A 59,458-nucleotide genomic window follows, 5' to 3' on the forward strand; every position below is an offset into this window, starting at 1 on the left:
ATGCATTGCACATTTTTTATTACTTACTTTTATTGCCTTGAGTCCCTTAGGTTACATTTTTATAGGACCTCGAGTCTCTTTGATCTCCTATCTTTGTTAACATTTTGATAAGTTAGAGAAGGGAAAAAAAGGATATATTTGACATTTGGTCGTGAAAAATGAACGGACATGAAGCACAAAAAGGAAAAGAAAAGAACAGAAGATGAGGAGAAATTAAAATGTTCCAAAAGAAAGAAAAAAGTAAAGCAAAAATTAGAGATGGGATCCATATTGATTCCATACTATGTTATTTACACTGTTAGAAAATTATGAAATCAAAGGAACTTCTCTGTACGTAAAGAAAAAAAGTAGTTCAAAAGAAAAAAATATATATTTATACACATATGCACTTCCAACTTTTCTTAATGAAATTCTTTCTTTTCTTTACAAAAAAACTAAACAAAATTATTCCAAAGATGCAAAAAGCATCTTCAAAAGATCATAAATTCTAGGGCGATTCAAAATTACAAAAAAAAAAAAAAAATGTAAAAACAAAATATCAATAATAAAATGAATTAAATTCCAAATCTCAGATATTTTGAATTTAAACACTAAAAAGAATCTTTAAAATACTTTTAGCACTCAAATATTTAAAATTTTATTTTGTAAATTAAATAATCTTATATATATATATATATATATATATATATATATATATATATATAAAAGCGAGTTGATGTGATGTTACTCTAAAGCAAGTATTAGTATTTATTTTTTTTTGATAGAATTTTGCCTTTTTTCAATTTTAAAATAATAAAAACAGTGTCCCATTTGGAAAAAAGCCACACTAAACGCTGCTTTACCCTACCAAACATTGTGAACCCGTGCCACCTCCCTTCAAGTCTCTTAATTGCGGCTGCCCTTCGTAAACACACTAACAGTCATGACTTTTCAAATTCTCTTAATTACTCCTACCACTATCTATCTAACTTTTCCCCCATCTATTCCCAATAAAAAGTAACGGGTAAAACTACAAAGCCAATATCCTGAAACGATTCCCAAAACGTCTCAAATTCATGTAGAACAAATAGCACCGTATGAAACTAAAGTATTAAAACTCCATACATCTTAGTCAAACTTCATAATACATTTGCTCTTCTAACTGCTCCATTCCATAAACACGGCAATATATATGTATATGGATAAAGCTCATCCACAATTGGAGGCTCGGCGATTCTACCAACGATAAAAATTTCAACAGTGGCAAAAGAGACGAGAAATGAAATTGAATTTAGTCTCTGTTTTTGAGTTTCAATTAACGAAGAGATTGACGGCAGTGGTGCGTACACAAATTTTGTAAACGATGTCAATATTTGATGAAGTTAACAAATATATCACTTCCATAGTTAACTGTATCTTGGTCCCTTGGTTTATTCTTATTCTGGACGCAGTGGCTGGCAGCATCTTCTATCAAGTGAGTTCATCATTTGCTAATAAATATATTCCTTTCTTGAAAGAAATAAAATACTGAAAATTTCCGCATAAATTTGGTGCATCTTCACGCATCCAATATATTTAGGTAATAAATTTCAAATAAAAAAAATTATCCAGTGAGATTACAAAAGAAGAGTCAAATTGATCAAGTTCATGATTTTTTCCTTTCGTTCTTATATGAGAATTATCTTTTAAGTTTTCACAAAAAAAAAAAAAAAATGAAGAAGTCATGGTTACAAAAAGATGAAAGTTAAAAATTCGAGTTTTGTATTATCAAGTACGTAAACCTGCACTTTCACATTGTAGTCACTCATATTTCATTTTCATGTTTTATATAAAAATATAATTTCCTAACTAATTTACCATTTTCTGGAGTTGTAAATTAAATATACTTTTCATAATAATAATTCCCCCCCCCCCCCCAACAAAAAAAAAAAAAAACGTAGTCCCCCTGTTTTTATAGTATGTTATATTTGTCATTGACAACTTATATAAAACTATTAACATTTCGTAAGGTTATATTTTTCATTATCCACTTATTCATTTTCGTATTCGAAAAATTTAACTATTAAATTTCTAGATAATTACAACTGTAATTAAATTAGCTTTATAAATACAGTTATGTTTAATACATTAGGAAATGCACTGGCTTACTTGCTAAGTGTGAACCATTTTACATCATTATTTGAATGATCTTCTCCTTTATTCATTATCCTTAGCCACTTCTATTCATTCGTCTATGAAATGAGAGGTCTGACAATTAAATATAACTTCGGTCTTCTTTATAGGAATTAAGGAAATTTTATTATTTGTAGCTTTCAAATATTAGGAAGTTGTACTTTGGTACTTTTGCTAGAATTCTTGAGATGCAAACTAAACAAAAATTGCCAAAGAGCTATTATAGAGTATTCAATAGATCACACATGGATTCTAATTAAGTTTGTACTGCACTTTCGGGATGACTCTTTAGCAATTTTTGTTGTATATGCACTATCTCAGAAATTATGAGTTTACATATTGTATTGTTCTTCAAGTTAGGTTGATATATTTGATTATTCATCAACTTATGTCAAGAGAAAAAAGGAAGTGTTACTGTCCACTTCATGTTATGGACCTCTTTTTAATAAAAAATAGTAATAAATTAATTAACAATATACTTTAATTTTCTTTATAAACCGCGCGAAGCGCGGACAAATTACTTAGTGTATTTTATAATCGCGCAAAGCGCGAAAAAATTTACTAGTTAAATAGATATATTCGACTTATTAATGTAGAACAGAATCCATCAATTTATTGTAATTTCCTTCATTGTCTCTCATGAGGCTATACAAGAAAGAAAATCCAAAAACAAATTTAAATACATAACTAATAAGCCTAGCTTACTACTGCACTACGACAAAAAAGTAAGTTAAAAATTGGAGGTATGGGAAAAAATTATACGCCTCCAGTGTTTGTAATAAACCAATAATGCAAGATATTATGCAGACATTTGGATATGAGTGGTGATTGAAATTTAGAAAAAATAATATCAGTATTTGAAGTTGAAAAGAATATTTGAAATTGTCTTACATATGAAATTTTGTCACTTACCATAATTATATGATATGCATTGTCTCTTTAATTTGTCTTGCAACTCTAAACTAAATTACTTAATCTGATATAAATAATGAGTGCTGAGTAAACATTTTTTGGCATTAGAAGAGGTCCTAGTTTTATCGCACCTTCTCAAACAATTGAAGAGAAGGAAAATAGCCGTCTAGCTCCTAAATAGTGTATAACTAGACGAAACTCTTCTAAAAATATTCAAATGGTGGCCTAATATTGGAGCAAGGCACATAAAATATCTCAAATATCTTCCAAGATGATTGAGTGTGATTTTGAATTCATTTATTTACTATTAAATTTGTCCGCGCTTCGCGCGGTCATATCAAGTCTTGTTGAATTTATACACTAATATTTTTTCCAATAAGGAAAAAAATAACACATGATAAGAACGAAAAGTAAAACAAATTGTCTTTGTCATCAACTGTGCCACAATTTATGATATTGATTAGTGTTACCGAATATACTCCACTACAATAATATCGCCGAGAGTATTTCGTCATGAAATATAGTACAATTTCTTTTCCACTTATATGTATAATATAATAGTACATTTGTTTGCGCTTCAATGAAAGAAGTAAATTGCTCATATCATATAATATAATATAAAAGTATTAAACCCTAATAAAATCTGGATGTGTACATCTCTTAATATTAAAAAAAAAAAAAACACATATATTTCAGGAGCCAATGAAATTGAGCAGAGGTATTAGTATCTGCTCATATACACACGACACTCATTCATTAAATCAAACTCGTTATTATTTAAAAATTAATTGGAGAACCAAATGGACAATATAAAAGTATTAGATTTAAGTAAATTCCATACGTACACAGGCAATAAAATTGTGAATAAAACCTAACTCCTTTAGTTATCATATAAAAAGAATTTGTAGTCAACAATTAAAATTCATGGGAAGAAGAGCAGCCAATGAGCCATATGTACAACATTAAGGTGTGGAAATGGATATCACTTTGAGTTGATTTAGGTGTTTGACAATATGTGATTGGGCTTTAGTGCGGAAACATCTAATAAGTAGTTTAATCAATATATATGCGGGTGGATTATGATTTTTAGAAGTGTGAACATTTTGACACATATTCTTTTCTTCTGTGAGTAACTTTTTATCTTCTTCTTATAAGAAAATAAAAGTTGTCTTTTATGATGCTTAAAGCATTCTTGTGTTTCTTTCTTTGGCAATTAAACACGACTTAATGTTTTAGTATCACGCAATTTGGGAATTAAACCTCAAAGCATCATAAAATCCAATTTTTATTTTCCTGTAAGAAGAAGATGAAAAGTTATTCACAGAAGAAAATCATATGTGCCAAAATGCTCACACTTCTAAAAAATCATAATCCACCAACACATCATTTGCTTCACTAGAAATCCGTCATCTGAGATAGGAGGACAGAGGTTGACTTTCAATATCGCAATGTTGTAGTCCAAAATCCCCTGAATTCATAAATTATAAAGAGCATGATGCTACACACACACACACACACAAAAAAAAAATGATCCTCTTTAGCCACAAACAAAATAAAAAATTGAATATCGGCAAGGTGAACAATACTTTCGAAGATAAAAATAAAGAAATATATAACTTACAAAGCAATATTTTTTGTGCACATGATAAAGTCAAGTGAACTTCCACAAATTTTCAACCAATATAGCAATAATGGCCAAAAAGCCCTTTAAGTCTCAAAAGCAAGTGAAAAGAAAAAATAAAAGAAACTAATCAAGCACGTTAACGTTGGGATTTCTCACAATGATTGATTTCGCCTCCGGTGATTCCTTACTGCCTTGGGTGCCAATTGAATTTTACGAATTGTTTGCATGAGTTATGAAATTGTTGTATTATAATTTATAAAGATCTTTGCAATAGAACTAATAATAGCCAAGTTAATGAGGCTTTTAATTTTTCAATTGAGGCATACAACGGTTAACTTTTAGTTAGTGGTGGCATTCGGCCTTCTAAATATTAAATTGAATTGAATCAAAACAATAAGGGAAAATTGCAATTAAGTGGAACGAATATACGTTGTTTATTGATAGTGACTTTTGGAATTCTACGTATTAAATTGAGTTGAATGGAAAAAAGAAGAGAAAATGGCAAAAAAAAGAATAGGAAGAGTGGGGTATTAATTATTAAGCAATTTAATTAATGTTGTTACAATAAGATACATAAAAATAGGAGAAAAATAAAAAATTAGGAAAAAGGAAAAAAAAAGAAAGATAAATACCAATAGAGGCCATAGAGAGATGCCACATCACCTTATAGATTTTCTTCAACATTTCCGTAAATTTAAGTGTCAAATCTTCTAATATATCAGATTGAAACTTCATATCACCGACCAAACTTGTGGAACAATCTTGAAATTAGACGCAAGATTTTAACGAGTATGAAATCTGCTAGTTATAATAATCAACGTAATTGTTTATCATTTATTTCTCATTCTTGATTGTTGACTCCCATGCATTTGTATGTATATTGTTGGGATATGGGGTCATAGGTTGTACATGTACTATTAAATATCATTAATTCATTATTACTTTGACATCACCACTGTCATGTCATATTGAACCACTAATTAACATCAATCCACCCACGTGTTGAATCAAATTAGCTTTCTTAAATTTTGTAATTGTATTTTACCAAATATCTAAGATGTAATAACTAATTGAACACTCGACTAACTTATTTTAACATATTAGTTCTTATGCAGTCAAATTATACCGTAAGTCACTCAATTTTGTGTCAGTATAAAAAAAAAAAAAAAAAAAATTCCTCCCTTAGTATCATATTAGTGATTTCCTATAATGCTTTGATAAAGTTGAATGATTTTTAGTAAATTGAGTGACTTTACTAAAAAAACATAGGTTAATAACTCCAGTGCAATAAAATGAAAATTAATTGATCACCCATGAAGTCAACACAAATCTAAATATACAAGATGCTACTTAGTAGGCTTTTGGCCGTGCGTTTGAACACCATGGTTTGAAATCATGACTCCAAATCAGCGTTTGGACATGCGTTTTCAATTATGATTTCAAATCCTAAATCATCCAAAAAGGCATGATTTGGGGTTTGAAACCATGGTTTCAAACTTTTTAAATATAAAATTTAACCCATAAGTTTATATTTTGTAGAAAAAGCCCATAAGTTGGTAGATATTTTTAACAATTACCCTCATCAGTCATTTACCAATCTCATTAACTTCCACCAACCTTTATTTATATTTGCCAACCTTTAATTTATGTGGGAGGATTATATTAAAGAGTAGTTACATTACTATTCATGTTAAATTTTCGTTTTTATTGAACTAAAGTTTGATTAATTGATGTTGTATTTTTTAGAAAGGTCTTCTAGTAGTGTACTAATTTTGTTACTATGACTTGCTCATTTGGTAAGATTGTATAAGAATTGAGAATGTTTTGATAATTTTAACAATTTGTGGGATTTTTATATCCATAAGAGAAAATACAAGTTAAAATATCCAAATATAATTTGAAACAATGGTTCCAAGCCATGCCTAAACGGGCCTTACTTTTATAGCGTGTCATATAGGTTTACCTGCCTTTTAACACTATGGAGTACAACATATTGTATGGTGTCCTATAAATGAGTTAATTCTTTTTAAGACAAAGCCATTACCTTAATGCTAAACCCGCTATCAAGCCGTGGTCTTTGCGACACGCAGATTGACTTGTATTGTTAATCAATCAATGGAATTCAACATCTGGATACATGATGATAAAATGGTGGGATTTAATTGTCGATTAACATATGGACACATTATCACCAACTTTCAAGGTGAAAATAATACTAAACCAACAACAATTTCGTCACCTCAGATAATTCTATTAACTTCGGAGTCCATTAACTTCTCACTGTCAATATTGTATCAGTTAGGTATGTCTCAATCTAAACTTTATGTATTTTCTCTTGCACCTTAAATTCTACCATGGGTTTCACACCACGGAAAAGGCTCAAATATGCTATCCAACTATCGGAAATGGCTCATTTATGTCACTCGTCAATAGTTTGGCTCATTTATGCCATCGAACTATAGGAAATGACTCATTTATGCCATCGAACTATAGGAAATGGCTCATTTATGCACTCATCAATAGTTTGACTCATTTGCCATCGCCCGTTAAAAAATGACTCATCCATGTCATATTTCAATAAAGTCGTTTTACAATACCACATATGACACGTGGCCTCCAACTAGATTATGGTTGATGGGTAAAGTGGCGGGATTTAATATTTTATTAATTTGGTATTTAAAATTGGTGTTTAATTAAACCACGTAGAACCTTAATTGGAGGCCACGTGTCATATCCGGTATTATAAAACCGGCGTTAATAAAAAATGACATGAATGAGTCATTTTGGTAACGAGTGATGGCATAAATGAGTCAAAAATATCGATGTCGACATAAATGAGCCCATTTCCATGGTTTGATGGATAAACGAAGTATTTCTATACTTTGATAAGATAAACGAGCCAAACTATCGACGAAACGACATAAACGGCCCATTTTCAATAATGGACGACATATTCGGTCTTTTCCTTCTCGTTCACACAGCGATTGTAAATACTTTCTTTAGATGTTCAATTTTTTCCACACGCGTAATTCTGGTGGGCCACGACATTTTTTAAATTGCTTTTTTGGTGCAATTTTCTCCTCATTTCTACTATTACAGTCTCTAGTCTTTATTTTCTTCATTACGGACAAAAAAAGTCAATAGTCTTTGTTCTAAACTTCCAATGCAGAGAAGAAGCAAAAGAAATCTTCGCTTACCAATAAATACTTACGCCCTCTTTCTTTTCAAATTTTCTTCAAAACCCTCACTCAGTTACAGCCAATAGTTGCAAAGTAGCAGTAGTTTAAGATGTTAAGCTCCTGTTTTGGGAGTTGCTTTGGTGGGGGTGATGGTGATAGTCTTCTATGGCATATGGACTTGAAGCAACATGCCACTGGTGACTATTCTGTTTGTGTAGTTCAGGCCAATTCATTGCTTGAAGATCAAGGTCAAGTTTTAACAACCCCTTGTGCTACTTATGTTGGTGTTTATGATGGTCATGGTGGCCATCAAGCTTCTCGCTTCATCAACAACAATCTCTTCCCTCAACTCCAGAGTATACTTCTAAACTCGAATCTCACTTTTTGATACTATTATACTATGTAACTTTGGGTCTTTTATGTTGAGTCTTGAGTTTTTGAATGAGTTCTTGAAGGACCTTTAATTTTTTGTCGTTTTCTTGATCAGTCATATAGGACTTATAACAAAAATATGTAGTACGATTTTCTTGATTGTGTTAGGTGGAGAATTCTAACCTATAATTTTTCTGACTTCTTGATTGCTGGATTCTGTTGCTTTTAGTTATTATTTTGAAATATCATGAGATGATCAGGGGCGGCTGAGAGAGAACGAACTAACTAACTTGTCATATGTCGTGTGGAAGAACAGAAAAATAGTAGATTATCTCTTTTTCTAAGAGATAAAAGAATGTAAAAATAAATATTCAATTGAACTGTCTTTTGTACTTCGATACGATCAGCTAAGCCTTATCTGGCCAGGCGCCAAGCAACTGTTTAAATTGTAGAATTGCCCAATTTTTGAATGTTTGAATCAATGTCATTAGAGATTTGGCAATTGCTTGTATTGTGTTTCATTTCCTTGTTATTTTGGCTATTGTAGAGCTTGCATTGGAAGAAGGAGGATTGTCTGAGGACGTGATTAGGAAAGCATTTGATGACATTGAAGAGGGATTCTTGCGTTTGGTTAAGCAGTCTTGGCTGGATCAGCCTCAGATTGCTTCTGTGGGATCTTGTTGTCTATTTGGAGCAATTTCAAAAGATAAATTATATGTGGCAAATCTTGGGGACTCCAGGGCAGTGCTTGGCAGGAGAGGGGAGAGTGGCCAGACGGGTGATTCAGCAGTAGTTGTGGCAGAACGTTTATCTATAGATCATAATGTTGGGGTTGAGGAGGTAAGGATGGAGGTAGAGGCACTGCATCCAGATGACCCTTACATTGTGGTCTACACTCGAGGGGTTTGGAGAATCAAGGGTATAATTCAGGTATCTGTTCACAATTGTTATTTTCTTCTGTCCTACTAATTCAGCCGATGGTTTAAATTACTCTTTTAGCTCATTCAAGGTTCTTAAATTTGTAGACTAGCTAGGCTTCCTGGTATTCTGCTTATGTTATCTAGAATTAACATAAAATGTCTCCATTGCAATTAGACTATCATACAATCTTGAATCTTTTCATTTCTCTCTCTATCTTTCCCTCTGTATGCTCTTGTTTTTCATTGATACATTTGCACAAAGGTGGAGAGGGGATTGGAGTTGAGCAGGGGATTGAGGATAGTAATTATTGATACATCTTTTTAGAGCTCTAGCGGTAGTGAATCGGACCTCCAAATGATAAAGACTATAATTTGTCCTTTCAGATATGTTGTACTTTCCAATAAGTTTACAATGGGCCATCTTCGGTTACCTGTTAAGGGTATATATACGTTAAAATGGTCGCTCAACATACATTGGAAGCTAGAAAAGAAGGTTGCTCTTTATAGATTGGAAGCTAGAAAAGAAAAAAGACCTCTGTCTTTCTGAACTCTTGCTTGTATTCACAAACAGATACAAACATTTATATTCATGTAGTTTGGAAAAGTTCACCTTTCTGTTACTCCAGCACGTTATGAAGGCGGTCCAAATTCTCTGGGGAACTCAAAGTTGAGGCTTCTAAAGAAAGTCACTTACCAATTTATGTTGGTGCAATTATAGCAAGTTGATGCTTACCTGCTAAACATGTTGATGTCAAGTCTTTCTTGAGTGCTTCTTTTGGGTTTTGGCATCAAATAGTCTTTCATCTACTGTTTCTGAGGTTATAGATCATATGTTAATTTTTTCTCCTTTTAGCTTCTAACCAATCACATTATATCTTTATCAAAAAACAAGTATGTCATATGCTGATTATATTGGTCACTTATAGCAAGTTTGATCCTACCTTTTATACGTGTTGTATGTTAAGTTCTTTGTGCAAAATTAATTTATTTTTTGCTCTTAGATTATTACAAAACATATCGATTTAGTACTTCAGGAAGTGTAAATATTGTTAAATTGCACCTATGAGATTCAAATCAAGGCCTAAACATTTTATTGCAGCTGTAGTTATTTTGTTCTTATGTATGGACACAAAGTTATCTCCTTTCCCGTTATCCTTTCGCCCTTAACCGCTTTATAGCATTTTTTTAAATCTTTTGGTAATGAAATTGTAGCAGGGGCTACATGATGCTTATCTTTCCATCTTGGATCATTCATTTTAACTTAAGTAGGTTCCCTTTTATTGGAAAGATGTCAAAGTTCGAAGCTGACTGTTTTTATTAAAAGCTTGCAAACAGCCAATTTCAGAGAGTATCTTATAGTTTGAGAAAACTCATCTAATATTTGCCTATTTGGCTGCACCAGGTTTCTAGATCAATTGGAGATGTCTATCTGAAGAAACCCGAGTTTAGCAGAGATCCTTTCTTCATACAATATGGATATCCAATTCCTTTAAAAAGAGCTGTAATATCAGCAGAACCCTCTATATTGATCCGGAAGATAAGACCAGAAGACTTATTTTTGATATTTGCATCGGATGGCCTATGGGAACAACTAAGCGATGAAGCAGCTGTGGACATTGTTTTGAAGAATCCTAGAACTGTGAGTACCCCACCCCTCATGTTCTATATCTTCTGGAAACAGTACTTTCATTTGTTTAATTATCTGTAAAGTGGGTGTAGGCTCAGCAATTCCGTGATCAAACTTCTCATCCATGTTGAATACAATTAACTAATGAATAGGATAAGTGATGATAAGTGATATTTTCTTCCCCGTTCTTCAGGGAATAGCAAAACGATTAGTGAGAGCTGCCCTTGAAGAGGCTGCAGAGAAGAAGGAAATGAGATACGAGGACATCAAACGACTAGAGAAGGGGGCAAGGCGGCATATTCACGATGATATAACAGTTATTGTGATATATTTGGATCGCCCTGAAAGGTCCACAAATGCTGGATTTAACATTGTTAAGGGCACGAACGTTCCTCTTGACATATACTCCTTGAACTCAGGTCATCAAGGAGAAAACACATCTTATGTTTCCCCATGAACAATGTCTATGAGTACATGTATACAGTATACGGTATACCATCTTGTAAATACATTGTCTTGGACTTGGAGAGTTTCTTTATATACTTCCATATAACAATCAGAAGGACCAACCATGTACCTTCTGCGTTGGAGTTGATAGGACTAAGCTGATTACTTACAGCTTGGGCTATTACTTGTATTTTTGCCTCTTCCATCGAAAAGCCCTTTTTATTTGTATGTTGTTATACTTTCCTCGCAATATTACAACTTCATACTGAAAGTTTAAAGATGAAATGAAATTATAGTTTCTTGATAGTCAATAAATCGTGAGCATTTTACCGATTATGATCCTGGGATGTTATTATAATCGGCCTATTTGAACAAATATTCAGTGCTTTATTTGAGAATCTTATCCGCTAGTAGACGTACCTAGGATAACTCTTTAACATTTCAGAATTCTTAACGGATCATATGGGTAAAAATAATTGAACTTGTTTTTATGAAAAGGGAAAATAGAATTGATGATCCTCAAATTTAGAAGTCCCAAAGCTCCGAGCTGACAGCTTCCAAGGTAAAACAAGAGTTTCCCTTCATATGGCGTCATTTAGGCACATGGCTGAAACAGGGTCCAAATACCCAGCAATTTGGGCCAAAATTGAAATCCCAATATTTGCCTCGGCAGTCGGCACAATATTAAGATCATTTGCATGTTTGGGTAAGCCAATATCAAAGAGTATGACCACAATAGCAGTATTGGGATTTTAACTATCACTCATGTGCTGACTAGGAGCCGTTTGGACATGCAATTTTAATTTCTTAACGAATTTTTTTTTTTTATAAACATAAAAACCCCACAAATCAAAAACCATCAAAATTTTCTCAATTTATACAATCTTACCAAATGAGTAAATTATAGTTCATAATAAAATTAATACGCTGCTAGAAAGCCTTCTAAAAAATACAACATCAATTGATCAAACTTTAGTTCAACAAAAAGGAAAATTTAACCGAATAGTAATGTAACTACTCTTTAATATAATCCTCCTACATGGTAAACATGATTGGTAAATATATTTTACCAACTTTGCATTAATATTTAATACAAATGGTTGGTAAACATGATTTGTAAATATATCTACCAACTTATGGATCTTTTTTACAAAATATAAACATATAGGTCAAATTTTACATTTATATTTTTTCAAATCATGATTTCAAATCCCAAATCATGCCTTTTTGGATGATTTGGGATTTCAGATGAAATCGGCGTTTGGACATGCGATTTCATCTCATCTCATGAGATGAAATCCGAAATCATGCCTTTTTGGATGATTTGGGATTTGAAATCATGATTTTAAAAAATGTAAATGTAAAATTTGACCCATATGTTTATATTTTGTATAAAAAGACTCATAAGTTGGTAGATATATTTACCAATCATGTTTATCAACCATAAGTTGGTAGATATATTGTTCGTACCATATGCGAGGATTCTACTAAAGAATAGTTACATTACTATTCATGTTAAATTTTCCTTTTTATTGAACTAAAGTTTGATCAATTGATGTTGTATTTTTTAGAAAGGCCTTTTAGTAGCGTATTAATTTTATTATGAACTATGATTTACTCATTTGGTAAGATTGTATAAGAATTGGGAAAATTTTGATGATTTTTATAACTTGTCGGGTTTTTATGTTTATAAAAAAAACTGCAACTCAAGAAATCCAAATTGCATGTCCAAACATGATTTCATCTCACAATTTCATATTGAGATGAAATCATGTCCAAACAGCTCCTTAATTAACCTATTAAGTAAACTGTGCTCACCACTTAAAAAGTATTTAGTATGCACAAAGGTATATTTATAGGACAACTTCAGATTTACTCTCAAACTTAAAAGGATTATGTATGTTATTTTCTGGTGTTTTTCATGTAGGAGTTATTTCGTGGGATGATAATAATAGGTAAAATACGAGTGACCTTTTTAAAATAAAACAAACAAAAGTAACTTTAATAAAGTTTTTCTATAATTTGGGTGATGATGACCCAAAGAATTAACTCCTGATTTCTTGATATTATCAATCAATAAAACCCTTCCATTAATTAGCACTCTTGCATTACTGATGCCATGATTTGTGAACATAAAATTAACAACCACACCGGCCATCTCTCTAAAACAGTCCTCTTTTTCCACAAAGTCGGCGTGTCGTCTCCCCCAGTTTCCACACCACACCACACCACAACCCTAAAAGCCAAAACCGCCAGCAGAAAATTGGAAACAAAACAATCAGACCAAAAAATGAGAATAGTTGAAGAAGCTCACAACGTTAAAGTTCTTGGTTCAGGCGAGAAAACCATTGTCCTCGGCCATGGCTTTGGTACAGACCAATCTGTCTGGAAACACCTTGTCCCTTACCTCGTCGATGAATATCGTGTTGTACTTTACGACAACATGGGTGCTGGTCCGACAAATCCTGACTACTTCGATTTTGATCGATATGCTTCCCTTGAAGGTTATGCCTATGATTTACTTGCCATTTTGGAGGAACTTCAAATCAATTGTTGCATGTATTTAGGACATTCGTTATCTGCTATGACTGGTGTTGTTGCTTCTATTATTCGTCCTGACCTCTTCTCCAAACTCATCCTTGTTTCTGCTTCCCCAAGGTGAGATACAGAATTTAAATACAGAATTTAAATCTACTTCAACTTTAGTTATAAATAAACCCCATAAATTTGTTAATTAGTACTAGTACCTATTGGTTACTGAATGAGGTGTTAAGGCAAGTGGTCTTTTATGCGTACAAGAAGGCAAGTGTTCACAGTATTATTTTTTATTTGCTTAAATATTAAATGTATTAATTAAAATTTTGATTTGAAAGCCTAATTTTTTAGTGACTGTTTAGAAAGGATTATATTTGTTAACAGACAAATGTTCATTGTTTTGTCTTAATCTACAAGTAAGTAAAATAAGTTTTTTTTTCCTCTAAAGTGTAAATAAATTTATTAATTAAAATTTTGATTTGAAAGCTTAATTTTTTAGTGACTTTTTAGAAAGGATTATATTTGTTAACAGACAAATGTTCATAGTTTTGTCTTAACAGATTTCTACAAGTAAGTAAAATAAGTTTTTTTCCTCTAAAATGTAATACAATCAGATATGTCCAAGTCAATCTCCTTCGTTTCTTTAATTCTAAGAATCACACAGCTTGTTTTTCTGAATATTCAATTTTTTCTGTCGGACACGTGAATTACGTTTGATTTAATAAAAGTTGAAGGAATTTTGCCATGTGGGTTAAGCAATTTTACCATTCACCCAACAGTAACGTAGTGGTTAGGGGCAATAATTCATTAAAGGATAGTAAAATACAGTGCTGTCAAAGTCCATTTTATTTGTTCATGTGATTAATTTCACATAAACATGGTTTCTTTTAGGTTCATAAATTCGGATGACTACTATGGAGGATTCGAATTGGAAGACATAGAGCAACTGTGTCAAGCAATGGAGTCGAACTACAAGTCATGGGTATCCGGTTTTGCGCCACTAGTAGTGGGAGGTGACATGGATTCAGTGGCAGTACAAGAATTCAGCAGGACCTTATTCAACATGAGACCAGACATAGCACTCAGTGTTTTCCGCACTGTTTTCACGTTCGACCTTAGGCATTTTCTGTCCCGTGTTACTGTGCCTTGCCATATCATACAGAGCTCAATGGACGTGGCAATGCCTGTGAATGTTTCTGAATATTTACACAGAAATTTAGGCGGAAAGTCAATTGTGGAGATCATCTCAACTGAAGGTCATCTCCCGCATTTGAGCGCCCCTGAGGCTACTATTCCCGTGTTGCTTCGACACATTTCTCATGATATAACTGCTGATGCCGCTTAAAATATTTACAGGGTGGATCTTGTGTATGCTTATTTTGTTCGCCTGATGTTTTTGTCACTGCTGATATTTCAATTTGAAACCTCAGTGTTAATCTCATGTCACCTTGTAATAATTATATTCTAATTTGATTGAATTTTTTGTGTACAAATAGAGGATAATGAAAATCTGGGCAGCAAGGGGAGACAATTGTTGGATAATCCTATAAATTAGGAGGGCTAGGAAAATTGCCAAATATGTACACGGCATCCTCCTCAAGTACTACATGATAATGTTAAAGAAAAATGACCAAATATTTTCATAAACAACCCCTAATTGAGTATTCGATCAATTTTTTTTGAACACCTCCATAACTGATATTGGTATTTATAGACACCTAATTAAGGGTGTACAAAGTAAACCGATAAACCGCATTAAATCGAGAAAAAAACTCGACTAGTGGTTTAGTTTGACTTGATTTGGTGTTGGAAAAAAAATTCGACCATAATTGGTTTGGTTTGGTTTTAGCTAAAAAAGTCAAACCGAACCAAACCAACCCGACATTACATTTATTCAATTTTTAAAATATTTTATACATAAAAATATCTATTTGTAATGTAATTTATACATTTCTTAAATGTTTTCGTAATTTTTTGTCTATTATCATATTATTTCAAGCTTGAACTTAGAATTTTGATTATCAATAAGCTTTATTTCCCATGGATGTTAGTAACTCAAAGAAAGCCCAAACCAAAACCAACACAACACTAATGCTAACAAAAGAAATTCAATTTTACGATAGTTTTGCATAATTGGTTTAGAGAGTGAAATACATAACTTAATTGTTTTATTTGTTTTGTAACTAAAACTTATTAGCCGTACTTATTTTAGTGTGACTTAGTATTTTTAGATCATGGTCATTTTCTTTATGGCTTATTAATTAGCAATATTTATTTTAACCTATTTTATTATCTTTTTTGTTGAATATTTTAATACAATATCATCACTCATCTCACATTTTGTGTTATTTTCTTAAGAAACACCTTAATTATATAGTTGTATCTTACTGAGACTAAAAAAACATTTGAAGTAAAAGTTATATGTTTTGTATGAAGACTTTTTCGGGGAAAAATCCCAAAAATCTGAGAAAACCAGAGGTTGAAAAATCCGAATTTTACTGGTTTGGTTTGGTGTATAAATTTAAAAATTCGACGCAATTGATTTGATTTGATATTTTAAAAATCCGAACCAATCCGATCCATATACACCCCTACACCTAATGTACGCCCAAAGTGTAACTATTGAATACTTAAATTCACTGATGCTCTCTGAGATAAAAATTAAGTTTGTAATGACAACACGCGGTTAACATGGTAAAATAACAAATTAAAAACGTGACAACTTTAGGGGCTATTTACGTATTTGACCTAAAAAGATTAGTACTTTTTAATTACTCATTATACTAGTATAAGTACCCGCGCGATGCGCGGAGAACAGCAAAAGAAAAAAGTCGCATTATGTATTATGCCCAAACTATTTTACAAAACCAAAGAGCACTTTTTAAGCAATATTTGCTACAACAAATAAATTGTAACATAAATGTTTAAACAATTGTTGAAATGAAATGTTCAAAAGCATATTTTATTCTCAAGTCGATTTTATACAAATATATAAATTAATGGAGAAGTGTTAGCATATTTTATTCACAATCAAAAGTCTTCATTTTATTGGATGAACCTCAAGCATGAGGAAAAAAATACATTAAGAACAACAACACCATTACAGCCATAGACCTCTCATGCTCAAAGCTACATATTAAGAAACACTAAGAACTTTGAGTAAAAATGCGCGAATAATATAACTTATCACTTGAATTAATATTCTTGTCTACTACACTACTTTTAATATCACATAAATAAATAAAACCTTTTGCTCGAATTATCTTTTATTTACTTTTCATATTATTTTTTGCAAATTGTCTAAAATTATAAGTAATACTCTTTAATATTATTTAATTATTCTATTTTATTTTTAAAATGATTCAAATGTAGAAATATCCTCACGTTATCTCTATCTGTACGTGTTTCGTACCTTCATAATTTAATTGGTTTTCTCTTGTTTGTTATTTTACCTATTATTAAATTGTCATGCTTAAAATTAAGCTACGGTTTTGAATTCGTCCAAAGTATAAAAAGATAAATTCTTATTATTATATTATCAAGATATGTACTGATATTTCTCAATGATTGTTTTTCATTACGTGCAAATAAGAACTTAAAGTTTTCTTCTATTTTATTATCAATATAAAAATTAGAATTTTAATTATCAAAAATTAATTATATTTGTAAAACTACTCTGCTTTTATTCATTTGCCTACTATCTATAGTTTAATTAGCTTTTACCATTAAATCTTTATCTATAATCCAAATAGTATCATAGTTTACCCTAAATTGTAATTTTGAAGCAATCTAGAAAAAAAAATATAAGTCATTTGAATATTTTGTTCTAAATCTATTTATATTTTTGAAATTTTTTTGTTATATTAATTATAATAAGAAATTGAATTTTCCTCTTTTGTTATCATTATAAAATTTTAAGATTTAATTTTTCATTTTAAAATTACCTATATGAAAATTTCATTAGTTTTTCACTTGATTTAATACCCTTCCCGCAACTCTTCTTTTAATTTAATATAAGATAGATATTAATAGAAGTATGATCTATTACTATTGAAATAACTTTATATATATATATATATATATATATATATATATATATAAATTCTTTCGTTGTTTAAGCTTATCAATATATAATATCTTTAAGTATTTATTATTTACTTTTTTATTTTATATACCAGTTCAAAGTTCAAATACCATTATATATATAAGGTACAAATTGTATTGCTCAAATTCTTTCGTTGTTTAAGTTTATATATATAAGGTACAAATTGTATTGCTCAAATTCTTTCGTTGTTCAAATACTTTTTTATTTTATATACTAGTTCAAATTTCAAATACCATTATATTATCTCTATTTTATTTTCATTATAATTTTTTTTTATTATGACTGTCCTGCTTCAATTGGATGGTATTATTAAAATGCTTTAACTTTTTTTTTCCAAAAACTATCATGTGGCTTTTTCTAACGCATCACTTGACTTAATAATTTAATATCCAAGCTTACCAAGAGAAGATAAATTGCTTTTAATAAATTTATACCAACTGAAATCTCAAAATAGTATGACGACATAATTTTTTGAATTGGAAAAATAATGTATAGGATTTTAAGATCCTATCATTCTCTTACACTTCAAAGATATGATTTTCTAGATAAGCCCAGCAAAAAATTGAATGACATTTTTATCAATAATTAACTTGTACAACGCTTAGTATATTTCTTTCCATATCAAGTTGCATTGAGTATGTTGACAAAAGGATAACTGTATATTTAAGGTTTCATGTCTACTATGATTCAATATCTTATTTGCAGTACACCTATACTTTCCTTCCAATTGGGTTGATTGTTAGTCCATTATGTGTGCTCCTTCAATAATAATATGAATTTTCATGAAACTTACCTCTTCCTGGCCTCATATCCTTTGGTTCCCCCGGGAATCCTCTTTGAAACGCAACTCTTGATGCTAATTCTTTCTATGGCGTGTTATTTTATTTTAAAATTTATAATATAATTTTAACATTGCGGCGAATGAATGAAGTTTATGGAAAAATATCTCCTGCATTGAAAAGAAAAGGTGCATAAGCCGTAATCCAAATACAATCTGCAAAACATTTTATACGTTGTAAGCTTGACGTCTTGACCTGCTAATGTACTCTTCTTATATGCTGCTACTTACTGTCCCATTCATTGCAATATGCTCAAATAGTGTTTATAAGAAAACTTCAATGCAGCACCGCTGCTGCCGCAACACTCACTTTTACTACTACTATTCTCTCTTCGCAATGGTCACGAGTCACGAGTGGCGGAAAGAAGTGGACTTTCTGCTCCTGCAAACACTCACTTTTACTACTACTACTCTCTCTTTGCAAGGGTCACGAGTGGCGGAAAGAAGTGGACTTTTTGCTGCAAACACTCACTTTTACTACTACTACTCTCTCTTTTGGCGGAAAGAAGTGGACTTTTTGCTCCTGCAATGCATCATAAAAATTCAAATATTATTATATATATGAAGAAGCTATATATCTGTATCTAGAAAAGATACATTTCCGGAAGCTATATATCTCAAGGACCTGGAAGGTCTCGAAAGGGTCTGGACTTGTCTTGATGTCTTCTAAAGGAGAATAATCAAAGGCACCAAAAGCCATGCCATTACAACATAATTTCCGCAACCACAATCTCCAAACTTAACTTAAAATAATTTTTTTCGAATAAACAAAACAGAATATTTCAGTGTAGTGTGAAAGTTAAGGAATTCACTAACCCTTACCGGAGTTCTTGAACTACGCACCCCACAAACTTCTGAGTTTGTTTGTTTGTTTAATTGTGATTTATTTATTGTTTCACTATCATCGGGGAAATAGGAAGGTCCAGATGTGGGTTAGTTTAGGTTAGTTTTTTTTCTCCTAATATTGTATTTGAAATTTGAAAGGGCGTGAAGAGCAGTTTTATGTAAATAACGTGCTTTCGGTTCCGACCTTTTTCTTACCCACTTTCTTTCTTCCTTATTTTCTTCCTAAACCACCTTCTCTTATTTCTTTTCTTTTTTTTTCATTTATTTTTTCCTTTTTCTAACGTGGAAGTTGGAAGTTGTAAGTAGATCTGGAAGATTTTTTATTTTTTTCATTTTTTTTTTCTATTTTAAATCTTCTCAGATAGTAATTTTTAAATTTGAATTCTATATAATAACTAATAACTAATTGTAAACTAATTAACTAATGTGTTCCTAAAAATGCCACTTGGCATAATCTTGCGCTGCCACTTGTCACAATCCTATGACAAACTATCCTCCTTTTAATAATATATAGATATAGATTGTCAAAGTAAATAAACGGGCGGACTTTTGTTCTCTGTTTGTCACGTCATCCTATTGCCTAGACAAATACATAAACACTTGATAGCAACAAGAGATACTTATGTAAGTGTGGTGATTAAGCCCACACATCGAATTAGCTTTTTTCTTGCTACTCTTTTCTTTATTCCATGAAAGGCGCTAAAAAATTGGGTCCGTTGAATTTTCTTCTTTTCCATTAGTATATTCTGGAGGCTATCGGAGCTTATGGAGTACTGGTCCCCACACCCCATTGATGATGGATAAAAAGTGGCTGGAATATTATATTCCACATTCAGAGGTGGCTCCATTATAAGGCCAATAAAGTAATTATTTGGGGCCTCATTTTTTTGGGCCCTATTTTTTTCTTCAAGATATATTTTATATATATAAACATTGTATCAGCCGAACGAAGCTTTCCAAATATAAATTGATGAAATCTTATCTAAGATCAATAATGTCTCAAGAGAGATTGAATGGATTAGCTATATTATCAATTGAAAAGGAGTGAGTAGAACAAATCGATAACAGTAATTAATGATTTCGCATCTAAAAAGCTAGAAAAGTAGACTTTAAATAAAAATATATATGACGATGTAATTAATGATTTCGCATCTAAAAAGCTAGAAAAGTAGACTTTAAATAAAAATATATATGACGATTTTCCTTTAAAAATAAAATAAAATTAAGGCCTCTTTCTGAAGTTTGGTTTTAGGCCTCAATGTTGTTGAGACGGCTCTATCCACATTTGGATTGGTTTTATTTTGTGCTATTGCGATAAGGAAGAAAGGGAGAATAGAATGTTAATTAATCATTTTACCATTGTAGTAACTAGTAAGGCGGCTTGACAATCCTTGACTGAACGGATATTTTATATGATGCTGTGCCAAAGTATTTTTAAAACTGCTAGCAGACTGAACCGACCAAACCAAAGCAACACAAAATTATTTAAGCTAACAGGTCTAATATTTCCAAATAATATAGGCAATGCTTGGCCTTTCTAAAGGTTATACGTTTGGGATTTCCTCAGTTGTAAGGAGCCTTCAAATTTCGGGTAAGATTAGCAAATAGTCATCTTTTAGCCCATGTAATTGAAAAGTTGTTATTGCTATTCCGTTTCATGTTCCATGAGTGAAACTTTATGATATAATCACGGAGCTTCACATGTGATATTTGTAACTCCTTAATATTTAATGGCTATTTTCAAAGAAAATGGTCAGTAAACACTACTTCTACTCAAATTTTTATAGACACAAGATATCTACGACTAGAACACAATATAATGAATCAATGTGGAAAATAACAAATTCATCAGATTTGTTCCATTGCTTATCAACTGAGCCCATTGGCAAAAAGTTATCAACGCCTCCAATAATAATTACGGTAAATATATAATACTATTAATTCATGATTAGTCCACATAGTACATATCCACGAAGCCTCCCATTGGGATAAAATTATCTAATGAAACGAAGGAGTTAAATCTCCTCTTCCATCCAATCTCAAGTGGTCACCATGACTTAATTAATTATAGTACCTGCTCTTTCTCTATTCTAGATCCAGAAACCAAACACGTACTCCTGTCAGCATAAAGTGGTCCTTACAATCACATGTTGAATCTTTTCTCCAAGTACTAAAGAATAAAGATTATGGGGGACACAAGCTATCTAGTTTGTTACCGAGAGAGAGGACACTACTTGGTGGTTTTGACATAGCCGCGACAAATCTGGTTAGCAAGTAGACACGTTCTCATCCTCATACCAACTCTTCCCAGGGAAGGGTATACTTTTGCATCTGATAAATAAGACTTGATAAGTCATATTTTAATTAAACACCGCAATTCCTAATAAAGTGTTCCAATTAGATTAAATTTTGATTTTTTTTTTTTAAGTGTGTTTTCATTCATCTATTAGGTAATTAAGTTAATTACATAAAATATGTCATCATTTCCTTTAATTATATGAATTCACATTAATAAGCCGTAAAACCCCAGACATTTTCTACTTGAGGTTGATGCGTATAATTAAAGTATATGAGATATTTTATGTGATTAGCTTAACTACCTAATAGACGAATGAAACCACACAGAATTCTATTTTTCAAAATTTGAACCGAAAGTATCTAATTGAAACATTTTATTAGGAATTGAAGTGTCCCATTGAAACAGGTCTTAGTTCGAATATCGAAGTGAAATATTTGCAAAGTTTAAGAGCCTAGCTATGTGTTAAGCCGATAATAAGCTTTATATTTCAATGATTTGTTTTTTCAGATTTATATGATTGATAAACGTAGCTCTCATTATTCACTTCAATAGACTAATGGGTACGTAATTAACTTCCGTCAATCATTGTGCTTACTTTTTATTTAATTCTCACTATAGTCTCATTACTCACGTCAATAGTCTAGTGGTCACAAATGCCATGCGATGCAGAAAAAAATTGATACTCCTAACGAATTGAATTAATGATGCAAGACCTAAAGGACATCTGAACTAGAAACCAATATTAATGACGACATGTACGATTGTCGAATTTATTTAATTCAGATGGGTGGTGTGGCATATGCTTCTTTTTTGATGCGGTACCACGATAATTAGGTTCTGGTTGAGTGGGTTATTTGTTACTTGTGAAAATAGTTGTGTAGTTTTTATCAGTAAATTGTTTGAATAAATTGTTCATGTAGTTTTGTAAATAATGAAGCATTAAAAAAAAAACCTAATTGAGAAATTAGTTGAAAATTTATCACTTTAACTTCGCCTTCTTCTCTCTTTTTTTTTTCCCCCCCTCATAGAGAAGAGCGCTATAGTAATTATGCATTATCAAAACTTAAAGTCTAGTAATACCGTGAAAATCTATCACAAAATAAGTCCGAATTCTTTTTTATTTTTATTTTGTCCATTTCTCCTTTTATCCCTTTCTCCATGTAAGTGGAAAATTTAATAAAAAAGATAAAAGAGTACTGCGCATTTAGAGCATACAGACAAGTGGCCATGCTCAGCACAGAGCTGTTTGGCCCAAAGCTACGTTTAATGGTCTGGACCTGTTTTATGTTTTGATTTATATGACTCCTCCCACCTAACTTGGTTTGGCGGGACGTCTTCTTATCTATGCACTAATATTTACTTTTCCTTATAATAAAAACGCTAATATAAAGAGCTAACCCTGTCATTATCATGGAATTATTTTGGGGGTTATTAGGTCATTTAACAACGCTAAGTTGCTAATACCTGCCACTAATTTTGTTTTCTTACCAAAGAGTTGTTGATGCTTCAATTCATTTCATTTATCACATTTTTTTAAAATAAAATAGCATTTGCGAATTAAAAGAGCTCTAACTTCATTTTTGTAACATATGACAATATATCAAACAATAACAAAGAGAAAAAGGATCTATAAGTCATTAATTGACCTAAAGGATATCTATATCCTACAACTAAGTACGGAGTATCATTTAAGATGTAAGATTTGTAATATTAAAGTTACGACATGTTACACACTATACTATGATAGTGTAAGAAATTTCTTAGACTAATGGTATATATAACTTAACCTCTTCCGAAAAAGCAAAATATTCTTTACTTAACTTGGGTAGTTACCATCTTCATCTACAGATATTAATCTTGTGCTAGGGTAATTTGAAAAATCAAGATTGGCTAATAGGACATGTTACTTAAAATTATTTTGTAGTTAATTAGTTTGGCATCAACAATGATTAACTAATAAATTATTGTCCATTTGGGCCATATCAAAATTTTCTTCTCTAAAATATAGCCATCAGATGCCCAAATGTGCAAAGAAATGAAAAAAAATTGTCCAGTTGGGTAATTTCTTTTCTAAAATATAGCCGTCAGATGCAACAAAGCGCAAAGAAATGAAAAATATCCTATCAACAAAGAGCGACAGCGAATAAGACACCAACACATGTGGTCATATTATCCTTGTTTGCATTTTCCAGACCAAGACCCTAACAAAGCATAAAAGAGTTAAGAAGAAGTCCACACTTTTTCTTTCCCACCCCTTTTCTCACCAACAGAAAAAGAACGTAAAAGACAACCAAAAAACACCAATTCTTGATTTAATTTCCCCAAAGGAAAAGTGAGATGGGGGTAGTTGAAGAAGCACACAACGTGAAGATTTTAGGAACAGGGGATCGGACCATAGTCCTAGCTCATGGATTCGGAACAGACCAATCAGTGTGGAAACATCTTCTTCCTCATCTAGTTGACAATTATAAGGTTGTCTTATTTGACAATATGGGTGCTGGAACTACCAATCCTGACTACTTTGACTTTGAAAGGTACTCAACCTTAGAAGGATACGCCTATGATGTGATTGCTATTTTGGAAGAACTCCAAATTCCTTGTTGCATTTACGTTGGTCACTCTGTTTCTGCCATGATTGGTGCTATCGCTTCTGTTGCCCGTCCCGATCTCTTCACTAAACTTGTCACCGTCTCTGGTTCTCCAAGGTTAATTTCTTCTTTTCCATTTACCATCTTAGAAATTACTGCGTCCTATTAACGTTTGACTATTTCTCTCAAACTATATTTGAAGATTTCTGGCAAATAGCGGAGTGATTTGTGTAAAGAGATAATAGTAATCAGGTGATCACTTGGATAAAAGTTTCAAGTCTCTTTAAGAAAATAAAGTGATTGAATCAACTGTGTGGGAAATGGTCCTGAGCTATTTTATTTGCACGCGCTTTTGATATTTCCATACTGATATTTTCACGAAGAACTTCTAATGTGTTGTTTGGGTTGTCAATCAACAAGATATAGTCAGAGTTGGACTTATGTTCTACTGACAGTACAAAAAGGTAGTGTAAAAAAAAGGTGGAATTGAATCTTATGCTAGAATATGTGGTCTTCTCAAATTTTCGGAGGATAGGAAAGTACCTTGACAATTTTGTGATAATAAATTTTACTTAAACATTTGGACGACAGTTGTTTCTTAATTAGCACAATGGTGTGCTGGATCCTTTTCTTTATTTGGCTTAGAGATAGTTCTATGAAATTCTAGAAACTCTTTTTTCTTTTTTCAAATTTTTTAGAAGAAGTAATTCTGAAGCAATTTATCTTACTAACTCGATTTTAAATTGTCAAATTTTTTTATTAGGTATTTGAATGACGTGGACTATTACGGTGGATTCGAACAGGAAGATCTGGATCAACTGTATGAAGCAATGAGATCAAATTACAAGGCATGGTGTTCTGGTTTTGCACCTTTAGCTGTTGGAGGTGACATGGACTCTGTAGCGGTACAAGAATTCAGCAGGACATTATTCAACATGAGACCAGACATAGCATTAACCGTGGTACAAATTATATTCCAAAGTGATTTAAGGCATATGTTGCCACATGTGACTGTTCCTTGTCATATAATTCAGAGCATGAAGGACTTGGCTGTGCCTGTGGCTGTCTCTGAATATCTCCACCAAAACCTTGGCGGCGAATCGATCGTGGAGGTGATGTCAACGGAAGGCCATCTGCCGCAGCTGAGCTCACCTGATGTTGTTATTCCGGTGTTGCTTAGGCATATTCGATATGATATTAATGTTGATTAATAATTAATTAGTGTACTACAGTAGAAGGTAGTTGCTTGGTGTAATTTATTTGGGTTATGTACAAAATCAGTCTTGCTGCTTTGCTAATTGCAATTCTTAGCAAAGCAATCCTATGAATGCAGCTGTGCAAATTTCAAATGAAGATTATGGGTAGGTATCGATCGATCAATAAATCAATCACGTTTCTCTTCTCAACTAGTTGAGATAGGCTATATAAATTTTCTATTTTCGTTATGCTTTAATGTTGGTTAATCCTGAGGTTCTGGATGGAAGTGTGCATCAGTCTAATAAAAGGAAAAACAAAAATAACAATGAGTGAAAGGTAACGAGTAGTAATGTAGTCTCTGAGTCCATATGAGATATTAATGCTGGCCCCATGGGATATTTTATCATCTTTCTTTGAACGAAAGCTCTGTTTTTGTTTGGGAATCTTTTGCTCCACGTGGATACAAGCAATATTATGTGCTAAACTGCTAATATTTGCTTTTTCAGAGCTCAGCCCACCAAGAATTCTGCAAACTTGAGGCATGTGTAATTTACTTTGGTTAGTGCTCAAGTTGTATGCACTAGAGTGTAAGAAATATATATATATATATATATATATATATATATATATATATATATATGTATAAGTATATATATCAGATCATGTAAAAGGTGATTGTGAGTAATTCTATTGATTTGTACGAATGCGATGGAGGTAGAAGAGTGAATACATAAATTGTTTTAAAGTGTGAGATCACTCCACATTCTATCACAAGTATTTTTGCCATCACTGCGTTTTAAAAGAAAATGATAAAGTGACTTGAATGTATTAATCGTTTTTACCTGAAAATACTTTTATGTTTTTCCTTAATTCCGCACAAAGAGTTGAAAATGAGATCATAAGCTTCATTCGCCAGGTGGAAACCTCTGCTATTCAACATTGGACCCCACCCTGGAAGCTTCGAAAGCAGCGGATTATTTGTTACTTACAACAAAGTTTTCTTTCAATATACTAGACTAGACTAGATGACGAAAGCACGAGCCCAACACAAAAAATAATATCACATTTTTTTTTAACCTATCTTAAAAGGAATGATATATTTTTATATTTATAAATCATTTAACTTGAAACTTTTCCTTTTACCTTTAATGAAATGATTTAAATCTACACAAATATCTATAACTTGTTTTAGATCACAAGTTTTGAAGATCTTTCCTTTCTTTTTTAAATTTCGTGTCTAGTCAAACTATGTCATATAAATTAGGACAGAGAGAGTACCTTTTAGTAATATAATTATAGAATTTTTATTATAAAAAGTATTATAATTCAATTAATAAAAAATATCAATAAATTATTTTACTTAATCCGCTTCTCCCATATATGACTTTCCTGATTTGGTTCTCCTACCGAGTTTCATGCCATCGTTTCTTTCTACTCGATAACACTGAAAAACGCTTTCATGTATTAGCATATGTTGTATTTTTAAATTTTTAAGTATAGACCAACTTCATCATTTTAAGAAAATGTGTGTTCACGTTTCTTGACCGTTTATATTTTGTCTTCTTGATGTTATTCCTCATTATTTGTGTGAGACGTATGTGTCTAAACTTATACCCAAAGATATAAGTTTTAAATCTTTTGGTTTTATGACTTCTTTAGCGATTTTTGTGTTCAATTTAAATCATTATTTATTTTTTCATGAATTTTTCTTCTTTAAATTTTCTCTAAGCGTACCTTTACCATTTTTCTGAACTTATTATCATTATTTAAATGTCTTTTTTTTTTTTTTTTTTTTTTTTACAATTGTCTCTTGCTTCTTCACTTGGACTCCACCTTAATTTTTTATTTATTTCTAATATTGTAGAAGAGTGGGCCCCAGAGAGAGTACCTTTTGATAATATACTTATGGAATTTTTATTATAGAAAGTATTATAATTCAATTAATTAAAAATATCAATAAATTATTTTACGTAGTCCGCTTCTCCCATATATGACTTTCCTGATTTGGTTCTCCAATTGAAAGATTTGAAATACACCTTCTCCTACCGAGTTTTATGCCATCATCTCTTTCTACTCAACAATACGGAAAAACGCTTTCATGTGTTAGCATATGTTGTAGTCTTAAATTTTTAAGTATAGACCAACTTCTTCATTTTAAGAAATTATGTGTATACGTTTCTTGACCGTTTATATTTCGTCTTCTTGATGTTATTCCTCATTATTTGTCTGAGATATATGTGTTTAAAATTAGTGAATTTTTATCTTTACCCAAAGGTATAAGTTTTAATTTTTTTAATTTTATGGCTTCTTTAGCCATTTTTGTGTTCAATTTAAATGGTTATTTTTTTTTCCTGAATTTCTCTTTATCTTTACTATTTTATGAACTTATTATCATTAGTTAATTATCATTTTTTTTCAAATATCTCCTAATTCTTCACATGGATTCCATCTAATTTTTTTAATTTTTTTTTCTAATTATCTCCTAATTCGGATCCCACTTTATTATTATTTTTTAAATTATTTTAATTAATAACTATATATTATATATTAGGAGAGTGAGTGGTTGACAACCAAATTCACTCTTCTGATACACAGTAGAAAAGAAATTACTCCTCCGCAAATAGCGCCTAATACTTCCAGAATTTGGTGCAAGTAAATCGGCCTCCTTAGATCCTTTTCTAAAAGCCCAATAAGTTCAATGGGTATGAGAAGGCTACTTGGCGGAAGCTAGATCATGCGTTCCAAATGCTGTCAGCCCAGTCCCATCAGGATGAAAGTTCTTAGACAAGGCCAATTTGGAATCTAATACATTCTCTGAGTTGCATTATACGAGTTGATTCGTTTAGGCCTTAGAGTTAGGGGGAATCTCAAGAGCTTCCTTATTTCCTTTGAGCATCGAGATAGAGTCGAGCTTTTGAATGACCTAACGTCGATTACCCTCCAATTTTAATGAGCAGAAAAGAAAATGCTGAATTGATTTCTTACCTTGTTGGGTAAAAGAAAGTTTTTTTTCAGTTCTCTATGCTTGTGCTAGGGGAAAGAATCTCAGTATGTTCAGTGTTCACACTACAAAATTGACAGAATCGAATTATTCATTGCGTCTTCAATGGTCCTTCATATTTTATTTTATTATAGCTAACTACTTTAATTGTTCTGGAAAAAGGAAAAGAAGTTGGTAGTGGGGAAAAAAAAAAAAAAAAAAAGAGTGAAGTACCAGTGGAAGGTCACGTGCTTTCCAGTATCTTTTTGGCCTTTTCCCTGAACGCGCTTTCGGTTGCCAATTCTAAACCAGATATATGTAAAATAAAATGTATGAACAATAAACCAACCTCAGAAATTATATGTCCTTCCCAAATGGGAGGTAGATAGTTATCTACTACAAACATTTTGGGATGGTGATGTGTATTACTTGTTTTGTAGTAGTTTTCTTTTCATGTTTATTGAAAACCATTAATTCGTGTATCATTATTTGCGCTAGAGGATGTTAAAAAACTGAAAATGGTCAATAGTATATATTTAAACAAATATTACTCCCTCGAGGTTATCAAGAATCCCAAGTCACCCGCTGTAATAAAGTGGCATAATTAAAATCATGGCAACTTCCTTGAAACTGAAGCAAATAAATAAAAATAAGTGAGATTCTCCTTTTATTTCTTTTTTCCTTTTCATGGTTTGATTGCACAAAATAAACAAATCCAAAAGAACGAAATTCTTTTCTCTCTGTGCTCAGTTAGTCACTTTATTAAACGTGAAAAAAGAATATATAGTATTTTCTCTCCTTCTTTGCAAATGCAACACAACATCGGATTGACATGAATCAATGGAAGGGTTTAATTCTCAGTAATATGTAGGAATGCCTTCATTGCCTTATTAATCTATATTTAATTTTTTCTAGATTTACATAATTTATATTAAATTCATTCTTATCACTACAAAAGCATAATTATATGTCAATGACATTTTGTAATTCCTGTCTTACACTTAATTTTATGCATTTACTATTTGGAGGGTCAATTTTTTTTTTTATATAGCTTTGAATATTTTAAATTATGAATTATTACAATTTATAATTTTTTATGTAATTGTTAGATATATAAATTTTATATTAAAGAACCTAAAAATTCTATATTTAAATTCACTTAGAAAATTTAAAAAATTGATCTCGTACTTTGTATCGTCACATAAAAATGAGACGAAGGGAGTACTTATTAGGGATAATTTCAACAATATACAATCCAGCATAAAATATTACTTTCAAGTAGCCATATTTTTAATTTACATCTGCCAAATTTTTTTTTTTTTTTTTGCAACAGTGTTTATACAAACGATATACAACAATATACAGTCAACCTCGTATAAAAGTGTTAAGTGTATAATAATGTACAAAAAGGTCGTCTCAGGTAATATTAGAAATGTGAGCCATTTTGAGTAAATATTTTCTCCAAATAGACATAGAGTGTTATTTTAAATTAAAAAAAATTTATGTTCTGACTTTATCGAATCGAATACTGATGTAATTAGTGCCTAAATAAATAGACAGGTGATTCTCAAGGATCCCGAGTTCCTGGTCAATTTTTTGGGGAGAATTGGGGATGAGAAATGACAAGAACATTGAGCCAATAGCCACTTGGGCAATTAAACACGTGTAATCCATAAATCATGTAATTAATCTCTTTACGAACCACTTTCCCAAAGTCCCTTAATAACCCTTCTCTCTCTCTCTTTCCTCTCCGTTTCCTCTTTCAGATTCTTTTTTTTTTTCCTCTCCTTTTTACCCCTTCTATACCACACCACATCCGTAAACCAGAACAAAAATAATAAAATAAAAAAACAGTTTTACAGCCGCAAGATCAGAACTAGAAAAAATAAAATCAATCGCATCAATTAAGGTGTTTCCGATCCATTAGAGCCAGTGATGGCATCAAAAGTAACTGAGAGGATTGAATTAGCAAAGCTTTGTAGCTCAAAGGAGTGGTCTAAAGCAATTCGAATTCTCGATTCACTTCTTTCCCAAACTTGCATCATTCAAGACATCTGGTACGTTACGTCTCTCACTGCTCTATATCTTTTATTTTTTGTAATTTGATTGATTATTTTTTGAATTAAAAATGTGGTCAATTTTTTTTTGTTTTTTGTTTTGTTTCAGTAACCGAGCGTATTGCTACAGTCAATTGGAGCTTCACAAGCATGTTATTAAGGACTGTGATAAGGCACTTGAGCTCGATCCTAAGCTTCTTCAAGCTTATATACTTAAAGGTTCGTTCTTTCATTTCCAATAACTGCTTTTACTGTGTATAAGAAAAAGCAATGGTAGCCGAAACGGCGACGTTTCCAGTTGATCTCATCCCTTAACTCAACTGTGTTACTCTGAATTTACAATTTCCTAGAGGTTTCTTCTTCCAGTAAATTATTTTATGGTTTTCTCTAAGCGTGTATCATTGGTTACTATGCGCCAATTCCTTTCAGTTTTTACGACCCTTGTGACGTATGCGCCAAAATAATGGTTAGCTTTAAATGAAGTATGTATCCGAGAAGCCATTTTAAGCTTGATTTAGTTTGATAACGATCAAATTGAACTTGCATTCTGTACCCTATAGTGGTCTTACATTGTATTTTGGAAATGATTTAACTTTAATATACACTATGTCACTTTGCATGTGACCAGGAGGCCACGGGTTCGACCCGTGGAAACAGCCTCTTGCAGAAATGCAAGGTAAGGTTGCGTACAATAGACCCTTGTGGTCCGGTCCTTTCCCGGACCCCGCTCTTAGCGGAAGCTTAATGCACCGGGCTGCCCTTTTATGCACTATGTTTTGTTGGGGTGAAAAGGGAAGGGTTGGAAAATAAAGGAGTTCATAATATCATTATTCTCTCACCCTGGTAGCATTACGTAAGAGTAGATATTTCCATAATCATTCAAGATTTAGTGAAAGGAAATTTACTTAATTGTCATCCTAATTTTTTTTTTTTTATGCTATCAGATTTGCTTCCTTTGTTGTCGTGAGAGGTTCAATAAACCTTGTCAATTATGAGAGAATAACAAGGTTTCCGGTGTCATAACATGGTCTCCGTAGGTGAACTTGCAGTCGAACAATTGTCCAAATTTATAAGCAAATGAACCACGATCTCGATTAACCTCAGGAATAGGCGCGGCCACAGTTTTTTAGCCCCTCGATGCCATGAGCATACAAGCTAAAGACGATGACAGATAGTTCGGGGTGGAGATTAAATTGATGTGTTTCACTTTCCTTCGTTTCCCTGGACTGACCATAGTTTTGAGACGTATGTTCTTAGTTATAGGAAATGAAGAGCCCAAATTATATATGACCAATAAATTTAGCGATGAAGACACCAACAAATACTAGAAGTGGGGTTTTTTAGTGTTAGAGGTCACTTACATTAATGGAACAGTGTTCTGAGATGATACAAAAAAATGATGAATTTGGTGCGCTCATATTACTTGCTGAATGGTCAAGGTTGCTATCTGTGTACTGGAGGATTGACCTGCTTAGATTGGCTACTGAAGAAGTTCAATGAATGAATAGGCTGTCCAAAACACTTGATAATAGCTTGTATGGTTTTCTAGTTTGAATTGTGGCATTTTCACCATGTTGGTATTTGATTCCCCAATTTTCTCAGTGAGTGGACCACTTAGAAGGACAAACTAAAGTAGATTTCTAGATGTGTGATTGGAGTTGGTCTGTATGAGTTAACAGCGTTTTATGCATCTGTGGAAAAACCTTATTTACTCAATAGCATCATATGTTAAACTGATAAATGAAATAACTTCCAACAGGTCATCGAGAATAATTGGAGTGAAAGTGTCATTTTCCTATTACTCTAACTGATCTTACTGCCTCAAGATTTATACATTCAGAGAAAAATGATTGAATTCTATGCGTGGGGTCCAGGGAAGGGTCAGACCATATTGTGTCTATTGTACGCAGCTTTAGTGCCTTACGTACGTTTCTATAAAAGGCTATTTCCACAACATGAACATGTGACCTCCTGGGATCATGACAACAACTCTTACCGTTGGGTCAAATAAGAAGATCAAGTACATTTTTTGTCTCTTGTGTGCAACATAGCCCTTGAAATAATGATATAAAAATCTGTATTGTCAATTATTCCCGTGTGACTTCTGTGGAGTTTCCCTATATGTGGTTCTAGAATATGCAGCAGAAATTTCAATGTTCTTAAAGCCTTGACGAACTGGCAGTTTATGCTTAACTGATTTTGAGTTTGAAGCATTATGTGATGAAGTTACTTGATACTTGTTGTTTAGGACGTGCATTATCTGCTCTTGGTAAGGAAGAGGAATCTCTTCTAATTTGGGAGCAAGGGTATGAACATGCGGTTCATCAGTCTGCAGACTTAAAGCAGTTGTTAGAGCTTGAAGAGCTGCTCAAAATTGCAAAGCAGAACACCGTAGCTGCCAGAGACAATCAGTTGGTGGAGTCATCTGACCCTGAATCCAATACTGGGCCTCTGCTTTCTACCAAATCTGTTGAAACTTGTGATAATAGTAAGGCCTCAGCTATGAAGCTCAAAGCATGTAGCAGTGGGATGTTGGACAGCTGTGAGAAATCAAATAATAGCTCTGTTACACAGAATTCCTCAAGTAAGAATGCCAAAAAGCAGAAGAAGATCGAGCGTAAAGCAAATGGATTGCATGAGAGACAGGCAAATGGAACCAAAGACAATGGCAAAAAATTGGGTTATCCATCTCTGGTTTGCAGTGAGTTAAGTGATATATCTGAAGACAGCAGGAAATCATCTGCAGTAACTAGTGAATCAAGTGAACAGTCAGAACCAAATGAGTTACAGGAAATTCTCAGTCAGTTGAATAATAAATGTGATGTTCGCCTTGAAATGAGTGATGAAGGCAAGAGAAACAAAAAATTCTGTGTTACCAGGGTTAACAAGACCAAGTCAATTAATGTTGATTTCCGATTATCAAGGGGAATAGCACAGGTACACTGCCTATCTTGTGATATTGCAATGAAGACAGGAAGCATTAGTCCATCAATTGATAATTTCTGTTAGTGCAGTTGTTCATTAATATGCTATTCTTCTTTATTGAAATTCAAATAACAAGACATTTTTAACTTCTAATATATGTGAAGGATCAGCTACAAGTCTCAAATTGTGAGCTTATTTTCTATCAAATTAAGTAGGTCGGACAAGAGAAATGAAATTTTTCTTGAGATATCTGCTAGGTACTGGGGTACCATGCTCATGCTTAGCAAACAAGGTTTTCTACTGCAGTCCTCATGTCTGTCATGTTCACTTTGCCTATTTCAGTTGTAATTTGCTGATTGCACTCCACTTTTATTTTTGTGAACTAAACTGGAAGATACTGCATAGGTTCAAGCCTGGGACCTATTTTCAGAACTCGTATTGTTCAGTTGCCAGATTTTAATTTCTAATTCTTTTATATTTGTTAAATTTATGGAGTTAAGTATCAAATTTGCAGTCCGCTTGATTGCAAGTTTTGCTTTGTTTAAACTTAAGATGTCAATAAAAGCTTGTGATTACCAGTCGTTGTATTTTTGTTGGTTGTGGGGATCTCTCCTCTGTAAATATGGTTTTTGCACTGCCCTAGTGCTTTCAATACAAATGTTACCAATTTCAAAAAAAGAAAAAACAGTCATTGTTTCTCTTTCTAGTCTCACAACTCTGTACTACATTGGTATAAAAAAGAGAAAAGAAGAGCAGAATTGTGGGAATGTTTAGCTTCATTATTTCTTCAAGCTAATGGGGTCATGTTTTTTCTTCATATGCCCCTAATCTGTGGTGGAGAGTTATTCAGTATTTGCACCAATCATGTAGATACCCACTGGAATAGTTGAGATGCCTGTAGGGTGGCTCTGACACCATTGTTATTCAAAAGAATGATGGTAATTTGACAGTCTATCTCTGTGTGCATATGGTTTCGTCAAAAACAAGGTTTGCAACAATGTATAGCGTGGCTTGATTGTCACAAGGCAACTTAATATATTATTTCCTTCAAATTTCAATTCTAGAAAAAGTTTCTTTAACCATAGATGCTCAGATATGGCTGAGATCACGGCTTGATATTCTGCTTTGCAATTGATTTGACCATCATGTCTCGTTGCTTACTTTTCCAAGATATTAGATTATCACGATTTAAAATGTAGTTTTTCTAAATTGGATCTTCTACCTGAGGAACTGCTTGCTCAGTTTACATTAGAATATCCAAAACTTGTGTGTGTATGCTGTCGTAATGCAAAAGTAGTTTTCCAAAAATCCCTTGATTTATGCTAGAATGAAGATTACAAGGAGCCTGTAGAGACTGGTTAACCACATTAGCAACCAATTAGATGTTGTGTCATGCAATTGCGAAATACTTTTTTTTTAATGAGAGTAATTTAAAATTTGTTAATGGACTCTATATCAGGACTTGTATCATGAGAAAGAGAGAAGATGAGAATCGTGAAAAATGTTCAGTTTGCTATTGCCTCAAGCGAATGAAGTTTAAATAGTATATACACATGTTTTAATATAGGAAAATTGAATCTCCCTGATTAATATTTGTTGGTATACGTAATATTCCCTGATCTCCTATACATAATATTTCCTAATCCAAGTCCTTAATTACAGATATTCTCAACAAGATCAATAATCTCTGAGATAATAAATACAATTTGAAATATTATGGTTAATCCACAACACCATGGTTAATCTTGCAACAATAGTTTTTTTTTCCTTAAAAAAGGAAGTTTTACCTTTGTAACTTGAGCAGCAACACCATTTTGTAGTGGAAATTGTGCATAATTAGTATGTTAGATGGAAACTAGCAAAGTGAACACAAGACTTACCTGAAAGAAGTTTCAAAAGAGATTGCACCCATTCAGAGATTCAATAGATGTAACTAACCAGGACTTGAGTTAAACTATTTCTTTCTATTCCCATGTCTTGATTAGCAAAATTAACTTCCTCTTCTTAAGTAGATATTTGTAGATACTGATTTTATCCTCCATTTTCCTGTATAGCTGCTATATTTTCTCATTGCTCTCTTCATCGTATTTAAATGGAGAGGATTCATCTAGCCGACCCTAACTTGCTTGGTATTGAGGCGTAGTAATAGTTGTTGTACGCGTCATCGTGTACCAAACATAGAAGTGTAAAACACTATTTCTGGTGATTTCAGGTTAATGAAGGAAGATATGGTAATGCTGTGTCCATCTTTGACAAGGTTAGCATTAGCCTTACTGCTCTTCGGTGGTTTACTAATTGTGTCTGCTAGGTGTGCCTTGTGCTTTATTTGCCCTTTTTCATGTTTGATTTATGGATTCAACGGAAGACTTGTGTTTGGCAAGCTGAACTTACTTACGGAGCTTCTTCTCTTCTACCTAAAACACAGATACTAGAAGAAGATCCAATGTACCCCGAGGCACTTATTGGCAGGGGAACAGCGTTGGCATTCCAAAGAGAACTCGATGCAGCTATTTCTGATTTTACAAAGGTTTGCATTGATTTTCCATTTAAGTACCAATTGAGGTAATACTCCAACCCTATTGTAAATATTTACTATCTGCCTTTCAGGCTATACAATCAAATCCATCTGCTGGTGAGGCCTGGAAACGCAGAGGGCAAGCGCGTGCTGCATTAGGTGAATCTGCTGAGGTATGAGACTTGTATTTTGTCTATTTATTCAGCTGTCTTTTGGTCTTTGTCTTCAGGGTATTCTTTTCTGTTTTCCAACTTTGAATGATTTCCCCACTTATGGGATTACACTGGGTTTGTTGTTGTTGTCAACTTTCACTGATTTCTTCCATGGATGTGATGCACAATGTAATGATGTGGAATTGCTGAATTTTAGCACTTGTGCTATCAGATTCAGAAACTAAATATTCATAAATAGCGTAAATAGCAATCAGACTCTATTTAGACCACTAGGGATATTATCAAGATGCACTTGGACTTCTTTTTTTGATAACCGTGGTGTCCGGGCCAGCTTGCACGCAGCTCGACTAATTCACGGGATACATGCCACCTCCCACTAGCAATAGGTACCAGGTAACTCTATCCACCAAGGCTAGAACAAATGGGGAGAAATCACCTAGTGTTTTTGTCTCTGCTGGGAATTGAACCTGAGACCTCATGGTGTCATTGACCACTAGGCCACACTTACGTAGCTTATAGATTTAATGATGGAAGATGAAACAGATTTGTATGGTCTAACCAAGGCTTGAGCTATATCACAACTTATGACATCTTCCAATAAAAGTCGACATCCAAAATGCAGCCAGGATCATAAAAAAGTTTCAGCTGCATGCTTTTGATCCTGGGAGTTTCTTGGTAGTCTAGAACTTAATTTTAACACTCTGATGGGTTTAGTTTTAGTTTTTTTGCTCCAATGATCCCATTGAGGGTGATAGTTCTTTTCACGCCCTAAAGGTTTGATTTCACAGTAATAGTACTATGATTGATATTGGCGTACCTAAACGTAATGATTTTCACCAGGCAATTACAGATTTGACCAAAGCGTTGGAGTTTGAGCCGGACTCTGCCGATATCTTGCATGAAAGAGGTGACGAGACTGAACTCTTCCATTTACTATGGACAATTAGATATGTGCTGTTAAAGTAGTTAGACATAATGTTCCTGTAAATATAATAGCAATAGGCATATGTACTTTCTGTAGATCTTTTTATGGCTGATAGATTATGCGTGTGTCATTTGAAACTTCCAATGTTTTAAGGTTCACTTTCATCTTTCTTACGAGACTCAGATTTGTTATTGAGGCCTATAGGTGGTTTGATCTTGTAACTATTTAGCATTGAATGACCTCTGGCCGAATGTTTCATAATTACCTGAGATTTCAAAAAAGATCATGTCTGTTCAATCTAACATGGGAGTCACTAACTCTCCTTAATTACTGCAGGAATTGTCAATTTTAAGTTTAAAGATTTCAAAACTGCTGTTGAAGACCTCTCTACATGTGTAAAGTTTGATAAGGATAACAAATCTGCGTACACATATTTGGTGAGTCTATGACCTTGAGTCAACTAATTATTGTAGAATGAGCTAACAATGTTTATCCACATGAGTTTTAGAAATTTTTGTTGGATAAATAGTGATATAATGCTGGTGGAAAAAAAAATTGGAAAATTGTCAGGGCTTGGCCTTATCCTCTCTTGGAGAATATAGAAAGGCTGAGGAGGCACATAAGAAAGCAATCCAAATTGAAAGAAATTTCCTCGAGGCTTGGGCTCATCTAGCACAGGTATCTCTGAATATATACTGAATACTCTTAATCCTATTTTTCCTGCCAAGTGGAATCCTGATACTTCAATTGGTAGTGCTAATGATATAGTCTCTCTTGTGTCTATTTGTAATTATGCCCCTGTAATTATGCATCTACTTGATGCTTTTTTAAAATGAAACACCTTACCTCATTTAAATAAAAAATAAAAATAAAAAATGATATAGAGTCTCTTGATGAGGAACTTGCCATTTGATTTCGAAAATTTTCCCTTTGTTTTACCAATTTCTTGTTTATGTTTGTCTCTTTTTTCACCGGTCTATGAAACTCAAGGTTGAGGTAAATATATACTTCTCCATGTATGTTAAGAAATTCTAGAATCAAGATTTATTTGGCAAGCAGACATTCAACTGCCTAACCAGTGATAGAAGTGCCTAGCTTTCTATTATCAGATATTGTGTGACAGCGTTCATCGTCTGAGGTGAATGCTCATTTATTGTAATAGCTTTTGTTGCATTTTCAAATAGGATCTCCTGATTAGCTGGTAGATATTATTGATGTTATTTATTTACTGAGTATCTATTGCCTTAACTTAGAAATTTCAAAGACTCTGGAGCTGCTTTGAACTAGTTCTTGATTGATTGAGTTTCTTCACTTATTTTAAAATGTGGGCAAAACAATGAGATTTCTTTGAATATATTATTCTAATGGTGTATTGACAATTGAAGAATCTTTATTTTTGGTGGCAGTTTTATCAAGACCTAGCAAATTCAGAGAAGGCCTTGGAATGCCTTCATCAGCTTTTGCAAATAGATGGGAGGTAATTTCTGAGGATCTCATGTTGATATTTACATATTTTTCACCGATAAAAAATATTTACTTATTTTTGTTATCTATTCTTGAGTATTTGAATGGTGAAGTACAAAACCTATCTTTAAATCGGAAAATAGCTGGACAATCCATCCTCTAATTATGCTTTTTCTTTGAAAGGTATGCAAAAGCATATCACCTGCGCGGGCTGCTACTTCATGGAATGGGAGAGCATTGGTACATACCTTATGATCTTATATATTAATGATAGTAGTGTATACAATCATTATGGAATTGATTCGTGGGTTTTTCCGTCAGAAAATTTTCACTGTCATGAGTTCCTTTTTGTTTCTCTCTTTTTTTCAAGTTCGCTATATATAATCCTCTTTCAATGAAAGATGTAGCTGGAATTGACTGCCTATATATACTGTTACAGGAATGCTATAAAAGATTTATCAACGGGATTGGCTATTGATAGCGCAAACATTGAATGCTTGTACCTACGAGCTTCTTGCTACCATGCAATTGGATTATATAAAGAAGCAGTATGAGATTTTTCAAACTCGGCTGTTGTGACTTTGAATGTTCATAAGTACTTGTCTCCAATTTCAGATTATTGATTCTGAATTTATGCTGTAGGTGAAGGACTATGATGCTGCTTTAGATCTTGAATTAGATTCTATGGAAAAGTTTGTGCTTCAATGCCTGGCGTTCTATCAGGTAAATAAGTATTTGGTATGCCAGATTTCCGTCCATCAAGCTGGTTCATTGTTATGCCTGTACTAAATATCGTTTTCCTTTGTGTTGCACTAGTTTCTTTTTGCTTTCTTAGTCCTGGCATCTTCATAACCATCTAACTGTTACCTTCTGGAATATATCTAGATCCTCCTGTTGTACTAATAATGCAGTATAAAATCAATTGCGCAACTCAGATTTCAAATTTTAAATTTGTCTTTTGGTGTAGTGCCATTTTAGTAGTTGCAATTTTACATTTACTTTAGTCAGTAGTCAGAAATTTAGCGATACTGCATTTTCCCACATATTGTCCAAACAGTGGCTACATTTCTGACCGTCATTTTGTTCCGTTAAGCCACTGTGGACATTGTGGGTCGAAGCGGCAAATGTGGATGCAGATGAGCAAAGCCAAGCTTGGCTTGGTTTAAGCTTGATTATGATTGAGTTTTAGGCATCTGGCAAATTCAAACCTAGCACAAATGTCCCTCCCAAAAGCTCGAACTGACAGATGCTAGCTCGCGAACCTAGTTAAGTTGGCTAGTGGTTTTTTCACTTTACAATTACACATATTGTAAAATAAGCTTTTGCTTCCGTACCATTTAATAATCCCGTGGCAACTCTTTTCATCCTAGTTGCGTGGTACTCCTCCTTCCTCACTCTTGCAAACAACCTCCTGCTGACTGCCTGCAACAAAATGGCTTTCAGGCTCAGCCGTTATCATGAGACACCAATTGATCTCTCTATCGCTGTTACCTTTTGTCCATATCAATTTTAGTTTGAATAGCATTTGTTTTACTTTTCAATATTTTTCCTTTGCAGAAAGAAATTGCATTATACACAGCATCAAAGATCAACAGCGAATTTTGTTGGTTTGATATTGATGGAGATATTGATCCCCTCTTCAAGGTAATGTGTAAAAAGAGAATATATTGCTTTGTAAATCTATAGTTCAAGAGCCGGAGGATTTATTTTGATAGCATCACTCATTAAAACAAAAGGGAATATTCTGGTAGCATCTGTGCCTCCTTTTTCTGGGAGAATGAATGAAGTTTGAAGGCATAGCAAAAAGTACTATCTGGTGGGAATTACATAGAACTTTGAAGGTGCGCAGAGAATTGGGAGAACGAATGAAGTTGAAAGAAATAAGGCCTTACAGATTATATTTGAATTGGATTCTAAGCTTCCCCGAAGGATTTAACTCTGAACTCTCGTGAAAGTACAACTCTTTCAAAGTAGTTGTACATTTCACCATATCACTTAACATGCTCATACACTATTATTTAGAGTTCTCCTTTTTAGGCTTTGAAACCTTCTTTAGAGTCCACATCATTTCCTTAACCTCCGCTAAAGGGTTGGAAAATGATATTTAATATCTTCTCAACCGTTTGTCGCATACGATTGCTACAACAGATTCTTGCTCAATAACTCTATCCTGCATGAGTAGAGTGACCATGGGTTCAAGGACTATCCAGAGACGTAATGGTTGCTGTCACTGAGTTGCCGCCACGGATTGCTTGCACTTTAAGTCTTTAACTATGTGCTTTGTTTGGCGCATATTGCTCCTGCATAGTTAGTTGCCAATGTTCCTTCGCTGATCCATGTTGAATGAGTATGACATGGATGTGGGTAGCTGGTACGGATTCTTGAAAATACTAAAAGTTATGCAAAAAGTCATGGGTATCCAAATGGGTAGAGCAAAATTACTGATTCTAGTCAGGAAAGATAATCAATGAAGGGAGCACATGCAAATATTGGTGACAGTTTTCTTGCATGATGTGTAGCCTCCAGTTCATAAACCTAATGATGCTTTAATTACTTTTATACACCTGGAGGGTCCAGGGTGATATCTTTACAAAGTGATCTGTCATGGGAAAACCTTTGATATGAAATGATGATTTCTTGACAGATATGTGGGATCCATTTCATTAACCTTAGGGGCTGATAATCAGTTTTTGTAAATCCCGGGGTCTGAAGTGGTAAATACTTCTATGAAGTGAATTGTCATCTGAAAAGTGCTTTTGTTGGCAGTGAATTCCTTATCTGAAAAGTTATTTATTTCCAGTGACTTCGTGTTCTTATGCTTCTTTCCCAATTCTTCCCTTTTCTTTCCTTCTGTTCTCAGGAGTATTGGTGCAAAAGGCTGCACCCAAAAAATGTTTGTGAAAAGGTCTACAGGCAACCTCCTTTAAAAGAATCTTTGAAAAAGGGAAAGCTAAGAAAGCAAGAATTTAGTTTCACCAAGCAAAAAAATGCCCTTCTACAGGCTGCAGATTCTATCGGCAGGAATATCCAGTATCATTGCCCTGGTTTCTTGCATAATAGGCGCCAGGTAAGTCTAATAAGAGTTTAATCTTAAGTTAACTGTCTTCTTTTTTTTTTTTTTAATCCCAGCGCTCTGCATTTTCCTTGACAAACCTAATTGATTTCCCGTTGCTTTTTTGGATACCTTTTTATGCTTGCTTTCACATCTCTGCTGGAGTTATCTTGATATAGATGATGAGAGAAGTGAAGGAAAAGAACAAGCAAATGTTACCAGAAGCTTTTGTTTGGGTTGGTAGCCTTGTAAATGAGGGGTTTGGACTGATATGTAAATAACTTTTAAAATATGAAGTTGATTGGTTTTCCAAGAAGGGCTTGGTTTTCAAAGCACCATTTCAGCAGAATTTACATTACAAACCTGAAGGAATAAAATCTCCAAGAAAAGGCTACTTCTCAACCTTCTAAATTTGGACCATCTCTGTCCCGTCATCCCTTTGATAGTATTATCAAAATGGCTTGTAAACTGCTTGAGTCAGTCGCTTGGTAGAGGAACAAAATAACCATTGGAGCGGTTTGAGGTGGCACTCTGCATTGTTCGCTTTGTCCTGATATATTACTTTAGGCTGTAAGTTTAATTGATACATGACGCCGGGTGGTTAAACATTAGAGGCTCATATTGTGCTACAGGCCATGTCTATGATTGGTTCTGTCTCACGTTTGGGGGAGACACTTTCAAGAAGCAGTTGGGCTTCCGCTTCTAATTCTGTATGTTGTGGAGCAATTTCTTTTGTTAACTGTGATGCTCTTTGTAGTTATTTAGTTGAGTTAGTTTGTGCAGTGGTAGTAAACTGTAGTATTAGATTTGTGCCTCTCTAACTTGTGTTGCTTTTTCATGATCGAAATTTCTCTTTACTTATATGTTGAAGAGGATCTATTGCACTCAGTGTATCCATTAGACCTTATGATTGATATTCTTTTATTTTTGCAATCTCTACTGCAGATGGTGAGTTCGTAATTTTTTGTGAAGTCTAACTTTCCTTTTTAATTTGATATGTAATTTATATGCTTCTACAAACATGCTTCCCCACAATGTTATTCTTTCATCCTAATCTGAGAATATTTTTGCAATTGTCAGCATCGCATGGCAGGATTAGCTGCTATTGAGATAGCACAAAAAGTCTCAAAAGCTTGGCGTGCCTTACAAGCTGAATGGAGAAATTCAACTAAAGGCACAACGAAGTCTGGGAAGAGACTCAGGAGAAGGGAAAAACTGAATTCTATTAGTTTAAACAGGGGTGGAGCTGGTTGTAGCACTAGCAGTTCCTCAGAAACATCTACTTCATACAGTTTGATTGATGATAGATCAACTGGACGTTCTATGATGTCATGGAACCACTTGTATTCATTGGCTGTCAAATGGAGACAAATATCTGAACCATGTGATCCAGTGGTGTGGATTAACAAGCTAAGGTACTCCACCTTGTTTTCTATTGTTCTCTTAACCAAGCTGTTAATGTACTGAAGTTTAATTAGTTATTAAAAAAAGGGCAGCCCGGTGCACTAAGCTCCGGCTATGCACGGGGTCCGGGGAAGGGCCAGACCACAAGGGTCTATTGTAAAGGTCATTGAAATCTATACTTGGTCTCAGCATTTTAACAAATATCTACTGCATTTTCCAAAGTCTTTTCGAATTTAATTGAGTACACGATGATATTCTCACAGTACATAAAGAACATAAGAATCACCCCCCTTCACCTCAAGCATGAACGAAGCCCTCCCTCAACTCGCTTAACTTGCTTCACTCGATCCTTTAGTGCTATGGAGTTATTTCCCAGCTCTCCGTGTTGGTGTTGTTGTACTTCACCCTCAAACACTGGTTGTGTTCTCTTGGTACTATCAGCTATGCATCTTATATGGAAAAGGTCATGAGTTTAGCCTTATGCATCAATATATGGATGAAATCATTGTTATATTTGCTCAGTCTCTCCTTTACTTTATCAAAAAAACTTTATGCTTATATTTTCTCAGTCTGTATGTAGCATGGGTATGGATATTGAAAGTGTATCTCCTATATAGATTCTTTTTCTTCCGTTATGCCCTCTTTCTCTAAGTCTGCATGGATCCCAAGAAATTGTAGGCCCTTCGAGACAACTTCCTTCCAAGTGACTAAAATTCTAATATGCTGCTTTTGGCTTTACTTTTTGATGAGATTCTCATCTTTTTTGCATAGTGAGGAATTCAATACTGGATTTGGGTCTCACACCCCTCTTGTTCTCGGTCAAGCCAAAGTTGTTCGCTACTATCCCAATTTTCAGAGGTAATAGCTTTACTTTTCTGATTAAGTGCAAATGTACTTCTTTACTGTTTTTGTTTTTTTGGTGTAACATCGCTACTGCAAATGATACTGATACCATGATTGACCTTTTGAGCTCGTTACAAGATTTGTAATTGATGCTACCCTTGTAATTACTTTACAACATCTTCTTGCTGCTGGCCATCAATAACATTTCCTTTTGACGGTCAAAAATCATAACCTTTCTGATTTGTATTAGCTCCTCCTCAAGGTTCTTATTTTCTGTCAATGTTCAGAACCTTGACCGTTGCCAAGGCTGTTATCGAGGAGAAGAAATCAGTGTGCAACAAGGAAGACAAGATAATTGATCTTTCTGAACAACGGAAATTGCAAGAAGTGAGTCTGTTTGCTTATGACCTTAGTTCAATCTTTTGCACTGTCGTACCTATTTTTCACATTGTATAGTTTTTGGTGGTTGATAATTGGTTTTTTTGGTTCTTGTCAAAATACTGAATTTATAGCATCTCCCATGACAATAAAACCAGCAAGTTAAGAAATTTAATTAGCTGATTTTATATGGGTCACATTTCTTCCTTGGATGTATCTGATGGCTCTCTGAAATCAAACTAGTAGAATCTTCCATTTAGATATTTTAAGCTGAAAAACAGCACAAGCAACTTCATGTGGCCCTATGAAACATGAAACTGTCTGCTTATTAGTTTCTTCTTTTCTGGTCCCTAACTCCCTATTCTGGGGGATCGTATCCCCGTGTTGCACTGAGGCAAGTCCCCATCATACCAATAAAAAGAGGTGTTGCATAGACACTTGTGAAATTCAACTTTTCAGGATGAAGACCTAGTCTTCTCTTCCAGGAAAGCTTGGTTCTTGTGTAGGGGGGCTACTTCGTTTTCCTTGTGATAAGCTTTATTTTCCTTTTTGGAGCTTTTTTGCGTTTCTACCTTTTAAATGTTCACTTGCTAGGATTACTACTTTTGTTGCCATGCCTTCTCTCTGCTGGTGGTAATTAACACCTCAACTGTACTTTACAGATAATGACTGCAGAATCCAGCTCTGATCTTTACAGAGTTGTTGGTCAAGACTTTTGGTTGGCCACCTGGTGTAACAGTACGGCACTTGAAGGGTACTTTTTTATTTGTTGTCCTCTTTATACTGTATAACAGTGTTGAATATTGCTTTCAGTTACTGCAGTAATTTTCTTGTTAGAATAATAAGTAGACTAGTTCTAGGATGAGTATACTTTATTTGAATTTAAATTTTAGAAAGAGATTAGGTTGTTGAGTTTTATTAGGCTTTTAAAATTGTTCTGCAGATTTTATGCAGATTTTCTGTTGTTCAATTGGCTATTTAAAGCCCCTTTATGCTTAATAAAATAATAGAGAGACTTTTTCAATCAACACTCTCAAACCTTTTTGTTGACCCATCTTTTAAAAAACCAACAATTGGTATCAAGAGTCTCCATTGATCTTACGGGATCTGTGAGTTCATACCATTTTCAAAAACCATTTTTTAGCCAATTTTCAAACATGGCAAGCAGCAGTCTCTCTCTCAGTGCCCCAAAAATTTTCACTGGCGAAAATTATCAAATTTGGTCAGTGAAAATGAAATCATATCTTGAAGCCTATGATCTGTGGGAAGTCATAATGGAAGATAGACCCTTACAACCACTCCCTGAAAATCCTACCCTTGCCCAAATTAAATCTCATTCAGAAGAGAACCAAAAAATTCAAAGCCAAAACTGTAATTCAAAATTCAGTGGCAGATTCAATTTTTTCTAAAATCATTGCTTGTGAGACAGGAAAAGAAGCGTGGGAAAAACTAAAAAAGGAGTACCAAGGAAGTGACCGAGTTAGGGAAATGCAAATTTTGAATTTGAAAAGGGATTTTGAATCTCTTAGGATGCAAGAGGATGAGACTATTATTAAGTATTTTGAAAAAAATTCTTTGATTGTTAATAGAATCAGGCTGCTTGGCGAGGATTTCAAAAATGACAGAATAGTAGAAAAAATTCTTGTGACAACTCCAGAGAGATTTGAGTCTAAAATTTCATCTCTGAAAGAGTCTAAAGATCTCTCTACCATCTCTGTTGAAGGACTAATAAGTGCTCTTCAAGCACAAGAGCAAAGAAGAGCCTTCAGACAAGACAGAGTTACTGAGGGTGCTTTTTATTCTCAAAACAGAAAAGAAAAAATTAACTATCCTGTTTGCAAATACTGCAAAAAGAAAACACACTTAGAAAATTTTTGTTGGTGGAGACCTGATGCAATATGTGGAAATTGCAAACAAACAGGCCATGTTATGAAAGTGTGCAAGTTTAAAAACAATACTCAAGCACAACTTGCAGAAGCAGAAATTAAGGAGGAGGAACTTTTTTAAATTGTAGCAACTGAAGCAAAGGAGGAGTGTTGGATATTGCTTTCAGTTACTGCCGTAATTTTCTTGTTAGAATAATAAGTAGATTAGTTCTAGGATGAGTCTACTTTAATTGTATTTAAATTTTAGAAAGAGGTTAGGTGGTTGAGTTTTTATTAGGCTTTTAAAATTGTTCTGCAGATTTTATGCAGATTTTCTATTGTTCAATTGACTATTTAAAGCCCCTTTATGATTAATAAAATAATAGAGAGACTTTTTCAATCAACAGTTTCAAACATTTTTGCTGCCTCATCTTTTAAAAAACCAACAAACAACATGTCACTCTTGAATATTTTCTCTCACTGTGGTCTTCTATTTCTAATTTTCCCTCCTTTCTTATTGCCTGATCAGGAAGCGCCTCGAAGGAACAAGGATCACTCTCATGAAAATGTAGGACACCATCTAACCTTATTGGAACTCAACCTTTTGTGTATGGAGAGGGTGACTTGAGTGAAGTATCGCTTATATCAGTTCTGATTTTTCTTACTTCCTGTCAACTTTTGTTGTTCCTTTCAGGGGTGAGATTGGTTACGACTTCGCAATTAGAACACCTTGTACACCTGCTAGATGGGATGATTTTGATGTTGAGATGACATCCGCCTGGGAGGTGTGCCCCACATTTATTATCTAGAAAGCCATTTTCTACTGCCAGGACATAGTTTTTGGACATTTAAAAGCAATATAACATCAATGTAAGACAGTAGAAACAAAAATCCTTTATAGTATAGTTTTGCAGGGTTGATTCATCTTGTGCCTGCTCGGAGATGATCAGTGAAGTCTTACAATAAGCCTATATTAGTCAGATTGAGAATGTGTTCATTAGACTCTCATTTTTATAAAGAGATTTTGCCGCCTCCTCTCTCTCTTATCTCTCTCTAAATTGCTAAGCACTGAATTCAGCAGATTTCCTCCCTGAGACATTTCTAAAACTAAGCCATTATACCTGGGAAGATCTGGGTTTGTGGTAGTATCGTCTTTCTGAAATGATTTGGCATATATTTCATACTTGAACATGTTTGAGACTTACTATTTGGTTCCTACCTGAGGCTTTATCTATGCCCATTCATTTGCTATTATTGCTTGCTTTTGTTTGTGTAGCTCAAATTGTTTTCCCTTTTGTTCTGTTTATTAGTTCTTGAGACACACATGCGGCTTCTGTTTGGTATTTAACTGATAGTATTCTAGTAACCAAGTTGAATACAAAATTGTTATGTAGGCTCTTTGCGATGCTTACTGTGGTGAGAATTATGGGTCAACAGATTTTGATGTGCTTGAAAATGTGAGAGATGCAATCTTAAGGATGACATATTACTGGTAAGACATATCAACTTCTATTTGGTTGATCTCAAAGGAAGTATATGGTTCTCTTAAATTTGGCTGATAATTTTGCAGGTATAATTTCATGCCGCTTTCCAGAGGAACTGCTGTTGTCGGGTTCATAGTTTTGCTTGGATTATTCCTGGCTGCTAATATGGAGTTCACAGGAAGTATTCCAAAAGGTCTGCAGGTGGATTGGGAAGCTATCCTGGAGTTTGACCCGAATTCCTTTGTAGATTCTGTAAAGAGATGGTTATACCCATCTCTCAAAGTCAGCACATCCTGGAAAAGTTACCCAGATGTCACGTCAACGTTTGAGACGACTGGATCAGTTGTTGCTGCTCTGAGCACCTATTCAGACTAAGGGAGAAACATCATTTATCAGTAAGTTGCTTTACATACCAAGGACACAAATTTCTCAACTCTGTTCTGCTGGATTTTGAGGTTTGCCATTTGTAGATAAGCAAAATTTGGAGCACGTCCGCATGTGAAATGGTTTCCCTTGTATTTCACCTCTCCAATTTTAATAGGAGTATTCAATTATACTAAGACCATGCACTTGACAAAGGGCAAATTCTTAATCTACTCAAAAGAGGTGCATTCACAAGTCTTGAAATGAGGTTCTTCTAGTCTTTTAGGCAACCAGCATCATAGGCTTGAATTGTTGGTGGCTAAAAAGACTAGAACCCTCATTTGGGGGCTGTGGTGCTAAACACGAGGATTTTTCTTTCAACTGGATGTTAAAACCAGTTGGTCTCTGTCAAATGTTGCATCATTGGAATTAAAACCATAGGAAATTACTTAAATTTTAAGTGGTGAAAGTATGGGATACAGTACTAGCACCTTTCACAAGGATATGAATGCAATTTGGCTTTGATAGTTCCTGTTCATAAACCCTAAAGCTTCTCTTAACTCGTTAGAAATTTCAGCAGTTCTAAGTTTTGCAATGCTTTTTATCGGTAAGAACAAAGTGAAATGTTTCTATGAAATGTGAGGGTGCAACTACTTGAGTGGATTACTTCTGTTTAATGTCTTAACTTTCTCATATATTCCCTGCAAATAGGTTTCATCTGAGATTATTTTTCTGGAGGAATTTCGCTGGTGCATTCCCGGACTTGATCCTGCAACGGATGAATTGAGGCGAGATGTTTTACATTATTGCCATTTTCCAAGTGTATCATTACTTGTGAAATGTTGTATTCTAGTTGTGTTATGTATGATCTGCCTTCTCATTGTTTCCTTTCTTTTAGATTATAGATTAGCATGATAGATTTCAGGATGATTATTTAAAAGAAATAAATAATTGGGTTTTTAAGTCTGTTATCTCTGTATTTTGTGTTTCTATATGCAGTTAGACGAGTCCATTGCTTCTATAGTTTGCAGGGTGGTGATGAATGAATTAACAAATGGGGGTAAAAATTCTCGGACACACTTCTTAGCCCATGTAATGAAAAATAATCATTGGAAATTGGTAGTTTTGAACTTCTGACCCTGCTTGCCAATGTGCAAACTTTCCTCCTCCATTTTCTTCCCTACACTTCATCTTCCTTTTGTTTCATTTTAATGGAGACAAGCAGTCATTTGAAAGAGGCAAAGCAAAATGCAGAAATTAGTCGTATCAAACTGTTGTAAAATGAGAAGTATTAACTACTGGTGGACTAAAAATTATATTAAAAGGAAAACTATATCCTCCAACAGGTGTAAATGAAATAAAAAATAAACATACGCAAACGCACACCAGTTTTCAGCATTTGGAACCCACAAAATCTACCTTGGCGGGTTAGGTGCGATACGATACCTCAGCAGATCTACTCTACAAATCTTGTCTATTTGGTATCCATTTATGGTGTATTTGTTGAGTTGTCTTGTCCACGAGGACCATATCAAACCAAAAGGTGCATTGTTGAAAAGGATTGATAGGATGTAAAAAAATCACATCTTTCCTTCACTCTTTAGTCAAAGATGCCCAAATATGATTTAGAGCCCGTTTTTCTTAGCTTATAAGTTATTTTAAGCTTTTTTTTTAATGTTTGGCTGGTCAGTTTATAAATTATTTTGTGCTTAAAATAAGCCCAAAAAAACTAAATTGACCCGTTTGGCGTAGATTAAAAAAAGTAGCTTATAAACTGTTTTTCAACTTATAAGTTGCTTTTTTCAAGCCTATCCAAACAGGCTCTTAACTTCCAAGTGATTTTTGTTTCCCTAGAGAAACGGGGAAATAGTGGAAAAAATCTTATCCAAAAAACACAAGCTTATGTCGTTTATAAGAATTGACGGGAAAGATGAACAGTGTTTTACAGCGGATATTAGATGATCTAGCTGGAGAATATTTTTAGTGAGACATCTGAACAGTAACTGCTCCAAAATCAAACTGGTTGGACTGTGTTCCTTCTTAAATGGCTCTAGCTTTAGCTTTCTTTGTGAACAAAAGATAGGAAAATCTTTTTCCACATGAAAAATGACCCTTATTATGAACCTGAAAGTTCCTCAACTCTTAACCGAGCCATCACATTTTTCTTGAACTTTTACATTTTTCCTTCCTTTGATACGATTGAGCAATGGTTCAATAACGCCTTTACTTCTCGGACTCGTTCTCCAAAGCCGTCCCTTTTTCAAGAGCTGCTGCTCCTTGTTGTTCCGGTGGGTTTGTATTCCTGCTTAAGGACACCAAAATACGTTTATTAGAGATCACTAATCTTGTGCATTTGTACGCTGCTAGTGTAATTTAGCCTGTTGTAACAGGTTATCTACCTTCTGTTTGAGGTTACTCGTCCCTCTTATCATAGGTTGTTAGTTGCAATTATTTTTTAAGTGATCTGATAAAAAAGTCCAAAAAAGAAATCCTTTTTTCAGCCGAGACAAAACTTTTGTGTTATCATATGAACTTTGAAACACTAAAATTGGTGCTATGAAATAAGCATTAAAAATAATAATCCAGTACTTACTTTTTAAGAGTGCCTCTTTCTTCCCTCTCATTTTTCCACCGGCAAAGTCATGCTGGACCCTGGATTCATGCATTCCATCATCATTAATGTCATCTGCCATGGACTTCGCGGCCCCTGCGAAAGTCCACGTGGCTGTCATCTGCTTGTTCAACATTCGCATTGCATAGTATGGGATTTTCCTTCTGTTTCCATTCAACTTGCTGCGTTCATTGATGAACGTCAAACAATCCACTAAACTTAGTCTAGCCAACCCTTTCATGTCATAAGCCTGTGATCTTCGCCATAGGCTCTTAACATGAGGCCTCATTTCACCTGATAAGCATAAGGCTCGAGTTGTATCACTAATAGCTGACTCTGCTTCTCCTAAAACTAAATGACATTGAGCTCTATTGCTATAAAGAACAATCCTTTCTTTTCTTAATTTTAACGGGCACAAATCTAAAGCTTTTGTGTACTTGTTTACAGCTACTTCAATCTCAGCTGACCAAAATTTCCCGTTTCCTTCACGTTTTAAAATGGAAACCAAAAGCTCTATTTCCTTCACTTCTTGTTCGGACATGATTTTATCCCTTTTCCTTTTTTCCACTTTCAAGTCCCAAATCTCTTCAATTGTTTTTTGTGATAATTTTTCGTCGACATCCAATTGACCATATTTGATTTTAGCATAATCTTGTAAGAGTACTTGCGTTATCATGTCTCCCATTTTTGTTCTTCCTTTGATAGTTCTAAGCTCTACTAAATCTGCAAGAAAAGTAGCTGCAATGTTTATTACACTGTTTCTTGTTTTAGGATCCTTTAGAAGTAAGAGTAAACTTTCAATTGCCATGAATTGCCATTCATCTGAAGACCTTGATAAGTTGCAAATATTTTCTACAACTTCTTCTAATTGAGCTATGTTTTTTCGACCATCTTCGCTTTGACAGAGACTTCTGATAAGGCCGATACCATAGAAAGAATTCTGGTTTTGTAATCCGCCCCATATATTACACAAATTCTTGAGAAATTCTTCTTTGCATATCAAATTGATGCTTCTTTTCTTTCTAACAAAGCAGTTGAGAAGGTAAAGAGACCAGCATTGCATTTGGCAAGTCCAAGACTCTGCTTTTTTGTTCTCCATTTCCAATTCTCCGATTCCTTTTGTCATCAAATAGCGATGATATTCGACTCTGTTTTCACTTTTCTTGCACACAAACTCACTATAGATTGTATAACTGCATTTGGAAGCTATCTCCATTGCTAGCTTTATAATCTCCACTTCATGGATTTTAATGTCTTCAAATGTTCTTCTATGTCTCGCAATGTGACCAAGTGCTCTAACAGCCACTCTTTGCTCAACCCAAGTTAACTTACCACTTAATAACTTTATTAATGGAGAAATTACGCCTGATTTAACGGCCAAGACAGAAAATCGAGCTTTGTTCATGGTGTAGGAGCCAATAATGTGAGCTGCATAGTAAGGAACGTACACGTTTTTTCCTCTTGAAAGCCAATTTTGGTCACGGATGCACCTGTTGAGAAGTCTAGTCATGCAATGAAAGACGCCGAGGGACGGGAATTCGGGGTCATCAGGCTGAGCCACAGCACTATTCCAGAGACACCTTAAGGTGAGAACAAGTTCCATTTCTTCTCTGAGATGCAAATCTTTGAAGCATTGAGATATTAATGTTTTTCGTACCGATGGATCTTTTTCTTCCAGTGTGCACAACAAGCACCTACGACCAGTACTGTTGCATTTCATGTTCATGTTTTATTTTTGTTCTCTGAGTAGTCAGAGAATGTTCTTAATGGAGTTTCTATGGCAGGTAGTGGAGTATTAGTTTAATTTGCATTGACTGATGGGCAGGTGGGGGTTCATTTTCAGAAGTAACTCTTAGTCAGCAAAGGGTTTTGTCGTTATTCATATCCATAGTACATATGACAAAGTTGTGACCCCCCTCCCACCCAAAACTCCAAATAAGAAAATAAAAAAGAAAAGAGAAAGAAAGTGTTTTGACAAACATGTGGACTGAATCATGAGACCCGTTCATCCGACTCTGACAAGAAGTTTTGAGTTGTGAGAAATTGTAATGTAATGCACGATGAAGTAACTTTAGTAACAGTATGGAAATTAGTAGAGAAATATGATTAATGAAGAAGAAGAAACTGAACTGTTCCATCGTACAATTCACTACAACAAAATATGCTTTTAGCGGGAATTAATTTGCGGCAATAACTTAATTGCCGCTAATTATTCTAGAATCAATTTATTACAATACCAAACTTTAAGCAATAATAAACAAAAGCTTTAAATATTTCAATCTAATGGCATTTAATCAATCACAGAATGTTTTTGTTAATAACTATCGCCGCTTAAAAAAAAATATATCTTCTTAAAAGCCTTTTTTAGCAGTAGTGTGCAAGCGTCAAGAACAAAAGAGGAATTGAAGGAATAGAAATATAAATTACTGTATCATTGGAGAAAAGGACACCAACAATGATATCTTTAATGACGAACCATTTCAAGAGTATGGGTGTTGTGGTGCCACTAGGACCTTGGAAGTATTGGAAAAGATAAGCTCAGAAGTCATAAATGACCAACTTCTTTCACTAGGTGTAATACATTCTAATAAAAAAAAATCCTCCTCTTTTTTTGACTGAACTCTCACGTTACAATCAACCTAGTCGGTCGAGAAGTAAAATTGGAGAAAGCTAGGAACAACGTTTCATATTTGTTTTTCTTCAAACCTCCTATTCGTTCTTGCCCCACCGTTGCTAATGGGATCACGGCTAATTTTTCTTCATTTAATTACTTATGTTTCAGTTTGTTAAGTTGTTTACACGGAAAATTGGTACAGTTGAATTTGTGTTCGTGGTCAAGGACACGTGGATCAATATGACCGAAATAATGAGAAAAATAACATTAGAACGTAATATGAACGATATGTAATTGAAAACAAGGAGTTAGAATAGTCTGAGCCTTGGAGAAGCCTTTGAGCTAGAGTCTCCAGGCAAGCGAACAATCTGAACTTTGTTTAATTAAACAAGAGCAATTAAAACTGAGAACCAAATAAGAGCAAGGTATTTCTTGTATATATTTTCAGATGTCCCTTATAATGAAATGAAAAGCTTTATTTATACTTGAGCTATGGGATACAAGTTCCATGAATCATGCCCCCTTAATTACCAATATTAATGATGCAATGAAAGGTAATTAAGCGGTGATAAAGGCTAATAAAGGCTGGAAGAATCTTGGGGTCTTCTGTAATGGCGTGCATTGAATGATGTTTGACCGGTGAGTTGGCACGCTCCTCCGGACCCTTTATAGCTTCTGTCTCCTGTAGCGATTACCAAATTACTTCTCCCGAACATCGTATGTTTTTTCGGAGCCCCTCGCTTGTTGACTCGAATCTGACCTGTCACCACCGCTACATGTCATCTTTTGATACGTCCACTTGGTGTTTACGGATTTTGCCCTATACATAAGTATTAAAACTCCAATGATTGCAGATTAGCCACATAGCTAAAATACAATTTGCAAATTAGAGATCCATGTATCACACATGATATTTGAGGAAATTAATATGCTCATCCGAAATTAGAGATTGAATTTTTTTTAATTCTACGGTATGCTTTACTTTGAGACTTTTGTCTTTTTAATGCGAAATAGGTCAGCGAAGCATGGGTGGTAGAATTTATGATAACAAGGTTAAGACCGTTATGCTATTTTTAAGTATATAGACCCTATGAAGTATATTTATGGTCCCCCCCTCCTATGGAAACCAATGAAGAGCCTCTAAGGCAGACCCTTTTTTGACATCAAATGATCTATAGTAGCTTCATGGTATCCAGATTTAACTTGAAAAGCAAAGAAAGGGCAAATCCAGCAATAGCTTACTTTGTTAATTGGACCAGGAGTACAAATGGGGTTGGTCTCAAGAAAATGCGGCTAACCTATGAATGAGTTAAAGTATCTTTTTGGGATTCTTTTTGAGTTGAAGTAGAGTTCGCAACTCAGTTAAACTGAAGGGGCATTGCTTTTGATGGCAAAAATAATCATTACAAATCTCGGATATGTACTACTAACATGCTTAGTTCAGGTTTCAACATGTGTCTATGTTTGAATGTTTGTATTAAGTACTCTATCTTTGCATATGTCTTCCTTACTTTCCACTAATTTCTTTTTGTAAGATCATTTCATTCTAATTTTTTAAACATTTTTCTTACATTGCTATCTTTATTTTTCTTTTCTTCTTTAAGTCCTTTTTATATGTTTATGGTGGAAATGGAATAAGTTGGAAACGAATTCCAGTCATACTAACAGCAACAGGTAAACAGTTAGAAACTACAAAGGCCCTTTAATGCCAATACACTACGGATGATGTGTCAAATAATTAACCCAAAATAAAAACATGATTTTCGCTGTAGCCTCCTCGAACCAGATTTTTTAGTGTGGGTATATTCTAAATTTGAGCCCTTTTTTCTCTCTCTCAAATTTGCATATAAATATATAGGTATGCCGTTCTAAATAATAAGGGCCTCTTACCTAAAAGACTCTTTTTCTAATATATAAATACTTATAAAAGAGTATTAGCTACCTGATACCAACAACAACATAACAGTGTATTCTCACAAGTGGGGTCTAGAGCTACTTGAGTCTTGATACCAAGCTTATATAAAATATCAACACATACCAAATTTAATGTTTCTCAATACAAGAAAACCAAAACAATTAACTTTGATGCATAATTTCACTAAAATCAAATAAGTCGCACTTTTCAGTCACTATTATCTTAATAACGTCAGATGGAAGTAAGACAAAGGATGGGAGAATGGTACACATCAGTCCTTCTACCGGCCCACAAATAATCTCTTGTATTATTGGTCTTTATCATTGGGCCCAAGCACAATAAATCTATGGGCCTGAACAACCGAAAAGTGATTGTTTGCTTTTCTAAAAATGGTCAAGTTTTTAATGAACATTTGGTAGATTCTAGGCATCAAATTCAAAACCTCAAGGCCATGGTAGAACTTTTACAAAACATGAGGGCAAGTATACCATTCTCTAACCCCACTAGTACATGTAACCTTTTTATAGTGAATAGAGGACAAATTAGGCTTAACAAGCTAATGAGTGTTTGAAGCAATATTAGTTACTTCATGAGTCAAATTGAGTGACAAAAAGAAGCTTAGAGAAGCTCCCTTCCATTGGCCAGCTGATGGAAATAGACTGACTATCGGAGATAGTCGTGTTAGTTCATCTGCGCTAGTTCTATTAGTTGAGCTCAGAGCGATAGAACGTGAAAAGAGAATATATGTGCAAATGAACTCACGAAAGTTTTGCTCTAAATCTTATAAAAAAATTGAGCATTCAATCCAAGAGTGACCAACAACCATTTAAGCTTCTTTAGAAACCATTCCGCAACTACCGATGAGAGTTGTGTAACAATATAAAGGTAAGTTGTTAAATCTCCATGGCAAAGAAATTCAATTATCAACTTGTAATATTTGAAAATAAGATGGTCAGCAAGCTATTTATTTTTTATTTTACGTCATATTAAACGAAAGTTTAGATTATACAGTAAAACCTCTCAATAACAGCATCGTTGGGTCCGAATTTTTTTTGCTGTTATACACCTATAATAGTATTGACATTTAAATAATATTTCGCCATTATAGGCAAAAAAGATACATAAAATCTAATTCTTCATTTTTAATTGTCAAATTCTAAGCTTAATCACACTTTGTATAGCGAAGAAAAATATTTAAATGATGAAAATTATATATTCATATAACATTTGTCATAAATAGTGTATTAAAGGATCAAATATTTGGTCAAAATGTCTACACTTATTATTGAAAATCATAGATATTCTATTTTTATGAAGATGGTTAATTATTATGTTACCAAAAAATGAAGATAGTATATGGGTAAAAATATATGGGGTAAAAAATAAAATGTAACATAAAAAATAGGTCCGAAAAACTTGGACTATTATGAAAAAGTTAAAATATAATAAAAAATCGATTACAAAAACTTGGCTTATATTATAAAAAAAATATTGTTATATCTTAAAATCTTTCAAAAAAATCAATCGAATTAGAGAGGTTTAACTTATAAGTCCAGCCTTGTTCTGTATTTATATAAGTCGCTTTTTTTGGGACAGTAGCTAAATAACCCTGATTCATGCACTCATATCAAGTTTTTAACTTTCTCGAATCGATGGAATAGTATAAAATTTTTATCCTTAAAACTAGTCTCGTCACAAAACAAAGACAAAAAACTATCAAATGAAAAAAAACCAAGTGTAAATTCTCAAACCTTAAAGGAGTAAAACTCTACCAGACAAACCTAAGGATAGATCAGGTCCATAGAGAGAGAAAAGTGTGAGATAAGCATGTAATCGCATAATATTGAAGTTCAAATTAAGCAAAGTTTAAAGTTTCACAACTCTCAATCGCATTACATTAATTATTTTTCTATTAAAAGAAAAAGGTTGAAACTTTTTGCATAAATATACTTGTAGATTGTAGGTGCAAGCAAAGGAAAGCCTAGTTTATGGCTGGAAAAGTTAGAATAAGGCTCTTGAGTGAGACAGAAGGGATATGGTTATTCATTCTCTAGTTGCTTTATTCTTCAACAAGTTCTAGGAACTTAAATAATTAACGTGCCACGTCACGTTAGATTCCCCTTTTTCGTGGAAAAGGCGCGTATCAATAATTCTAATTTTACGTATGGACAATTTCTCAATATCTTATTCATTCGCAATAAAATATTTTCTTTGTGCGTTGGTAACAAAATATATGCTTTTTGGGGGAGAGATATGATTTCACCAATCGAATCACAAGTTTCTAACATATTCACACCTAACGATTTTTCACAAAATGGCGAGGACACGTATAACTTGTGAGATTGCGTAAACAAATACTTTATACTCCAATAAAGAGGAACAGATGTAAGGACTTGATTTCGGCTGAGATAAAACTAGATAAAGAGTTTGACACGTGTCTATCTATTTTAAAAATTACATACCACTGTCCTATTTTTGGATTGCTTCAAAATATTTGATGTGATTAGGTGATACTGTTTTTATAAAAGTTTCAATATATATTATTTAAGTATTTTTATCCTCGAAACAACTTTAACTTCTCATTTTATATTCAATGACAACGTCTTGTAGTCACATAAATTAATGTTATGAATTACGATATGTTTGAAACCATAATATAGTTATCAAAAGATAGTCACACAAATTTTTAAAAAAAAAAATCTGTTTTTCTTAAATTTTGTGCCCATTTAAATTATGTCATGACTCATGAATTGAAACTGAGAGAGTGATATTAGTAATATTCTTTTATTTTCCTGTTTCCAACCTTTTACGTTAAGCCTCTTTAGTTGCGGATTGCTTGAGGAAAAAAAAAAAAGGATAAGTTCGCCGGGAAGGAAAGAAAAATATTATTGAGCTGGCATAATATAATTTCCGGCGAAGACCGACTAAAATGAGCTCAGCTAATATGAAAACAGAAAACGAAAACATTGGTAGACAGTTTTACAATTCATAGACAACAAGTTATTTAAGGAAAATACATAATTACGTAAGTTACTTCCTAAGTTTATTCAAAAGTAGACATTTTTTTGCCATATCATCACCTAGTGATACTAATTCCACTTTGCACAAGAATAGAGAATAAAATTTGAAGTGTATAACTAACTTTTCCGGACAAATGTTAAGAGACAATTTATGTATTTTCCTTGTAAATTTAGAAAAAGTTATAAGATTTACTTGAATTGCATACTTCTATTTATTGCGATACATAATAGGCAGCCCATCATATTATATGGAAGATAGTCTTAACCAGTGAGAACTGAGAACAATTATTGCAGTACTGCTATTACTCGTCCGTGATAATTGCGCATCTATTACAACAGCAAAAAGAAAAAGTCAAATCCAATGGCATGTGACTTAAAAAGGAACCTTCTTATCATGTACTGTAATAAGAAAAATAAACTTACATACATCCATAATTTAACATTTTTTAGAATAACATATTCATTTTTCTACCGGTAGTAGCTTAATTTAACTAACTTTTGAAGTTAAATTGGATTGGGTCAACTTAATATTTTAAAATTAAAATTTAGATATTCAATAACTCCATAAAAGACTATAAAGTTCGATCTTTTTCTCATTACCATTGATAAAAAACACATTATAAAATGAATTTCATCAAAGTTTACATAGCTTGCTAAAAAAATAAAAATGACTCATCCATGCCATATTTCAGTATAATACAGATTAGTTACAATTTTGTTAAGTTAGCAATTAATGTTTCTCATAAAAAAATTATAAGTAATTTGATCGCGGAAATAAACTCAACAAAATAGTACGTGGGGGTGGGGTAGCTTCTTCCCTGTGTCTTGTCAATTTAATTCTCTTCCCTATAACGGCTAGAAAAAACGAGATCGGCTTTGTCTTATTAAGGGCCTGTTTGGAAAGCCACCTGGTAATTGGAATTGGTGTAATTCTTTAGTCACAGCATTATAAACCATAAATAATAAAAATGGCATGGATGAGTCATTTTGGTAACTCGAGCTTTAATTTAAAAATAAAATTAATTATAAAAAATTTAAAATTAATATTTAAAAAATATTGCCTTTATAAATGATATTAAATTAGTTATTTAATAACACATTGTTTCTTGAAAATATATTAATTAATAATCATATATTTAAACTAATATTGTAACAAAAATAATTGATATATATTTTTCAAATTAATATTTAATTTTAATTAATTATAAAACTTAAAAGAAGACTTTTTTG

At 33.4% G+C, this 59,458-nt stretch overlaps 5 protein-coding genes across 7 annotated transcripts; 4 read left to right on the forward strand and 1 right to left on the reverse strand.

The window, feature by feature from the left end:
- The first annotated feature begins 7,798 nt into the window (after positions 1-7,798).
- Positions 7,799-11,460, forward strand: LOC132046796 (probable protein phosphatase 2C 78). The gene is made up of 4 exons (XM_059437548.1): positions 7,799-8,222; positions 8,786-9,168; positions 10,561-10,797; positions 10,979-11,460. Exons 1-4 carry the CDS (start codon positions 7,976-7,978, stop codon positions 11,240-11,242), a joined length of 1,131 nt encoding a protein of 376 aa, XP_059293531.1. The 5' UTR covers positions 7,799-7,975; the 3' UTR covers positions 11,243-11,460.
- Positions 11,461-13,111: 1,651 nt separating this feature from the next.
- LOC132046797 (probable esterase KAI2) lies at positions 13,112-15,260 on the forward strand. Its single transcript, XM_059437549.1, has 2 exons — positions 13,112-13,890; positions 14,659-15,260. The coding sequence occupies exons 1-2, from the start codon at positions 13,352-13,354 to the stop codon at positions 15,110-15,112; spliced, it is 993 nt and encodes a 330-aa protein (XP_059293532.1). The 5' UTR covers positions 13,112-13,351; the 3' UTR covers positions 15,113-15,260.
- An 8,733-nt stretch (positions 15,261-23,993) lies between these two features.
- Positions 23,994-25,849, forward strand: LOC132046798 (probable esterase KAI2). Of its 2 annotated transcripts, XM_059437551.1 has the most exons (3): positions 23,994-24,560; positions 25,207-25,405; positions 25,478-25,849. In XM_059437551.1, exons 1-3 carry the CDS (start codon positions 24,193-24,195, stop codon positions 25,652-25,654), a joined length of 744 nt encoding a protein of 247 aa, XP_059293534.1. In that variant the 5' UTR covers positions 23,994-24,192; the 3' UTR covers positions 25,655-25,849. The 2 variants fall into 2 exon arrangements, with proteins under 2 accessions (XP_059293534.1, XP_059293533.1); XM_059437550.1 differs by having other exon boundaries at positions 24,002-24,560; positions 25,207-25,849.
- Positions 25,850-30,413: 4,564 nt separating this feature from the next.
- Positions 30,414-49,039, forward strand: LOC132046799 (suppressor of RPS4-RLD 1). Its single transcript, XM_059437552.1, has 24 exons — positions 30,414-30,677; positions 30,787-30,896; positions 32,926-33,614; positions 35,815-35,859; positions 36,028-36,129; positions 36,210-36,290; positions 37,131-37,197; positions 37,552-37,652; positions 37,786-37,893; positions 38,622-38,692; positions 38,863-38,919; positions 39,119-39,227; positions 39,322-39,402; positions 40,237-40,323; positions 41,540-41,746; positions 42,812-43,146; positions 43,907-43,993; positions 44,266-44,365; positions 45,019-45,110; positions 46,751-46,789; positions 46,916-47,006; positions 47,616-47,713; positions 47,792-48,100; positions 48,780-49,039. Exons 1-23 carry the CDS (start codon positions 30,556-30,558, stop codon positions 48,078-48,080), a joined length of 3,168 nt encoding a protein of 1,055 aa, XP_059293535.1. The 5' UTR covers positions 30,414-30,555; the 3' UTR covers positions 48,081-48,100; positions 48,780-49,039.
- A 910-nt stretch (positions 49,040-49,949) lies between these two features.
- On the reverse strand, positions 49,950-52,656 carry LOC132046800 (uncharacterized). 2 transcript variants are annotated; one of them, XM_059437555.1, is made up of 3 exons: positions 50,662-52,656; positions 50,193-50,370; positions 49,950-50,118 (listed from the first exon to the last, which is right to left on the reverse strand). In XM_059437555.1, exons 1-2 carry the CDS (start codon positions 52,403-52,405, stop codon positions 50,204-50,206), a joined length of 1,911 nt encoding a protein of 636 aa, XP_059293538.1. In that variant the 5' UTR covers positions 52,406-52,656; the 3' UTR covers positions 49,950-50,118; positions 50,193-50,203. The 2 variants fall into 2 exon arrangements, with proteins under 2 accessions (XP_059293538.1, XP_059293537.1); XM_059437554.1 differs by having other exon boundaries at positions 49,950-50,370; positions 50,662-52,655.
- Positions 52,657-59,458: the final 6,802 nt, after the last annotated feature.

This window comes from Lycium ferocissimum, chromosome 2, assembly GCF_029784015.1.
Source record: "Lycium ferocissimum isolate CSIRO_LF1 chromosome 2, AGI_CSIRO_Lferr_CH_V1, whole genome shotgun sequence".
NCBI lineage: Eukaryota > Viridiplantae > Streptophyta > Magnoliopsida > Solanales > Solanaceae > Lycium > Lycium ferocissimum.

Excerpts from the sequence above, each read along its gene's own strand:
- LOC132046797 (XM_059437549.1), top strand. The coding sequence starts at position 13,352 with ATGATTTGTGAACATAAAATTAACAACCACACCGGCCATCTCTCTAAA. Across the intron at positions 13,891-14,658 it reads CTTGTTTCTGCTTCCCCAAG|GTTCATAAATTCGGATGACT; the intron begins GTGAGATACAGA and ends GGTTTCTTTTAG.
- LOC132046796 (XM_059437548.1), top strand. The coding sequence starts at position 7,976 with ATGTTAAGCTCCTGTTTTGGGAGTTGCTTTGGTGGGGGTGATGGTGAT. Across the intron at positions 8,223-8,785 it reads TCTCTTCCCTCAACTCCAGA|AGCTTGCATTGGAAGAAGGA; the intron begins GTATACTTCTAA and ends TGGCTATTGTAG. Across the intron at positions 10,798-10,978 it reads TTTTGAAGAATCCTAGAACT|GGAATAGCAAAACGATTAGT; the intron begins GTGAGTACCCCA and ends CCCGTTCTTCAG.
- LOC132046799 (XM_059437552.1), top strand. The coding sequence starts at position 30,556 with ATGGCATCAAAAGTAACTGAGAGGATTGAATTAGCAAAGCTTTGTAGC. Across the intron at positions 36,130-36,209 it reads CTATTTCTGATTTTACAAAG|GCTATACAATCAAATCCATC; the intron begins GTTTGCATTGAT and ends TCTGCCTTTCAG. Across the intron at positions 39,403-40,236 it reads AATGCCTGGCGTTCTATCAG|AAAGAAATTGCATTATACAC; the intron begins GTAAATAAGTAT and ends TTTCCTTTGCAG.
- LOC132046800 (XM_059437555.1), bottom strand. The coding sequence starts at position 52,405 with ATGAACATGAAATGCAACAGTACTGGTCGTAGGTGCTTGTTGTGCACA. Across the intron at positions 50,371-50,661 it reads GAAAGAGGCACTCTTAAAAA|GAATACAAACCCACCGGAAC; the intron begins GTAAGTACTGGA and ends GTCCTTAAGCAG.
- LOC132046798 (XM_059437550.1), top strand. The coding sequence starts at position 24,193 with ATGGGGGTAGTTGAAGAAGCACACAACGTGAAGATTTTAGGAACAGGG. Across the intron at positions 24,561-25,206 it reads ACCGTCTCTGGTTCTCCAAG|GTATTTGAATGACGTGGACT; the intron begins GTTAATTTCTTC and ends TTTTTTTATTAG.